The sequence below is a fragment of the Primulina eburnea genome, chromosome 10 (genome assembly GCF_022965805.1).
Source record: "Primulina eburnea isolate SZY01 chromosome 10, ASM2296580v1, whole genome shotgun sequence".
Lineage (NCBI taxonomy): Eukaryota > Viridiplantae > Streptophyta > Magnoliopsida > Lamiales > Gesneriaceae > Primulina > Primulina eburnea.
In genome coordinates this window covers 25,842,356-25,914,444 of record NC_133110.1, presented here as the reverse complement: position 1 = coordinate 25,914,444, position 72,089 = coordinate 25,842,356, and the positions used below count along the sequence as shown (strand labels likewise).

The following is a 72,089-nucleotide window of genomic DNA, read 5'->3' as shown; positions in this document are numbered from 1 at the left end:
CAATCGACGATAGCTCGATTGGTTGTTAAGATATCCATACCAACAATACAATCAAAGTCGTGCATTGGGAGGACAATCAAATTCAAGAACATCACATTATCCTCGTATATCAATACAAAATTATGCACAACATTCTCAGACAGAATAATCTTTCCTGCTGGCGTGGCTATCGATAAGGTATCATACAATGGAGTACACATAATATCATGCGATGCAACAAATGCACGAGATATGAATGAGTGAGATGCTCCTGTATCAAATAAAATACGTGCAGGATAGTCGCAAAGCATGCAGATACCGGCAATCACACCACCAGGAGCTTCTTTCGCCTGATCTTTAGTCATGGCATACACTCGAACTTGAGAAGGGCCTTGGGTAGTCTGACCACCAGGTCCTCGATATCGTGGAACGTTTGACTGCTGAAATGAAAGAATAGGAATAGCAGGTCTCATCATACTGGAGCCACCTCTAAATCCTGGCTGGGGTTGGGAAGAATTTGTACCCCTATTTGGACACACTCGAGAGAAATGGCCTTCCTGTCCACAGTGATAACAAGTGCCAAACATACCTCGACACTGCTCGATAGTATGATAGCCTACACAATGGCTACAATAAGGAGCAATCACGGGACTACCTCTCTGGGATCTACTCGAACTCGAAGAAGATGAAGAAGCAGAACCAGTCTTCTTGAACTTCTTACCCCTTGGATGCAAAGTAGGCTGCTGAGCTGACACTAGAGGTGAAGGAGCGTACTGAGGACCTCCTCGCCATAGTCCAGCTTCGACGGCCTTGGCTCTTTCGACTGTCTCTGCGTAGCTCGTAGGCAATCCTAAAATGACAAAAGTATATATAACAGGATGTAATCCATTCACAAACCTGTTATATTTCTCTTTTGGATTCGCAGCTACGTGAGGTGCATATTTCAACAAAGTAGAAAACTTCGAAGCATATTCTGCAACATTCATCGTTCCCTGTTGCAGACTATTGAATTCATTCTCTTGGGCAGTATAATACGAAGGAGGAGAATACTGCTCCAGAAATTGTGCCTTGAAGAAAACCCAAGAGACTTCAACACCGGCCTCTTTCAATCCAATCTCAGCGGCTTCCAACCAAGATTTCTCTTGGTCTTTCAATTGATACAAAGCAAGCTGCATTCTCCGAGGCTTGGATTACTCAACAATATTAAATAAGTTCTTGATATCCTTTAACCATGTCTCTGCTCTTTCTACACTCTCGGTGTCAAAGAACCTCGGTGGTTTCAAGTCCTGGAATCGAGCCATCACTAAATCCATTGACATTCCTTCGAATTGTCTAACTATCATCTCAGTACAGCTATTCGCAGTTTCATTTGTGGGATCCATCTAAATATCAAAGGATGAACATCACAAATAAATATAAGTTTCACATCATCATCATCTCAAATCAACAATCTCATCAATGACTCACTAAAACTAAATCAAGTAGGAGCAAATAATATAAGTAAATCAAACACAGAAGCACAATCCATTTGTGCCTATTACGTCTAAACAAGATTCAATCGAGCATTCCCAGCTATGCTCTGATACCATGATGGGTGTAGCCCTTAACTCATAATTGTTATTACAATGCAATCTGATTAAGGTTAATTAATTACAGTGAAAAACGAGTTAAAATTTTATTTACAATGAGCCCAAAATATCTTATTTGAATACTAAAAATAATATTTCACTTCACATCATAAAACATGCACACACCTAATACTAACCAACTACATACAAACACTCATATTCTCGGGACATGCCCCGATATATAGATACATATATATACTGGGAAAAACATAAAACCTCAGCTCAAAATGTGACTCCCTCCAGAAGCACCCTCTCCGGCCTCCTGATATCCTGGAGTACCTGTCATTGTCCACATACAAAGACAACAACAGCCCCCTCTAGGGTGAGCAAAGCTCAGTCTCAAACAACCACAATATATACCACAAGTATCTAAACAATAATATATGAAATGCAATGCATGTATATCGTGGAGGTATCAGGTCAAATGCCCATCCACTGAGCACATGTCAGAATCAAGCGAATCGCTATCAAATCATTGCTCGAGCTGGCATACCAGCCTCAATCAGGGATACTTATATGATAGCGTCGACAAAACTCCATCAAATTCCAAATCTCAATCAATCATCGGGCCCACTAATGACTATGCTTTAAGAGCCATATAATGCCAAACATAGCATCGTGTTCACAAACCCCAGAATCAAATCCAATCATAATAGGTATCCAAGAATCATAGCTCAACGTGTATGTAATCTATGCCACATCAACTCAACAAATAAGACATATAGAAATATATTCTCAATCAAATCAATCAAACATATATCATATGATACAGATACCTGTCGTGTGTTACTCGGTTGCAACATACCTCAATTCTTCGTTCCAGTTGATGTAGCTTGAATATAACAGTATATAAATCTATCTACATCAATAATATATTCATTTCAATTGATAACATCATTCAAAATCAACAATATAAGTTTCAAATATCTTTTGAAACTTTGAAAATTCATATCAAATCGAAATCATAACATAATTCGATTCCGACTTCAAAACTTAGTTTATTGTCAGTTATTCTACTACAAATGTGAATCTCAACTTCAAATATATGTTAGTCCAGCACTTTAATAATTAGAGCTGCTGAAACTAGAAAAAAACTTGCCAAAAGAAATCTCTTGACGTGAGAATGTCGAATATATGATTTGTTTCACGTTTGGATAACGTTTCGAAGTAGATTCAGACAATAGAAATCAAGTTTCTTCTTTTCTCTTCGAAGTTGTGGAAAAGGAAATGAAAGAAATGAGAAGAAAACTCATTCTTATCTCCCCACCGTTTCCACGCTCGGCCGGTAACATTTCACGCTCGAGCGCGAGACGTTCTGTCCCCCGAGTGCTGGTTGTGCCGTGCTCGAGCGCGAGCTGTTCTGCCCAACATCCTAGGGTTCAATTTAATAAAAATGTTCAACATGAAAATTGTCGTACTATGTATTAGCTTTTCAATGAAATTGGTTTCATTTCATTTGGACCAATACTCAGATAGTTATGCTGAAAATCGTAACATGTGTCACTGTTTTATTGCGGTTCAGCATATCATTCAACTACCAATCAATTTCTATTCCAATCTTTCATTATAATCGCCACATTTCTTACTTTCATTGTCAATTATATACGTCATACACATAATCACATAACAAATTCATGAATTATCGATAATCACCATATGATTTACGATAATACGATACACTTTCTTACACTCTTATTTGTTCATATCACATCATCGAGGTTCAACTTGTGCTACTCTATCAACTCTGGATGTTCAAAGCTACGTATTGAAAAGTTTGTTGCTTCTGGTGAAAAAGAGGTCCTTAGATAACCAGAGTTTGTTGTGTTGAGTTATCACTAAGAGTTTCGATTTAGGCAGTGATAAGTCTTAATAAAAGTGGGTTTGTAAAATTTTGTATCAATCAAAGTCTTTTAATGAAGAGTGTGTCTCATGTGAGACCGTCTCACGGATTATAATCTGTGAGACGGGTCAAGCCTACCCATATTTACAATAAAAAGTAATACTCTTAGCATAAAAAATAATATTTTTTTATGGATGACCCAAATAAGATATGCGTCTCACAAATACGATCCGTGAGATCGTCTCACACAAGTTTTTGCCTATACTGAATTCTTTTTTAAATGAAAAATGATTGATATATGAGTTAATTTACGTGAGACTTCTTAAATAATTATTATTTATTAAGTCAAAATTCATTTGGTTGCTTGTGAAGAAGCTCTTCATTTCATTTGACCAAGACTTCAACTTTGGCCTTTTTCGCTTTGACAAGAAACACCAAAAAAGCAGTCACAAAAATAATTTTTATCTATATCAGAAAAATAATAATAGTAATTTTTAAGAGCAGAATTAGTCAAATACGTCAAACCTATGTAATATAGTACAATATCTAGATTTTATTTTTAAAAAGAAAAAGAACATATGTAACCGAATAATTGTTTTATTTTTTAAGATAAATTGATTGAATATTTATAAATTAAATTAGAGGATAAGTAATATTCTCACGGTTAAGACACACACGCACACACAAATTTATTTATATACAGTAGAATATGTCATTTTCTTTTTCATTCAATTGATACATATATATATATATATATATATATATTGATATATATATATATAAATATAAATATATATATATCAGTAGAATATGTCATTTTCTTTTTCATTCAATTGATACATATATATATATATATATATATATATATATATAAATATAAATATATATATATATATATATTATATTGCAAATTAAATTCTCTATATTCGAATTGTCAAATTTATTTGGATATTTATATTTACTGGATATTATGATTTTATAATTAATATGACGAGCCAACTAGAATATGGTATCAGCTACAAGCCTACAAGGGATTTATTAACATGTTTTCTAACATGCATTATAACAAGGCCTCTTCGCAAAAATACTAATGGTTGAAATTGTATTAAAATATATTTTTTTTGAGAAATAAATTTGAAAAAAATAACTAAAAAGTGAAGTATAGAAATTTGAAATTTTCCAAAATAATTTCAAGTGCACTTATATATATATATATATATATATATAAATATCCAAATAAATTTGACAATTCGAATATAGAGAATTTAATTTGCAATATAATATATATATATATATATATATATAAATATAAATATATATATATATATATATATATATATATATATATATATATATATTTATATTTATATATATATATATATATATATATATATATTTATATTGCAAATTAAATTCTCTATATTCGAATTGTCAAATTTATTTGGATATTTATATTTACTGGATATTATGATTTTATAATTAATATGACGAGCCAACTAGAATATGGTATCAGCTACAAGCCTACAAGGGATTTATTAACATGTTTTCTAACATGCATTATAACAAGGCCTCTTCGCAAAAATACTAATGGTTGAAATTGTATTAAAATATATTTTTTTTGAGAAATAAATTTGAAAAAAATAACTAAAAAGTGAAGTATAGAAATTTGAAATTTTCCAAAATAATTTCAAGTGCACTTATATATATATATATATATATATATATATATATATATATATATATATATAAAAGTTATATATATATATATATATATATATATATATATATATATATATATATATATATATAAGTGCAGGGGCTCGATCAGGCATGTTTTGGGTTGTAGCGATCGGCTAGGGGCGAGGCTGGACAGGGGCTCGATCAGGCATGGTCATGACCTTGAGAGGTTGCGTCCTAGGGCTAAGAAGAGTCCTAGCATGGCTGGACTCATCGACAGCTGGAACAAGGGAGCCTCTTTAATTTTGAACAAAGATCGAGATAGATCATGATCCTGAGATTTAAACTTTATTCTTGGTTGTAGATAGATGATGAATAAAGTCTGCTTATCTTGTACATCTTTTATCTTGAAATATACATCTTGTTAAATGCCTACCAATTTCAAAATTCATGTATTCATCTAGTTGACATTTCTAATTCTTGTACACAATCCTACACAAACTTGAAAACTTATCTAGTACAATATCAAGTATTTAAAAATATGAGTATGTAAACTTGCTTGTTTTACAGAGATCTCGGTATACTGAAATTTCAGTATGGTACAAGTAACATACCCATTATACCGAATATTTGTGGTATACCAAAATGTCGGTTTGCTATCGATATTATATCGTTCATACCGGGAAAAAACATGTTTTCTTATAAAACAAATCATTGCAATATGGTTATATAAACTTTAGACTACAATTGTATTATATTTTAAAAATTAGTCACTTTGAGTCTTCGACTTTAGTTTTCTTATTTTATTTATAATTTCATTACTTAAAAGCATTATGTATTTTTTAATATATAAATATCAAAATTTCATGCCAATACCGTACCTTCAATTTCGATAATGAAATCATACCGTACCGAATTTTATGATATACCTAAAATATCTGTATTTTTTCGGCATGATAACTTCCAAGGTGATATACCGTAATTTTTTACGATTATTGTAATGCCCGAGATTTTATATCGGGTTAAATTACGATTATTGATTTTTAATCGAGACGATTATGAAAGGGCTAACCGAGACACAAAATGAGATCGCGTGTGAGAATTGATGTGCGAGGACAGTAGCATCGGCGCACATGCGCGACCGGATGCGCGCACATGCGCCAAAAAGGCAGAAGACCTCGCGCATCTGCGCGGAAGATGTCGCGCATGTGCGCGAGCCTTTGCAGTTGAGTACCAGTAGGCCTCGCGCATATGCGCCAGTAATGTCGCGCATATGCGCGAGTTGCCGAGATCGAGACCAGTAGGTCTCACGCATATGCGCCAGAAATGTCGCGCATATGCGCGAGACATGCAGAATGAAGAATTGACATTTGGCCTAATATGCAACGTTGGTATATATATATATATATATATATATATATATACAAAACGTATTCATCCTTCAGAATCAGTAAAAATCGAGAGAAACTTTTGATCTTTGAGTTTAGAATTTGATTTGTGAGAAATCCGTCCGTTAGATTTTAAATCCGACTTCGGTACCGTGCTCCTAGCAACGCAGGTTACAACTGGACGTAAGTTTTACTACGTTTTGACATGTTTGGAAATTATGATGTTGTTAGAATTGAATACACGTCATATATGTTGTTCTTGACATGTTAGACAACGTAGAATCGAAGTCAGATTGAGAAACGGATATCATATGTAATTGTTATGAATTTTAGAATGAAATTGACTTGAATTGATATCAGATTGGTACAGTGGTTGATTGTAAATTATTGGAATTGATATAGACTGATATAGTATTATCAGTATCGCAAGATTGTACTGTTGTACTATCAGAATTTGATAAAACAGAGACGTTGTGATTTGATTAGAATATTGATACAAAATATATTGATATTGTCATTGCCAGATTGAACAGTGACAGATTTTGAATCAAGACTTTGATTGTATCAGATCGACAACAAGAAAGGTATAAATAAATGTTGATTCGGGATTGCACAACTCGAGTTAGGTTTGACTTGAGTTTCCTAAATCACATACTTTATTTTATTGCATTGATATTTGTAAATTATCATATTGATATGTTACTGTAATGACTTAGAACAGAGTCAGAGTCCGAGTCTAGGGCAGACAGCCTAGCTAGGGCAGAACCGCCGAGTCTTTCTCAGAACCGATAAGACTCTAGACTTACGGTGTATCGAAGAGCCTTAGATGTAGATCGACGTCTATCTCAGACACTCGATACAGAATGCCAGAGTCTAAATTAGATTGGGATCCCTAGATTTGAGATAAGATAAGAATAGATCATGAGTCATTAATTCATGTAATCAGATTAGATACATGTGTTGATGTTTGTTTATGCTTTTATATATGTTTTATATGATTGCTTTTAATACATTGTTTATACTGGGATATTTATATCTCACCGGAGTTATCCGGCTGTTGTCTTGTTTGTATGTGTGCATGACAACAGGTGGGACAGGTACAGGGTCACAGAGATGAAGACAGACTGAGACTAGAGTGGTGATACCGGACTTGGACTAGAGCTAGGGTTTGAACACTTGATAGTAGTTGTTGAACCTGAGTATGTATGATTGTATATTTTATCAGATTTATACTTTTATACTGATATGTATAGGAGTTTGATTCCATTACCTTCCGCATTTAAAAAAAATTTAGACTCTGTTTATTATAATTGATTAATTAGTCCCAATCACGATTAAAGAAGATGATTAGCGTCCGGGTCCCCACAACAGGTGGTATCAGAGCGATAGATCCTTTAGATTGAGATAGAAGAGGCTGGTGAGCGGGGTAGATTGAGGTTTTCTTTCCTGCTTTTGAATGCTAGCATGTCTTACTGCTTTATTACATGTTACTTGTTTATCTGATTTGATATAGTAATATGTTTTATTGAGATTGAATCAGTAATGATTCTAGATCAGCAGTAAGATGATCAGAGGAGGATTGCAACAGAATTGTGGTACTTGTTACTAATCTATTTGATTATTAGATATGCCTCCGAGACGAGTACCAGAACAGGGAAGTACATCCAGTCCTCCAATAGATGTTACTCCGACTCCAATGGAAACGTTACTGAAACGATTTCAGTCATTTCATCCGCCGACCTTGAAAGGAACAGAGAACGCTGTAGAGTGTGAGAGTTGGCTCGATGATATAGAGATGTTGTTCGAATCCTTGGAGTATACAGATGAGAAGAGGGTGAAATTAATTGGACACCAGTTACATCCCGTGCCCAAGGACTGGTGGATTACGAGGAAGAGAGCCATGGAGCATAGAGGTACGAATATTACCTGGAATATATTTAGAACTGAATTTTATCAACGTTTCTTTCCAGTGTCGTACCGGAAGGATAAGGGGGCGGAGTTTGCCAATCTAAAGCAAGGACAGATGAACATAGAGGAGTACGTGTCAAAGTTCTCCTCCTTGCTGAAATTTGCTCCACATGTGGCTGACAGTGAAGAAGCTACTGCTGACCAGTTCATCAATGGCCTGAACCCCGACATTTTCACATTGGTGAACACAGGTGTTAGAGTAGGTGCCCGTCGAGCCAAGTGTTGGCCGAGTGTTCACAATGAAACTCTATGTATAAGCAATCTTTATTTTAATAATATTTGAAATTATTATTTTGACAAATCTTTATCTGTATACCCATGCTAGTTGCATAGATAAAGCCCTTGAATATACAAATAGTAGAAAGAATATGAGATGCTCATATGATGAGTATCATGAAACTCATATTTGGAATACTGTATATTTTAAACGGTTCCTAGTCGATTCAGCCGCCACTAAGAAGGATATAGGCCGCTCGAGTTAGAGACTAGTATCTGCGATGTGAGTACCATGTTTCATTGGTAGGGGACATTGTGATGTCCGAGCATGCAGATAGGTGCTCCTGGTAGAGTGCACTGAACAACCCTCCATTAAAGGACTTTCCAAGTGGTTCTCACTTATCGAGTGGAAACGTCCTAGTTTATGGTTGTACACCATTAGTCCTTATGACCCGGGACAACATTGAGACTCTATGTGCTAGAATTACACTTTGACTTGTTTACCGACTCTCATGGGGTCATCAGGTGGCAAGGTTGGGTGTTCTGTCGAAACACATAGGAGTCGATGCATTGTAGTCGGGGATTCACCGCTTACCTTCGGGTATGGATATCCTATGTGTTATCATGTGTATGTAGGTTGAAATCTCTGGCCAGAGTATGGTGGTAATTATGAAAGGGGTTTCATAGATTACACCATTGATGCAACTACGACATGACACATAGTATCGATTCATTGACAACTCTCGATAAACCAATGGTTGTCGAATCGGTCGGGATATATGAGTTGAAGGGACCGTACTGTACGCTAACCATAATTGAATGGTTTTTGCAGGCACTATCATTTGATACCTAGGGAATCATGTAAGCTATGCTGCTAGGCGTTTAACATGATTGGTTGGGTACTATCATACTTGAGTTCTGACGTTCTTGTTATCAAGGTGTTGATAAGTAAGAATGGAGCAATTGGGGTATGCTCATATAAGGACATGTTTAGTCCGAATCACATGGAGATGTGAACCCACGGCTAGTCGTATCAATGAACCATTGAGGGCCACACAAGTGCTAGCTTTCTAGATCCCGTTGAGAAGTAAAAACAGTTCAATGTGTTGAACGGCTTATAAAGGAGTTTATAAGCGTAAGGAAAATTAGAAGTATGACTTCTATAAAGGAGAAAATAGTTCAATGTGTTGAACGACTTATAAATGAGTTTATAAGTGTAAAGAAAAAATAGAAGTACGACTTCTATGAGAGAAATGTAAATTTTGATTTATGGAAGTGTTCCTAAATTAAAATTTGGCCAAGTGAATAATGTATTTGAAAATTGTGATTTTCATAGACATTATTATGCACTAAATTAAATTAATTCAAGTGTTGAATTAATTAAACACTAGTGGGCCTAGTAGAGTCCAAATAATTAAATTAATTCAAGTGTTGAATTAATTAAATAATATTGAGTCTTGTAGAGCTCAATTAAAATAATTATTTAACTAGTGGGACTTGGGTAAATTCAAGTAATGTTTAATTAGTCTCAAATATGTTTGAGATAATTAAATTTAGTCCAAAGTTTTTAATTTGATTAAAAACTATATTATATGCATGCATGGGAGGTGAAGGGTTGGAGATTACTTTTTATTAAAATAATGCAAGGCATGCACCTTTTGTTTTTTGCTTTTCTCACAACCAAGACAAGAAAATTAACTCATTCTCCTTCTCCTCCAACATGAGATGGCCGAAACTTCACTCTCATTCTCTCCTCCATTTTTTTTTTCTCTCTTTTGTTCTTCAATTGTTGGAGATCAAAAACACTTCTCTTTGAAAAATCCTCATATTTTTCTAGTGCAAAATATGAGGGGATCTACCTAGTTGGTGGTGGGCTTAATAGTTGAGCAAGGAGTGCTCATTGGAAAGCTTGAAGATAGTTTCTACCTTTCAAGAGCTTTGTTGTTTGACAACAAAGTTGGAGCCATAATCAATCTCTTGAGATTGATAGGTATATTTCTTTAAAACACCCTATGTATGACATTTTTGTGTTTTATTGTATTTGTTGCACAATTTCTTGGGGTGGCCGAAATTTCTATGTAAAAATTAAAATTTTTGACTTCCGTTGCGCTTCCGGTCACCGTAACCGATCCCCTTTCAACAGGACGACCCGATAATTTTACTGATGCCCTGAACAGAGCTAAAGGAGCAGAAGCCGGTCTGATGAGACAGAAAGGAGCTTCATTTGTGCCTTTAGCACCAAGACCACAGCAACCATCTCCCAGGTTTGAGGGTGGCAGCAGTAGTGGAGGAAAGAAAGAATTTTTGAAAGCCAGGGGAAAGCAATTCAAGAAATCTGGCAGTAGTTCTTCCAGCTCCGGTGGTACCAGACAGAGCCAGAGTTACACTGGAGTTTACTGCAAGACTTGCGGAGGAAGACATGCTACTGAGCAATGCCAGGGAGTGACTGGTAGTTGCAATTTCTGTAAAAAGCCGGGACACTTTGCTAAAGTGTGTCCACAGAAAGGTTTGCAAAGGGCTCAGGGGGCCGAGTCATCGGGATCAGCAGCACAGACTGAGAGACGATCCGCTGCTGTTCATACTTTCCAGCCAGCGCCAGCTCAGTCACAGCAGAGGCCGGGAGGAAGTCAGACAGTTGGGCAGCCTCCGAGACAGCAGGCCAGAGTCTTCGCTTTGACAGAGGAGCAGGCCCAGGAAGCACCAGATGACGTTGTGGCAGGTAACTGTTCTTTATGTGGTTATCCTGCTTACGTATTAATTGATACCGGTGCTTCACACACATTTATTTCTGAACGATTTGCATTAAATCATGCATTGCCTGTAGAGTCTTTAGCTACTGTAGTGTCTGTCTCTTCGCCTTTGGGGACATGTTTGATATCCGTGAATTCGGTTAAGCATTGTATGCTACAGTATGACGGGCATGAGATTGAGTTAGATTGCATCGTACTTGGGTTGTCTGACTTTGACTGTATTATCGGTATTGATATGCTAACCAAGTACAGAGCGACAGTTGATTGTTTCCACAAGATAGTGAGATTCAAACCAGATATGGCTGAAGAGTGGAAATTTTACGGTAAGGGTTCTAGATCGAGAATTCCTTTAGTATCCGTACTATCTATGACTCGATTGTTACAAAAAGGAGCAGAAGGATTCCTTGTATATTCAGTAGATTTACTGAATTCGAGTCCAGCATTGGCAGATCTGCCAGTGGTATGTGAGTTTGCTGACGTCTTCCCAGATGAGATTCCAGGATTACCTCCAGTTAGAAAGATAGACTTCAGCATTGAACTGATGCCAGGTACAATACCGATTTCTAGAGCTCCGTACAGAATGGCACCAGTTGAACTGAAAGAATTAAAAGACCAGCTTGAAGATTTACTGACCAAGGGGTACATCAGACCGAGTGTTTCTCCTTGGGGTGCTCCGGTATTATTTGTAAGAAAGAAAGATGGTTCGATGAGACTCTGCATCGACTACCGGCAACTGAACAAGGCAACGGTAAAGAATAAATATCCTTTGCCTCGTATAGATGATTTATTCGATCAGTTGCAGGGTTCTTCAGTATATTCCAAGATTGATTTGAGATCGGGATATCATCAGCTGAGAGTCAGAGATTCTGATATCTCAAAGACGGCATTCAGAACCAGGTATGGACACTATGAATTTATTGTCATGCCGTTTGGTCTGACGAATGCTCCAGCTGTATTCATGGGATTGATGAACCGTATCTTCCAGAAATATCTCGATGATTTTGTGATTATTTTCATCGATGATATTTTGATTTATTCAAAGAATATGAGTGAGCATGCTGAGCATCTAAGAACTGTGTTGCAAATTCTAAGGGCTGAGAAGTTATATGCTAAATTGTCGAAATGTGAGTTTTGGCTAAAACATGTAGTATTTCTGGGTCATTTTATATCAGGAGATGGTATATCAGTTGATCCCAGTAAAGTAGAAGCCGTGATTGCTTGGCCAAGACCGACGTCAGTTCCTGAAATTCGCAGTTTCATGGGTTTAGCAGGATACTACCGTCGTTTCATTAAAGATTTCTCGAGTATAGCTAAACCAATAACTCAGCTGACTCAGAGGAATGCTCCATTTGTTTGGTCTAAAGAGTGTGAGACCAGTTTTCTGGAGTTGAAGAAGAGGTTGACCAGTGCATCGGTGTTGACTATTCCATCTGGTACTGGTGATTTTGTGGTTTATTGCGACGCTTCTCACAGAGGGTTGGGATGTGTGCTGATGCAACGAGGGCATGTTATCGTTTATGCCTCAAGACAGCTTAAACCACATGAGACTCGTTATCCAATTCATGACTTAGAATTGGCAGCCATTGTCTTTGCATTAAAGATATGGCGACATTACCTATACGGTGAAAAGTTTGAGATATATTCTGATCATAAGAGTTTGAAATATCTGTTTTCACAATCTGAATTGAATATGAGACAGCGAAGATGGCTTGATTTGCTTAAAGATTTTGATTGTGAAATCAAATACTATCCAGGAAAGTCTAATGCAGCAGCAGATGCATTAAGTCGAAAGGTATGTTCTTTATCCTTATCGACGATTGGTGTTTCAAATTTGATAGAAGACTTCTGTTTGTCTGGATTAGAATTTGAAACAGATTATAGACCGTTGAGACTTTATACGGTGCAAGTAGAACCAGAGCTGATGATGAGAATTAAGGCAGCTCAGCAAAGTGATCAGAATGTACAGAAATCAGTATCGATGGTTAGAGCAGGACATCGATCAGAATATCAGGTACGTGACAACGTTTTATACGTGAATAATCGTCTAGTTGTGCCGAATATTTCAGAGTTGAGACGACAGAAAGATGTATAATGATTTGAAAAGACAGTTTTGGTGGAAACGAATGAAGAATGATATTGCAGAATTTGTTTCCAAATGTCTGAATTGCCAGCATGTGAAGGCAGAAAGAAAGAAACCAGGAGGTTTATTACAGAGCTTGTCCATTCCTGAATGGAAATGGGATCACATTTCCATGGATTTTGTGACACAGTTGCCACGTTCCTCCAAAGGTTGTGATGCGATTTGGGTCGTGATTGACAGATTGACCAAATCCGCATGTTTTTTACCGTACAAGATGACGTACAGATTTGACCAGATGGCAGAGATCTTGTATCAGATCGTGATCCTCGATTTACTTCGCACTTCTGGCAGAGTTTGCAGCAGGCTCTTGGTACAAAATTACATCTGAGTACCGCATATCATCCACAGACCGACGGACAGTCAGAGCGGACCATCCAGACATTGGAAGATATGCTGAGAGCAATAGTGCTAGATTTTAGCACTAATTGGCAAGATGCATTGCCTCTTTGTGAGTTTTCGTACAACAACAGCTATCAGACGAGTATTGAGATGGCACCATTCGAAGCGTTGTACGGAAAGAAGTGCAGATCCCCTCTCTATTGGGATGATATCTCTGAAGTGCCTGAGATTGGACCAGATATGATCAGAGATATGACAGAAAAAGTTAAGCTAATTCAAAAGAAAATGAAGGCAGCACAAGACAGATAGGCCAAATATGCCAATGTTCGACGTAGACCGTTGGTATTTGAGGCAGGAGACCGAGTTTTCTTAAAGATTTCACCTTTCAGAGGAGTTGTCAGATTTGGCAAGAAAGGGAAACTGTCTCCACGATACATTGGGCCTTATGAAATTCTCGAGGAGATAGGAGATCGTGCCTATCGACTAGCCCTACCGCCTTCATTATCTGGGATACATGATGTCTTTCATGTATCGTTATTAAGGAAGTACCTTCCTGATGCTTCACATGCTATACAAAAAGACGAGGCCGAGCTTGATGAATCTCTGAGCTATGTTGAAAAACCGATTCAGATTATTGATCGTAAAGAAAAACAGCTCAGAACAAAGACCATTCCACTTGTGAAAGTGCAATGGACTCGTCATGGTGTTGAAGAAGCAACCTGGGAAACTGAATCAGATATGAGACAAGAATTCCCAGAGTTGTTTAGATGATGTAAATTTCTTATACAGTTTTGTATATATACTCCTTATTGATACGAATAAAATGCCGGTGATTTCGAGGACGAAATCGTATCTTAGGAGGGGAGAAATGTAATGCCCGAGATTTTATATCGGGTTAAATTACGATTATTGATTTTTAATCGAGACGATTATGAAAGGGCTAACCGAGACACAAAATGAGATCGCGTGTGAGAATTGATGTGCGAGGACAGTAGCATCGGCGCACATGCGCGACCGGATGCGCGCACATGCGCCAAAAAGGCAGAAGACCTCGCGCATATGCGCGGAAGATGTCGCGCATATGCGCGAGCCTTTGCAGTTGAGTACCAGTAGGCCTCGCGCATATGCGCCAGTAATGTCGCGCATATGCGCGAGTTGCCGAGATCGAGACCAGTAGGTCTCGCGCATATGCGCCAGAAATGTCGCGCATATGCGCGAGACATGCAGAATGAAGAATTGACATTTGGCCTAATATGCAACGTTGGTATATATATATATATATATATATATATATATATATATATATATATATATATATATATATATATATATATATATATATACATATATATATATATATATATACATATATATATATATATATATACACAAAACGTATTCATCCTTCAGAATCAGTAAAAATCGAGAAAAACTTTTGATCTTTGAGTTTAGAATTTGATTTGTGAGAAACCCGTCCGTTAGATTTTAAATCCGACTTCGGTACCGTGCTCCTAGCAACGCAGGCTACAACTGGACGTAAGTTTTACTACGTTTTGACATGTTTGGAAATTATGATGTTGTTAGAATTGAATACACGTCATATATGTTGTTCTTGACATGTTAGACAACGTAGAATCGAAGCCAGATTGAGAAACGGATATCATATGGAATTGTTATGAATTTTAGAATGAAATTGACTAGAATTGATATCAGATTGGTACAGTGGTTGATTGTAAATTATTGGAATTGATATAGACTGATATAGTATTATCAGTATCGCAAGATTGTACTGTTGTACTATCAGAATTTGATAAAATAGAGACGTTGTGATTTGATTAGAATATTGATACAGAATATATTGATATTGTCATTGCCAGATTGAACAGTGACAGATTTTGAATCAAGACTTTGATTGTATCAGATCGACAGCAAGAAAGGTATAAATAAATGTTGATTCGGGATTGCACAACTCGAGTTAGGTTTGACTTGAGTTTCCCTAAATCACATACTTTATTTTATTGCATTGATATTTGTAAATTATCAGATTGATATGTTACTGTAATGACTTAGAACAGAGTCAGAGTCCGAGTCTAGGGCAGACAGCCTAGCTAGGGCAGAACCGCCGAGTCTTTCTCAGAACCGATAAGACTCTAGACTTACGGTGTATCGAAGAGCCTTAGATGTAGATCGATGTCTATCTCAGACACTCGATACAGAATGCCAGAGTCTAAATTAGATTGGGATCCCTAGATTTGAGATAAGATAAGAATAGATCATGAGTCATTAATTCATGTAATCAGATTAGATACATGTGTTGATGTTTGTTTATGCTTTTATATATGTTTTATATGATTGCATTTAATACATTGTTTATACTGGGATATTTATATCTCACCGGAGTTATCCGGCTGTTGTCTTGTTTGTATGTGTGCATGACAACAGGTGGGACAGGTACAGGGTCACAGAGATGAAGACAGACTGAGACTAGAGTGGTGATACCGGACTTGGACTAGAGCTAGGGTTTGAACACTTGATAGTAGTTGTTGAACCTGAGTATGTATGATTGTATATTTTATCAGATTTATAATTTTATACTGATATGTATAGGAGTTTGATTCCATTACCTTCCGCATTTAAAAAAAAAATTTAGACCCTGTTTATTATAATTGATTAATTAGTCCCAATCACGATTAAAGAAGATGATTAGCGTCCGGGTCCCCACAATTATAGTACATGGTTTTGGTACGGTACGGTCTCAGTATACCAAAATTTTCGGTATGTATAATTAACATATAGATTTTACCGAAATTTTAAGGTATAACAAGATTTCGGTATGATGTCGGTATTTATTGTTTTATACCGAAAGAAAACATTATATTTTTTAAATTTATTATTTTACTATTTAAAAAGATTATATATTTTTTCAGTGTTTTTGTATTTCGGTATTTAAAAAAAATTAAAATTTAATACCGTTACTGTAGTGAAAATTTCGGTATCGTTATCATATCATACCGAAAAATTCTGTAAATTCGAGATTTTTTGGTGTGCTAACCTCGATATACCGAAAATTTCAGTTTTTTCTCACCCCTAATAACTTAGTTATATAAGCTTAGATTTGTGTTATAATCAACTATTAGCTCGGGTATTTGGAATGCAGATATGATACTTTCAGTTGTTGATATGATGTTAGACATAACTGGTATATCATGTAAGTTTTAATAATTATTCATGTTAGGTAAACAATAAAAATATGATATTTGAGCAGTTGTACTGTTTAAAATATTATGGTTACATATCCATCGTCATATTAATATATTTCAGATATAACTTTTAGTAAAACGGGAAGTTGTCGGTTCTATATGGCTTGTGTTATGTTAGCATTTCTTTAAAACAAAAACATAAAAGTGGAGAAAAAACGAAAGCTTCATAAAAAGATCTAATCTTGATCACTTAGATGACCGAAAGCTAATATATTTCAACTTACTAGATCAATTATACATTTTTTTTTCATATTATAAACTTTAACTAAGTAATATATTTCTTAATAAAAATTAATGATTATTAAACTTGATTAATATGGGTAGTCAGGATGCAAAATAATTGTGGTTATCCATGATTTGACTTGAGATATGTTGAAACGTCCCATCCTTTTTAACTTTAAAATACTACTAATTTTTTTATATATAAACATTTTCCTCTAAACTTCAAACCTATTAAACAAAACAACTAATTTTCGATAATCTCATTACATAAAAATTCATAAATTGTCAACCACAAAATCTTACGTAAATTTTAAAGAAAACTCAACATTAAAACTTCAAAACCATAGCATAAAATCTTTACTAGCATAATCCTCAAAAATTTAATTTAAAACTTTAAACTTAAATCTAGGAGTGCGGAAAATAAAAGTTCATTGAGAGTATACTGACGGGCCTAATTCACTCAAGCTTCAGCGTCTCTCTCAAAATCATCCTCACCTATAAAAATTCAATTTTAGTGAATCTAATGACTCAGCACGTTCCATAATTACCAAATAATGCATATACAGGCACATGCATTTACAAATCACAATTTTATTTAAAATAAGCTGGCATAAAACTCGTAAGCGTAAATAAATCATAAATTATTAAATTATAAAACCTTTTATCATCATATATCATTTTGGGTGAAAATTGATACTTGAAAGTGATTATCCTTTATCATGTCATCAGTTGGTCGACCGATCAGTTTATATACACCAATTACCTAGGGCGGGGCGTCAGTAACTCTCATCATTGGACCATGGCTAAATATAGAAATACGATCGTTGGGCTCTCTCTGGGGACCTCTCCCGTAAACGGGCTCCCTGGCCTTTTCTCTCACGTTATTCTCATTTGTAAGTTCATTGTTTCTTCTTAAAACGGATCCCCAAATATCTTCTGTGTCACAATCAATTCATATACTTCAAAATATTTTTTCTAGTTCTTATCATGCAGTTAGTTAAAAAAAAAGAGGTTTTTGATCAAATCAATATTTTATTGCTATTGATTTGTATTGAAATTGTTATTCTTGTCTCTATTGAGATTCATATCTAAGTGCTTAAACATAAACAAACAAAAAAACATTCTTCAAAATTCTTTTTTTACGCGGTCCAAGTGAGTCAATTTGCAAGTGTTATGAAATTTGAACTTGTAAGTTTGATGCACGCAAAATACATGCAAAGCCTGGAGTGTAACCTACAAGAGAACTCTAAAATTGAGTGAAATATTTGAGTGTGAACGTTTCTTTCTTGGATTGACGTGCAAGGTATTTGTAGTAAGGACAAAAAAATAGAGTCATAGAAATAGAAGTTAGGGAGAGCATAGAAGGAGTGGTATAAAGATGAAAATGCCATCTTTCCGTGGGGGAGACGATCCAAAGGAGTATTTTGATTGAGAGAAGAGGGTGTAGTGTGTTTTTTAGAGCCGGATTATACGAAAGCTATGAAGGTAAAACGAGCTTGTAGAAAGTTTACCGACTATGCTAATACTTAGTGGGATAAAATAGTTTTGGGTAAAAGAATATGTGGACAGGACCCTATTGTCACGTGTGATGAGATGAAAATTGTGACGAGGAAGCGATTTTTTCCTAATCACTATGATATGAGAGTTGGTAGGAGAGATGAACATGGTTTGTATGAGACTTCTTCGGCATCCATCTGGCGGTCCAACATGATTGAGGAGATCATGGCTAGACCAATGATTGATTCAAGGTTGGAGGCTACCAAATATGAATATCAATGTACATCTAACAATTCAATTTCTCATACTTGTGATATTATATATTGTCGGTGTTAGAGATAGGACAAGATATTAGCTAATGTCCAAATCAGGTAGTGACGTTAATGGATTCTCAAGTGAGACTTTAATCCAAAATTGTAGAGTTTGAATTTGAAGTTGAAGTAGTTTATGATGAAATTCATCTTTTGCTTGGTGAGTCGATTGGTGTTGAACAATATACTGAGGAGAATGAATCAGTAGATGATGGAGAAGTTCCAATTATGAGGAGAGTAGACAAAGTGAGATTTTGTTGCATACATGTATGGATTTACATAATTTTTCATTTGCTCTATTGACTCCAAAAAAGTTCTTGAGGAACAACAGAACTTTGACTTGTTCAAATAAAAATTAAGGTGTGTTCAAGAATGAAATCTTATTGGAACTTATTGAATTGAGTGGGAAAAAATGTGAAATAATCGAAAGAAAGAGTAAGAAAAAGAGTGAGGTAGTCATAAAAAAAAAGATGAAAAATATTAGATAAAATAAAAAGGAAAATAGGCATAAGAAAAAGAAGAGAAAAGTAAATCGATGGCCCAAAAGTGTGAGAATGAGAGAGAATTGATTTTGTATAAAATCCTTAAAGTACCTTTAATTTGTACAAAGAGGTTTATTCACAATATGACGATATAATCGATTCAATCCCGAGCGTTTTTATTTCTACTTTGCAGTATTTTGAAGGTGTTGTGACGAGAAGACAATCAAGTTTCGTCGATAAAAGAATCCTGGGTTGAGCCGCTTGAATTCAAGGGCAATCAAGGTGATGTAAAAGTAGTTGTCAACACAATGACTATGAAGTATGACTTGGTTCCTTAATTTTATTTCTTTGATGTGTTGTTTTCCAGAATTTGGGGAAGATGTTGCAAATGTGGTAGTTAAGATGCCATATTTAAGTTTGAATATTGCCTGTAATTTTATGGATTCGAGAGTAGTAAGAGATTTCAAGTACATATTATGATTTTTGATTCTTCACAAGGTGCCAAATTGGTGGGATATGATGAATACAATGGGGTGTATGCATTATATTAAAATTCAGTGACATGTCAAAAGGATGCACTCATAGTATATATAACATGTCCTATCTGCGTGATTTATATTTGTTTTATCGATGGTTTTGAGAGGTGCATGGTAGGCTATGAGAATGTCTGTGTTCATGATGAATATCTTTTTGAAGAGAATAAATTTTCATTCTATATTTATTGTATATGTTACGTGATAGTGAGACACATTTTTGTTGGTTGATCATTGATATAATAAATGAATATATGTGTTGGTTATATATAAAGAGATATGTTAAGTGATACAGTGAATGACGCTTTGCATATGGGGAGATGACATCTAGGCTTGATTCTTATGCATTGCATGAAATAATTCTTCTTCTTAGTGAGCTGATACGAATCTGGCCGGGCATGGCGTTCAACGGATTGGGAGGATGTTCAAGGAGGCATTGCATGGATGCATGAGCGATCGAGGAGAGCTTGCAAGCAAGTTTCCAAGCCTGGAAGGAGTCGTGATGCATGGGAGTGAGCTTGGAGGCCATAAAATCATTGTGGAAGTGTTAAATGAGCATGAAGGAAGAACGCTTCGCGCCCGAGCGCCAAACCTACTGTACGAGAAGTGAACTCCAGAACCGTCCGCGCCCGAGCGGTAAAACATTACCGCCCGAGCGCGAACAGTACAGAAGACACCGCGCGCGAGCGGTAGAGTATCGGGCCCGAGCGCACCCTGCTGCGAGGAAAATATTCCTTTCCTTATTTTAGAGTCCTCATTGCTTAGGTAATTAGATTTTCATATCTTTTTTATTTGTACACAATATATGGACGAACTTTTAACATTATTCTGATTTTAATAATATTGATTGAGTTTTCTCTCAACTTTTCAAAGCTAGGCTTTGTATACACTTCGTGTGTTTCTCAAATCAAACTTATCAAAGTTTAATACTTTGTGGCGTTTGTCGATTGTTCTTCACTCGGATTGTGAAAGACGAGTTCTTTGAAGGTTCGCTTGAATTTCGATTGTTTATCTTCGTTAATATTTGTTGCTAAATTCTTCGTAATTTAGAGGTGAATATTACACACTTATTTGTTCAAAAAGATCGGGACAACACAACCGTTTCTTTGTTTCGTCGAATCGAGGGCGTGACTCCGTTTTTGAGCGCGTTTGCTTTTCGTGGTTCGAAGGATCACATCATGAGCTATGGACGTACAATTGTATGAATGTTATTTTGGTGTTATCTAGGTCTAAGAAGGATAGAAACTTAATTTTTATGATGTTCAATGATATTTTATTGATATCATTTGGTGTCATTTGTTATTAATTATGTGGTGTGATAGATGAAAATGTGGTAAAGGCAACCATGGAGTTAAGATTTCTAGGGCAGCTGGAGCGAGCAATGATAGAACCTATAAGCTAGATTTGAAGGTAATTAGGTATAGCGGTAATATAATTTTTTGGGTTACTAACTTGCTTCATCTTTTTTATAGGTATCAAAGATTCAATGACAAATATTTTTGACTAAGGGAGTATGATATGAGTATTATCGAGCATGACGTGCCCATATTTGGAGGGCATTTCAACAAGCTTAGTTGTCTCGGGTGTCAAAGCTTGATGGGGATTGAAGATGAAACATCAAGCATAGTTGAGCCATTAAAGAGTTCAATGAAGTATTTCATGGAATTGACTGGAAAGAAAGACAAGATAGAGGTTAGTCCAAAAGTAGCCTTCCCGTCTAAATATGAATCTTACTAATTCTTAGTAATATCATTAGACTTAACGATAAACTATCATCCAGACAAGAAAGACAAGATAGTTGGTGTTTTTATGTCAAAAAACATGGATAAGATGATCCTAGTTACACTCTCTCCACGACATGCCTTCGATAAATAGTTAAACAAAACCAATTTATTGGTCATGATAAGAAATTACGGTTTCTATATGAAAAAATAGAGAATTTGGGAATTAATATTCATTATCATGATAGATTAATCTTTCTATTATTATTTTTGGTTTGATAATATTGAGTTATAATTTGATTTTGGAGAGTTTATGTTATTACAAGCATCTGGATATAAAAATAATAATTGAGAACCAATATTTACATATATTGACTTGATTGAGATATAGTTTACATCGAAAGTTTTTATTAGGATCGAACTTGCACATAAATAATTATTTCTACTATTTTCTCAAGCTATGATTTGTAAGATACATAAATGTTGGGTTACGGTAAGTTGTAGATTCAATTATTTTGTTCAATAGACAATGTTATAATTTGGGTGTAACGAACATAAATGATAATAAGAAAATATGGGGTTACAAGTAAAAATTCAAAGTATTAATAACTCAACAGTTATTTATTAAGATGTATTATAATAAGAACATTGAGGTATGATTTAGGAATTTTAACATGAGTTATAACCACACCAAGCGAGAAGCTACGTGGGAATGAGAAGATGATACGCAAGCAATATACACACCTTTTCGAAGAGTAAGCCAATGCATGTTTTGAGGACAAAACTTCCAATAAGGAGGGGGATGTAAAACTCGCAAATTTTCAAACTCCATATTTTTAAATACTCAATATCGTATTGGCTAAGTTTTCAAGTTTGTAAGGAATTTTGTCAAAGAATTCGAAACTTAAAAAAAGATAAATACATAAAATTTGAATTTTTTTATGCATTTATGAAGATTTATATTTCGAGATAACAGATGTACAAGATATGCCGATTTAGTCATTTATCCACTATCAAGAATAAAATTTAAATATCTGGATCATGATCTATCTCGATCTTTTTTCAAAATTTAAAGATGGAGAAGATATATTTATCTAGATTTTAACTTCACCTATAAATACACATTTGTGTCATTCTCGAAAATTTGCACCTTTCAAGCACCTTAAATCTGAGAATAACATCCTCAAGGTTATGTAGCATTTTCGGAGATTTTTCAAGGTAAAGTTCTGCCCAAGTTTTGGGAAATTATTTCTATTGCTACAATGATCATAATCTTATCTCCACCGTTCTGAATATAAAAAATATGTTCTAAACATCATATTCAAATCCAGCCACATCCAACGGTCTGTTTTTTTGTATATAGCCTCTGCAAGAAAAGTGCTCTATGCAAGAATAGCATACATACTGCTTTTCGTCCATAAACTGGTCCCAAAGAATTCCAAACCCAATCTTCACCGTTTAATGTACTGTACAATTTAAGCTCGATTCAACAGTTTAATAAATCGCAAAAGATTATGCAAGTTCACTGATTTTCCGCAGACAATTTCTATCTTTTTTCTTCATCGTTTTTCAATCAAAATATTAAAGTAAGTGAGCTTTTGTATTATATATTTCTTTGGTAACTCGACTTATGTTTTAAATTAATTTGTATATGAATCATTTCAGTTTTCGAAAGTTTTGTTTGAGTATGATTTATTTGTTCACGACATATGTTCTTTCATGATTTGTCAAATTTTATGTTCAAGCTCTGTTAGAATTCGATTGGATATTTGAAAAGATTTCTGAACTATGGCCCCTATACGGTGGGGTTATAACCGTTGTATGGTCTACCTCCTTAGAGGATTAACATTTAGGAGACTGATTTCAGTAAACCATGTCCAGAAGATGAATTTCAGTTGCTTAGTATTATTTATGTCATGACATCAAGTGTATGAAGTATGATTATGCTTTATGATTATAATATGTTATGTCAAGATTTCAAATATATGTGTTGTTATGCCTCGAACGGTCCCTAATTACTGAGTATTTCACAAACTACTTACACTTTATTTCGCATCAGATATGGACAAAGAACAAGTTGAAGAAGAAGAAGAAGAACAATAGTATTTTTTGTGATGATGATGAATCTTTGATCGATGAAAACCAATATTTTATTTTTTTTTATTTGAATAAAGTTATAAAATGTTTCCACAGTCATTTTTGTTTTATTCACCATTATTTTGGAAATTTAAGTCGTAAAGACAATACAATTTTATGATATTTATGTAATAGATTGGTTTGGTTTATATTGTACTACGAAACTTGTTGTTTTATAATTTCTGATGTTGAACAAGGCCTCACGCTTCGGTCTCGAGATGTGACAATCACGTTATACTGATTTCTAAAAAAATGGTCCAATGTGGCATAAAGTTACTATTAGCCAATATTAAGTTGTTAGATTTTAGGGGAAATAAAAAATTGGCCATAAGCTAGTTCAACTTTATTAATTCTTATAATATAATTTGTCACATTGTTTTAATGTAATAACTTAGTTTCTTTCAAGATTTTAATTATTTTTTGTCGGAGTGCAAACTTGACACTAGATATCACTAATTTAGCATAGATCATTAATGACGTGGTGTACAAACATGTTCAATTTCATGTCAACACTTCGGACAAAAAGAAAAAATTACAAATAAATAAATAATTTATTGCATTAATATTAATATCTGACAAATTAGAGGAATAAAATCAAAACCAAGCCAATATATTGAACTAATTTTCCTATTTTCCAAAAAAAAAATTCCTTTAGATTGGGAGTTCAAATTATTCTCCAATTCATACGCAAGATTACATTTTCTGACATGTAATTTTGGTAATTTACTGATTTATCTCTGCAAGTTTTTAAGGTTGATTTTTAGTCAAGTCAATATTCTGAGAATTGATAATATGATATTGAAATTGTTGACGTGATATAAGACATTTCTAACATATATGATGCAGTGTCAACAATCTGATGAAGAAGAATTAAAAATGAAAGCAAGAAAAAATGTATACTAATGTTGATACCCGGGTGAATTGGGTGAGCAGAGTCGGGACAATCCACTAGATCTGATAAGATTTTTTGTTTAGGAAAAATGAGCAAGGGGATATATCTTGTGGAGAAGATATATCTCTCTAATATGGCTTCCACTACAACATGCAAATAAGGAAATGAACTCGTGAATGAGCGCCGGAGGGGTGTTCGTCATGGTCACTCCGATTTTAAATCAGCAGGTGAAGATGATTGATGAAGTATGTATATGTGAGGATATACGTGAGTGCCAAGAGCTTGCAAACAAGAGTATTCGAATCCTTCAAATGAAATACATACCTGCTATTTATGGGAAAGAAGGTGATGAGTACCTTGTTTTCAGTGCCTACTTGTCACTTATAATCTTAGATGTTGACTTCATGTCACGCCCTCCTACTTTTCCATCGTGTCACATCAGTTAGATTTTTTCAGCAACGATTATCGAGACAATATCTTCAAACACTCGAGTGTAATACTATTATCGAGGTAGCCCGGGTAGAAATCATTTGAGAGCTTATATGAAACCCCGAGCTACCAAGATGTACGGGGCATCCACCTGCCCGGCTTCTGAAGAATTCATCCTGCAGATTGACCATGATTTGGGTTATCCATATAATATCTCGGGTCGACCATGACCGGGCCTCTAATGGGGGTATCACCACCCATCCCTTAAATAGTCGGGCTATAGTCATACTCGTTGTCCCGATCAGTGATGCTTGGACTTCAAAAAAAGTATGATCAATTCGGGCTATAAAAGCATCGGGGGCTTCATGTTTCCCAAAGATGAGATGAGGTGCCAGGCCTCATGTCTCCCATATTTAAGATAAGTTGTCGGGGCCTCATGTCTCCCGGAGTTAAGATAAGATGTCGGAGCCTCATGTCTCCTGGACTTAAAGTAAGATGTCGAGGCCTCATGTCTCCCGGATTTAAGATAAGAAGTCTTTTAGTATTCTCGGGTAGTAGGGGTTATGTCATGATGATGTATGCCCTAGAATTTAAACGGTCGAAAACGTTTCATATTCCGAGCATGCGATTAGTCTGACACGCTTCGATTTCTGTGCACGTCTTTCCATCTACCTGCACAAATTTTGAGGTGCATCCTGACCGTCCACGCATCCTCAGATCAACGGTTGAGATCACTCCCCTACACCTATATATAGAAACATACCCCTTCCTTAAATCATTTTACAAATTCGAAATATTTCCAACTCTTGGAACCCCTCCGATGTTCGACGCTATACTCCGACTCCGACGAACTCCATGCCTTCAGATTCAAGCTTTCACCTTCGTTCTAGTAAGTTTCGTCCGTTTTTTTTTATTTGAAAATGTCAAACTCCACATCTTCTACCTCCGGAGTGAATGCGCGAGGCTCGCCGACGATTCCACAGCGATACGCTCTGATTCCCCTTATTCTCCTCCCCCAAAACGTTTTCTAACCAAATCTTCTTCAAAACCCAAAACCAAAATGTCCAAACCTTCTTCTACTGGTCCTTCCCGAGCTCTGCAGAAATGCAAGGGTAAGGGCAAAGTCAGGGCTTCTTATCCTCCTCAATATGAGGCCCCGAAGGTTCCCTGGTTCTTCTAAATGAGCAGCACACTACGCTCGGGGGCTGACGAGGAACTCCAGGCTCTCGGCTCTAATCCTTCCTCTTTCCCCATTCTGATCCCAGGCCCCTCTGACAGGGCCAATAACCCTCCTCCTGATTTCACCACTTTCTTTCGAGACCAGGTTAGGAATGGCCTTTGCTTCCCCATTCCCTCCTTTTATATTGAGGTTGCCAAGTTTTTTGGTGTCCTGGTAAATCAATTCCACCCCAACTCTTTATGGATTATGGCCTCGGCCTATATCCTTTTCCGAATGCACAACCTTCTCATCACCCCCCCTTATTCTCCATTATTTTTTTGTTTGCCGGCTAGGAGACAACGCCTTCTCTCTGTCTGCCTGGCTGAAATCTCGGTTCCTTGATGATATCCCTTCTTCCCAGAAGGGATGGTAATGACGTTAATTTTTCATTCAACTCTCGGGCCTCCGTTCTTGTTTAACCGGGTTTCTTCACTCCCTTCCTTCGCAACCCTCTCTTCCCCGATCTTACAAGTTCGAGGAGCCATATACCCTAAGACAAGAACTGGTGGAGGCTCAGAAATTCTCTTCTTCTAGCCTCATATTTGCGGAGAATTTGATAACTTACGGGTTGAGTGCCCAGGTAGAGTGCCCAATCAACCGGGTAATAGATGAAGTTGCTGGCTCGGGCGCTCAACCCGGTAACTTTCAATTCTTGAACTTCTTCTTTATTTCTCTTGTTTTATTATCTTGTAATCATATTGACCATCTCTTTCTTCCTTGTGCAAATAATACAGAGATGCAAGAGGCCTTCACGAAGAAGTGGGCGGCCGAGAAGGCGGCCAAAGAGAAGAAGCTGGTAGCTTGGTGGGCGGCTGCCTCAACATCAACGGGAGGCGACTCGGTCGAGCTCTCTAGAAGAATATGAAGATCATGTTCCTCTCATTCATAGGAAAATAAAAGCAATGACCAGCCCCAAGCTCGTCCTCCCCGGGCCTAATCAGGATGGAGAGCAGGGCACCTCCCGGTCTTCACCTTCATCTCCTCTTCTGCAGACTCAAGCGCTCCGAGAGCCTATTCAGTCCGGCCCGCCTACTAGGGAAAACATTTTCTCGGAGGGAGCTACTCCGACTGGACTCCTGCTCTTTAAACATATGTTGCTTCCAGTCGAGGAGACGCATTTGAAGAGCTCCCTCCTCACCCCCAAACTCTTCGAAGGATCCAACCGGATTCTCTCCGTAAGTCTTCCTAATAATCCTTTCTCTCGTCTTCTCTTTTTTTACTAACTTCTCCTGAAAAGGGTGTGCAAATTTTGATTTCAGCCTTTGAAGAGGTGGCAGCGGCGGACACCATCTCGAATAATCGAGCTCGAGCATCCCAAGTTCTTCATAAACTTTTGCAGGGAGAATTGTCTTGGGTCCGATCAGCCCATGATGAATAGATGGCCGGCCTCCATGTTGCTTTGGAGGAGGCCCATCAGCAACTCTCAACGGCTCAGGCAGATCTGGCGAAGTCTAGAGATGATGTCAATGATGACCTTGCCCAGGAAAAAGTTATGCAAGGGACTCTATATGTTTTGGAGTCGAGAAAAAAATTCTCTATCCGAGCAGGTAGAGTTACAACAAATCGAGGCAGAAAACGCTGAGAGTTCCTTGGCTGCGGCTTACTACAATAGATCCCAGTGGCAGGCCTCCTTTCTCCAGTCCCCGGATTTCAAGAAGGCCTATCCTCTCTTCAAGACCGACTTTGACAAATTCTATGAGCAATTTGAAGAGGCTGGGCTATAGCCAGAGGATAGGGAAGACTTTCCTGACTTCGAACGAGCCATAGCATCCCTTTCCAAAGATGCAGAAAAGGAGAAGGAAGTGTTAGAGTAGGTGCCCGTCGAGCCAAGTGTTGGCCGATTGTTCACAATGAAACTCTATGTATAAGCAGTCTTTATTTTAATAATATTTGAAAGTATTATTTTGGCAAATCTTTATCTGTATACCCATGCTAGCTGCATAGATAAAGCCCTTGAATATACAAATAGTAGAAAGAATATGAGATGCTCATATGATGAGTATCATGAAACTCATATTTGTAATACTGTATATTCTAAACGGTTCCTAGTCGATTCAGCCGCCACTAAGAAGGATATAGGCCGCTCGAGTTAGAGACTAGTATCTGCGATGTGAGTACCATGTTTCATTGGTAGGGGACATTGTGATGTCCGAACATGCAGATAGGTGTTCCTTGTAGAGTGCACTGAACAACCCTCCATAAAAGGACTTTCCAAGTGGTTCTCACTTATCGAGTGGAAAAGTCCTGGTTTATGGTTGTACAGAATTAGTCCTTATGACCCGGGACAACATTGAGACTCTATGTGCTAGAATTATACTTTGACTTGTTTACTGACTCTCATGGGGTCATCAGGTGGCAAGGTTGGGTGTTCTGTCGAAACACATAGGAGTCGATGCATTGTAGTCGGGGATTCACCGCTTACCTTCGGGTATGGATATCCTATGTGTTATCATGTGTATGTAGGTTGATATCTCTGGCCAGAGTATGGTTGTAATTATGAAAGGGGTTTCATAGATTACACCATTGATGCAACTACGACATGACACATAGTATCGATTCATTGACAACTCTCGATAAACCAATGGTTGTCGAATCGATCGGGATATATGAGTTGAAGGGACCGTACTGTACGCTAACCATAATTGAATGGTTCTTGCAGGCACTATCATGTGATACCTAGGGAATCACGTCAGCGATGCTGCTAGGCGTTTAACGTGATTCGTTGGGTACTATCAGACTTGAGTTCTGACGTTCTTACTATCAAGGAGTTGATAAGTAAGAATGGAGCAATTGGGGTATGCTCATATAAGGACATGTTTAGTCCGAATCACATGGAGATGTGAACCCACGGCTAGTTGTATCAATGAACCATTGAGGGCCACACAAGTGCTAGCTTTGTAAATCCCGATGAGAAGTAAAATAGTTCAATGTGTTGAACGGCTTATAAAGGAGTTTATAAGCGTAAAGTAAAATTAGAAGTATGACTTCTATAAAGGAGAAAATAGTTCAAAGTGTTGAACGGCTTATAAATGTGTTTATAAGTGTAAAGAAATATAGAAGTATGACTTCTATGAGAGAAATATAAATTTTAATTTATGGAAGTGTTCCTAAATTAAAATTTGGCCAAGTGGATAATGTATTTGAAAATTGTGATTTTCATAAACATTATTATGGACTAAATTAAATTAACTCAAGTGTTGAATTAATTAGACACTAGTGGACCTAGCAGAGTCCAAATAATTAAATTAATTCAAGTGTTGGATTAATTAAATATCATTGGGCCTTGTAGAGCCCAATTGGAAATAATTATTTGACTAGTGGACTTGAGTAAAATCAAGTAAACAATAAATGGGCCCAAATATGTTTGGGACATTTAAATTTAGTCCAAAGTTTTTAATTTGATTAAAAACTATATTATATGCATGCATGGGAGGTGAAGGGTTGGAGATTACTTTTTATAATGCAAGGCATGCACCTTTTTGCTTTTGCTTTTCTCACAACCAAGACAAGCAATTAACAACTCATTCACTCCATTCTAGCATGGGATATGGCCGAAACCTCTTCTCACTTTTCTCTCAAGTTTTTCTCTCCATTTTGTGTTCTTGATTTGTTTAAGAACACACACACTTCTCTTTGAAAAATCCTCTTAATTTTCTAGTGCAAATTAAGAGGGGATTTACCTAGTTGGTGGTGGGCCTTATTTTGAAGGAAAGGGAGTTGGAGGCCTGTAGATCTTCAACCTTGAAGAGCTTTGTTGTTTAAAACAAAGTTGGTGCCATACATCAACCTCAAGAGGTTGATAGGTAATGATATTTCTAACATCCTATGTATGGTTTGATTTTGTAAATATTGCACAAGAAAAACATGGTGGCCGAAATATTTGCCTCAAAATTTCGAATTTTTGCTTCCGTTGCGTTTTCCGGCCACCGTAACCGGTCCGCTTTCAGGAAGGGCCCCAAGAAGAAGAGCAGCCGAGGTCGAGCCCAATAGATATAGAGTAGGATTGTACTTTCTTTCAATTTTCTTGTAATTCTTGCCCTCGGGGTTTTATCAATGAAATTCTTTTCCTTTAACTGTCACTTTAATAAATTCTTGTCATATACCCAACCATAGAAATAACCATATTCTTTTTATTCATGAAGTACTTGTGAATGTTGAACCGCTGAATTTTTCGAAGTGTTGTAAAGTAGCCGGTATCTTCAATAAGTAGTCAGGAAGTTGAGCCCTGAGCCAGCTATAAATCCCTGTACTTAGTAAATGATCGAGGTGCAGAACCACGAAGTTAGGGTGTGGAGCCCTAAACTTGATAAATAACCAAGGTACAGAGCCCTGGGTCGGGGAGCTAATCCTGGGACTTGGGAATGGTCGAGGTGCGGAGCCACGAGCTAAGGTATGGAGCCATGAGCTTATTAAATAACCAGGGTACGGAGCCTTGGGCCGAGAAATAGTCCCGAGACTTGGGAATGGTTGAGGTGCTGAGCCTCGAGCCAGGTACGGAGCCCTGGGCCGGGGAATAGATCCCCGAGACATGGGAATGGTCGAGGTATATATCCCCGAGCCAGGGTACGAAGCCCTGGGCTTATTAAATAACAAGGGTACGGAGCCCTGGGCTAGGGAATAGATCCCGGGACATGGGAATGGTCGAGGTGCGGATCCCAGAGCCATGGTACGGAGCCCTGAGCTTATTGAATAACTAGGGTACAGAGCTTTGGGCCGGGGAATAGATCCCGGGACTTGGGAGTGGTCAAGGCTTTGTTCTTCCTGGGTTTTAGATATAATATTAATGCACTTTCTGAGAAGAAAAGAACTTCATTATATCTTCAAACAATAATTACATCTTTTAAGCATAATACTTTTTCAAATGAAATACATTCCATGGCCTTTTGCGAGAGCGTCCCTGAATATCTTTCAGATAAAAAGCTCCCGAGCTAACTCTCTTGATTATCTTAAAAAGGACCTTCCCACTAGTTTCCAATTTACCAAAATCTCCAGCTGAATTGGATTTTTTCATCACCAAATCGCCTATTTGGAAGTCTCGAATCCGGACTCGCTTGTTGTATGTTTTCATAATCCGGCGTCGGTAAGATTCCATTCAAATCATAGCCCGCTATCTCTTCTCCTCTACCAAATCCAAATCCATTGCTCGGCTTTAATCATTGTCATCCTGGTAAGATTTTACCCGGGCAGAAAATTGCCCAATCTCAACAGGAAGAACAGCTTCAGAACCATACACCAGAGTGAATGGAGTTTTTTGAGTAGGTGCTCGGGGAGTAGTACTGTATGCCTAGAGAACACTAGGTAGCTCCTCTACACAATCTTTTCATTTGCCCCATAGCCTAGTTTTCAATGCTTGCACAATAATTCTGTTTACAACCTCTGTCTGACCATTTGCTTGAGGGTAAGCAACAGAAGTGAAAGACTTAATGATATTCATTTCTTGGCACCAGGATGTGATCTATTTTCCATAAAACTGCCTTCCATTATCTGAAATTAGTCTCCTGGATACTCCAAACCGACATACAATGTTCTTCCATAGAAACTTCAAAACCTCATTCTCATTAATCCTAGCCAGGGGCTCAGCTTCTACCCACTCGAAAAAATATTCGACTGACACCAAAAGAAATTTCTTTTGAGCTCAGGCAACTGTAAAAGACCAATAATGTCCATCCATCACTGATCAAAAGGGCAAGATGCCCAGATGGGCTTTATAAGAGTATCCGAGTTGTGTTAAAAATTAGTGTGGGGACCCGGGCTCTAACTCAATTCTTTTGGGATTTAATTGGATCTTTGTTCGAAAATGTGGGTCAAAATTTTGCTTTTAACATTAATTCAAATGTATAACTAAAGCATAACAAGTCTATATATTAATTAAACGACATAAGATACATACCAGTCTGTTTAATACAACCACATACTAGTGTTTAAATATCAACTACAAACATGAGTAGTACAAGTTTCATAATAACACACTAGTTATCTGCAATGCCCGAGATCTCCACGCTATCATCCATCTCTCATCTAGCTCGAGACCCAGATCCTGCCCCACCTGTTGCCATGCACACATACAGACACGACAACAGCCGGATAACTCCGGTGAGAACATATCCCAGTATAAAACATGGATGCATGCAATGTCATAATCATGTACAAAAGCATAGCATATATCAAGTAACATGAATAAAATCTAAACATGTAGAAGAATACAAATCTGTATTCAACATTTAAATCTTGACTCGACTCATTTTTAATCTAGGGATCCCGGTGTGAATAAGACGGTCTGTCACCTACCCAACCACTCGGGGCAACGGTACGTCTTATTCCTAGACTTCGGTCAACTCTGTATCGAGGGTCTACACATATAGCAAATCTGCTCCTATGCGTCGATACACCGAAACGTCTAGTTTTGGCAAATCTGCCAATATCTCCTATCTCAGGACTCGAATATAAATCAATAAACAAAATATTACATAATCAATGCAATAACAATCTAGTATGTGATTTAGGGAAACTCGTATCAAGTCTGAATCGAGTTGTGCAATCCCGTGACCACATGAATTATACCTTTCTTGTTGCACAGTCTGTGTCGAGCCGAAATCTCGAGTACCAAGTAGCCAATACAAATCTGAAATGGCAATGTATAGACATATTCTATCAATATGCATCTCAAAGCAACTCATATCAACTCTTGTACTAATCAATAATCAGTCTCGGTACGAATTTGACGGCATAACGACATATTTCTTGGTACCGATCAACTCAATCTCAACACAACAATATCACAATCAATCATAATCAGTCATAATCTCATCCAACATAATAGCTATACTGAAATCTGCAAAATCTCTATACATTACATGCTGGAAAATCGAGACCATCACGTACAACATCCATAATTCGATCCGGTAGCGAATATACCATGCTCATAATCTCAAGAACACATATCTTCAATAAAATCATAATTTCTCCAACACATATATTTCTAAACATGCTGGAAATGCACAATACTTACATCCTTTGCTAGCTCTTGTTGCAAGGATCACAAATCCGGACTCGAAATTAAAATCGGATCTCTAAATCTTGCACAATATAATTTCTAAAGGATGAAGAACTTGAAGCTATTCCATGGAAGCTCTCGGTTCTGCTGATGAAGATTTGAAGAAGTGAAGTGTCAATTCAACATATATATATATCATGCCATGTGTCAAGTTGAGAAACAAAGGTGGCACTTCGCATGCAACACCGCGGGTGCGGTAGCTCAAGAGCGCGGGTGCGCTGTGCTTTCGGCAACATTTCATTTCCTGAAATTCCATGACCGCGGGTGCGGTCATTGCAGGACCGCGGGTGCGGTCTCACCACCGCGGGTGCGGTCTTGTTAGCACCGCGGGTGCGGTGTTGCTTCGCCCAAATCCATCACCTTTCTGTCACATACACCGCGGGTGCGGTAGTCTTAGCACCGCAGGTGCAGTGTGGCTTCGGCCATGCTTCACAATTCCCATCTAAATATCATGCATTCTCATGGCTTCAAGTCTAACATTAATAACAACCGATAATTCTCGAGCCTTACATTTCTCCCCCTCTAAGAAATGATTTCGTCCTCGAAATCGCATGCCATTCTACTAATGCAAGCATATACAGAAATATTAAAATCAAACTAGCCAAATACTTACATCAACTGAATAGCTCGGGATGTCTCTGTCTCATATCAGATTCCGTCTCCCAAGTTGCTTCCTCGATGCCATGACGACTCCATTGCACCTTCACAAGCGGAATGGTCTTGGTTCTGAGTTGTTTCTTCTTCCAATCAAGAATTTGTATCGGTCTTTCAACATAGCTCAGAGTCTGATCTAGCTCGGCTTCGTCAGGTTTAATGACATGAGAATCATCCGGCATGTATCTGCGCAACATCGATACATGAAAAACGTCATGTATACCGGACAATGAAGGAGGAAGAGCAAGTCTATAAGCTCGATCGCCAATCTTCTCAAGAATCTCATACGGACCGACGTATCTAGGAGACAACTTTCCTCGCTTGCCAAATCTGACAACGCCTCTGAAAGGTGAAATCTTCAAAAATACTTTGTCTCCCTGCTCAAATACCAACGGTCTGCGTCTGACATTGGCGTATTTCGCTTGCCTATCTTGTGCCGTCTTCATTCGTTTCTGAATGATCTTCACTTTTTTGGTCATCTCACGAATCATATCAGGCCCTAACTCTGGTACCTCAGAGATATCATCCCAGTACAACGGAGATCTGCACTTCTTTCCGTATAAAGCTTCGAACGGTGCCATCTCAATGCTAGTCTGATAGCTGTTGTTGTATGAAAACTCACACAACGGCAATGAATCTTGCCAACTAGTACCAAAGTCTAGTACTACAGCTCTCAGCATGTCCTCTAAAGTCTGGATAGTCCGCTCTGACTGTCCGTCCGTCTGAGGATGATAAGCAGTGCTCAGGTGTAAAGTCGTACCCAAAGCCTGCTGCAGGCTGTGCCAAAAGTGAGAAGTGAATCGTGGATCCCGATCTGATACGATCGACTTCGGCACACCGTGTAATCTGACGACCTCTCTGACATACAACTCTGCCATCTGATCGTGTCGATAGGTCATTCTGTACGGAATAAAGCACGCTGATTTGGTCAGTCTGTCTATCACAACCCAAATCGCGTCACAGCCCCGCGAAGATCGAGGTAACTTCGTCACGAAGTCCATGGAAATGTGGTCCCATTTCCATTCAGGAACAGACAAACTCTGAAGTAAACCTCCGGGCTTCTTTCTTTCTGCCTTCACCTGCTGGCAATTCAGGCATCTAGACACAAATTCTGCAATGTCTGTCTTCATCTGTTTCCACCAGAATCGTGTCTTCAAATCATTGTACATCTTCCTGCCTCCAGGATGAATGCTGAACCGACTACAGTGTGCCTCTGACATGATCTGTCGTCTCAAATCTGAAATCTCTGGCACTACTAAGCAGTTATTCACATACAGAACAGAATCTCTAACCTGATACTCTGATATATGACCAGCTCTGACCATATCCATCGATCTCTGAATGCTCGGATCAGTTCTCTGCGCTTCTTTGATCCTCAAAATCAAATCTGGCTCAATCTGAATCGCAGCAAGTCGCAACGGTCTACTATCTGTATCAAATGTCAATCCAGACAAGCAACAATCTTCCTCTAAATTCGATACACCTACAGTCGACAAGGAAAGAGCACATACCTTTCGACTCAAGGCGTCTGCCGCTGCATTCGACTTCCCTGGATGGTACTTGATCTCACAATCAAAATCTTTTAGCTGATCAAGCCATCGTCGCTGCCTCATATTCAACTCTGACTGAGAAAAGAGGTACTTGAGGCTCTTATGATCGGAATAGATCTCAAATTTCTCGCCATACAGATAATGACGCCAGATTTTGAGTGCAAAGACAATCGCCGCTAATTCAAGATCATGAATCGGATAAAGGGTTTCGTGAGGCTTCAGTTGTCTAGAAGCGTACGCTATCACGTGCCCTCGCTGCATAAGAGCACATCCAAGCCCTCTGTGAGATGCATCACAATATACAACGAACTCACCTGTACCTGAAGAAATCGTCAAGACAGGCGCACTAGTCAGCCTCTTCTTCAGCTCTACAAAACTGGCTTCACAATCTTCGGACCACACAAATGGCATATTCTTCTGTGTCAACTGAGTGATAGGCTTCGCTATACTGGAGAAATCTCGAATAAAACGTCGATAATACCCGGCTAGACCCATGAAACTGCGTATCTCAGGCACAGAAGTCGGTCTCGGCCAACTGATTACAGCTTCAACTTTACTCGGATCTACCGCAATACCATCTCCAGATATAATGTGACCCAAAAAGACAACCTGTTTCAGCCAGAATTCGCACTTGGACAATTTAGCATACAACTGCTCATTTCTCAACGTCTTCAATACGATTCTTAGATGATCTGCATGCTCAGTCAGACTCTTCGAATATACAAAAATATTATCAATGAACACAATCACAAAATCATCTAAATATCTCTGAAAAATACGGTTCATCAAACTCATAAACACCGCTGGTGCATTCGTCAAACCGAAAGGCATAACAATAAACTCGTAATGCCCATACCTGGTTCGGAATGCAGTCTTCGGAATATCAACGTCTCTAACTCGGAGCTGATGATACCCTGATCTCAAATCAATCTTCGAGTATACAGAAGATCCCTGTAACTGATCAAACAAATCGTCGATGCGCGGCAAAGGATACCTGTTCTTCACTGTTGCCTTGTTCAACTGCCTATAATCAATACACAGTCGCATCGAACCATCTTTCTTTCGAACGAATAGCACCGGAGCACCCCAAGGAGATACACTGGGTCTGATATATCCCTTGGACAGAAGATCTTCCAACTGTGCTTTCAACTCTTTCAGCTCTATCGGTGCCATCCTATACGGAGCTCTCGAGATAGGAACACTGCCTGGCACAAGATCAATGCTGAAATCAACCTCTCGAACTGGAGGCAACCCTGGAATCTCGTCAGGTAAAACATCTGCAAACTCGCAAACCAATGGCAAATCTGCCAATGCTGGGCTCGACTTCAGTAGATCTACTGAATATACAAGAAAGCCCTCTGCTCCTCTCTGAAGCAATCTACTCATAGTCAGAGCAGATACTAAGGGAATCCGAGATCTGGAACCCTTGCCGTAGAATTTCCACTCATCTGTCATGTCGGGTCTGAATCTGACAATCTTGTGGAAACAATCTACCGTGGCCCTGTACCTGGTTAACATGTCTATGCCAACTATACAATCAAAATCAGCTAAACCAAGTACTACGCAATCAAGATCAATCTCATGCCCTTCAAACTGAATCATACAGTGTCTAACAATAGTCACAGATATCAAGCCACATCCCAACGGAGAAGCTATAGACACTACCGTAGACATCGACTCAACAGGCAATGAATGTCTCAATGCAAAATGTTCAGATATGAATGTATGAGATGCCCCTGGGTCTATCAACACATATGCAGGATAACCGCAAAGAAAACAGTTACCTGCAATGACGTCATCTGGCGCCTCCTGCGCCTGCTCCTCTGTCAGGGCAAAGACACGTGCCTGCTGTCTGGGAGGCTGACTCACCGTCTGACTACCTCCTGGTCTCTGCTGGGTCTGTGTGGAGGGTGGCTGGAAGGAGTGTACAGAAGATGCCTGTCTCTCCATCTGTGGCGCTGGTGCTGATGATCCTGTGCTCTGGAATCGTTGTGCACCTCTTTGGGGACAAACTCTAGCGAAGTGTCCCTGTTGCCTACAGATGTTGCAGCGTCCCATAACTCCTTGACACTGCTCCGTCGCATGTCGTCCTCCACACGAGCTACAATATACGCCACTGTAATCTGAACCCTGACCTCTCTGTCGAGATCCACTCGAACTCGATGAACTACTCCCGGACTTCTTAAACTGCTTGCCCTTAGCCTTCAAAAATTCCTTCTTTCCACTACCACTAGATCCACTATCGAAACGAGGAGGAGGTGGTGGAAACTGTACGGTAATAGGCTGTGGCGGTCTCTGCCCCTGAACACCGTAGGAAGCACCTCGCTGCCTGATCAAGCCAGCCTCTGCTCCCTTCGCTCGGTTCAGTGCCTCTGAAAAAGTACTAGGCCGGCCCGTGTTCACCAAGGTAAAGACATCGGGGTTCAGCCCGTTGATGAACTGATCGGCCACTGCCTCGTCGTTCCCGGCCACATGCGGTGCAAATCGTAACAATGCAGAAAATTTAGCCACATACTCCTCGATGTTCCACTGTCCCTGCTTCAAATTCGCAAATTCAGCTCCTTTATCTTTTCGGTAGGAAACGGGGAAGAAGCGCTGATAGAACTCATCTTTGAAGACTTTCCATGTGATATCAATGCCTCGGTGCTCCAAGGCTCTCTTCGTAGTCAACCACCAGCTCTTGGCAACCTCTTGCATCTGATGCCCTATCAGTTTCACACGTCGCTCATCAGTATATGCCAAAGACTCAAACAACATCTCGATATCATCAAGCCAGCTCTCGCACTCTACTGCACTCTCTGTGCCCTTCAGGGTAGGCGGATGGAAAGACTGAAATCTCTTCAATAAGGTCTCCATCGATGTAGCGGTGACATCCATCTGTGCACCTGATGTGCTACCCTGCTCTGGCTGTGGTATACGTCTAGGCGGCATAGATCTAATTATCACACTGAATAGTACACAATCAATATCATCTGTCTCAGCCCTCCTCTGATCATAGACTCTGATCGAGAATCGGTTCTGATTCAGGCTTGAAATGCTGTAAATCAATTCAGATAATACAACACAACATATAATAAGAAAAGCAATAAATCATGCTAGCATCTCAAAAGCAAGGAAGATGACTCGATCTACCCCGCTCATTCTATTCTATCTCAGTCTACAGAACCTACGGCTCTGATACCACCTGTTGTGGGGACCCGGGCTCTAACTCAATTCTTTTGGGATTTAATTGGATCATTGTTCGAAAATGTGGGTCAAAATTTTGCTTTTAACATTAATTCAAATGTATAACTAAAGCATAACAAGTCTATATATTAATTAAACGACATAAGATACATACCAGTCTGTTTAATACAACCACATACTTGTGTTTAAATATCAACTACAAACATGAGTAGTACAAGTTTCATAATAACACACTAGTAATCTGCAATGCCCGAGATCTCCACGCTATCATCCATCTCTCATCTAGCTCGAGACCCAGATCCTGCCCCACCTATTGCCATGCACACATACAGACACGACAACAGCCGGATAACTCCGGTGAGAACATATCCCAGTATAAAACATGGATACATGCAATGTCATAATCATGTACAAAAGCATAGCATATATCAAGTAACATGAATAAAATCTAAACATGTAGAAGAATACAAATCTGTATTCAACATTTAAATCTTGACTCGACTCATTTCTAATCTAGGGATCCCGGTGTGAATAAGACGGTCTGTCACCTACCCAACCACTCGGGGCAACGGTACGTCTTATTCCTAGACTTCGGTCAACTCTGTATCGAGGGTCTACACATATAGCAAATCTGCTCCTATGCGTCGATACACCGAAACGTCTAGTTTTGGCAAATCTGCCAATATCTCCTATCTCAGGACTCGAATATAAATCAATAAACAAAATAGTACATAATCAATGCAATAACAATCTAGTATGTGATTTAGGGAAACTCGTATCAAGTCTGAATCGAGTTGTGCAATCCCGTGACCACATGAATTATACCTTTCTTGTCGCACAGTCTGTGTCGAGCCGAAATCTCGAGTACCAAGTAGCCAATACAAATCTGAAATGGCAATGTATAGACATATTCTATCTATATGCATCTCAAAGCAACTCATATCAACTCTTGTACTAATCAATAATCAGTCTCGGTACGAATTTGACGGCATAACGACATATTTCTTGGTACCGATCAACTCAATCTCAACACAACAATATCACAATCAATCATATTCAGTCATAATCTCATCCAACATAATAGCTATACTGAAATCTGCAAAATCTCTATACATTACATGCTGGAAAATCGAGACCATCACGTACAACATCCACAATTCGATCCGGTAGCGAATATACCATGCTCATAATCTCAAGAACACATATCTTCAACAAAATCATAATTTCTCCAACACATATATTTCTAAACATGCTGGAAATGCACAATACTTACATCCTTTGCTAGCTCTTGTTGCAAGGATCACAAATCCGGACTCGAAATTAAAATCGGATCTCTAAATCTTGCACAATATAATTTCTAAAGGATGAAGAACTTGAAGCTATTCCATGGAAGCTCTCGGTTCTGCTGATGAAGATTTGAAGAAGTGAAGTGTCAATTCAACATATATATATATCATGCCATGTGTCAAGTTGAGAAACAAAGGTGACACTTCGCATGCAACACCGCGGGTGCGGTAGCTCAAGAGCGCGGGTGCGCTGTGCTTTCAGCAACATTTCATTTCCTGAAATTCCATGACCGCAGGTGCGGTCATTGCAGGACCGCGGGTGCGGTCTCACCACCGCGGGTGCGGTCTTGTTAGCACCGCGGGTGCGGTGTTGCTTCGCACAAATCCATCACCTTTCTGTCACATACACCGCGGGTGCGGTAGTCTTAGCACCGCAGGTGCAGTGTGGCTTCGGCCATGCTTCACAATTCCCATCTAAATATCATGCATTCTCATGGCTTCAAGTCTAACATTAATAACAACCGATAATTCTCGAGCCTTACAATTAGAATGATGTTTATATCCGTCACACGCCCGGACCACCCGAGCAGAGTCTTGGCTTATACTCGGCCAACAAAATCCAGCAAGCATTGCCTTCCGGGCCAACGATGTTCCTCCGAGATGCTCTCCGCAACATTCTTCGTGAATTTTTCGGAGGACATAATCCACCTCTCCCATAGATAAGCACTTCAACAAAGTTCCCTGAAATGATCTTTTGTATAAGATGCTATTTAAAAGAAAAAACCTGGAAGCTTGTCTTTTGATCTTTTGAGCTTGAGTTCTATCTTCAGGTAATTCATTGTGAACATTGAACTTGATCAGAGGTGTCATCCAGGAATCTTCTGGCGCTGGCAATATCTACTCATCTGTGGAAAGAATTAGCTGGGTAACATGCAATACTTCTCGGGTATTGACTTCAGATAAGGAGGCGGCCATTTTGGCCAAAGCATCTGCTTCTCCATTCTCACCCCGGGGGATTTGCTCAATACTCCAACCCACAAAAGATTCTGCCTGGCTAATGAGCTTTAGATATTTAAACATTCTATCATCCTTAGCCTCATAAACACACTTTATCTGTTGGGTAACTAATTGTGAATCGGAATATAAAATTATTCGGGAAGCTCCAATTTCCCAGGCAGCTCGTATACCAACGAGAACATCCTCATACTATGCTTCATTATTGGTCACCCGAGAGTCAATTCAGCCAATTTAATCTTTTCTCTCGAGGAAGCTATTATTACCACTAACACTCTCCATCCAGAGAGGCTAGACGCTCATTCCACAAATACTCTCCAAACCTCATCCTCATCTGGCTGAATCATCTCAGATAAGAAATCTGAAAGGGCCTGTGCTTTGATAGATGTCCGGGGTCTATACTGAATGTCATATTCTCCCAGCTCAAGTGTCCATTTGATCATTCTTCCAGAAACTTCTGAATGAGTCATAATCCTGCCGAGAGGACTATTAGTAAGCAAAATAATCTGGTGTGACAGAAAATAAGGCCACATCTTTCGGAAGTCATTACCAAGGCTAAGGCTATTTTTTCCACTTCACTGTACTGGATTTCAGGTCCTCTGAGAGAATGGCTGCAATAATAAACATGCTTCTGATCAGACCCTTCTTCCCTTATAAGCACTGAACTAACATCATACTCAGTATTAATTAGATATACAATCAACTTTTCCCCAGGCTCTGGATTTACTAAGATATGAAGCTCAGCCAAGTGACTCTTAAGATCTTGGAAGGCCTACTCGAACTTCCCATCCCACCCGAATTGTTGTGCTTTCTGAAGGACCTGGAAGAATGGATAACTATGATGTGCCGATCGGGATATGAATTGGGAAAGTGAAGCAATTCTCTCGGTCAGTCTTTGCACTTCTCGGACAGATCAAGGGGATGAGATGTTTAGCATTGATTTGACTTTCTTAGGATTTACCTCGATCCCCCGGTCAGTAACTATAAAACTCAGAAAATTTACCACTCTTTTTCCCAAAGATGCACTTGGCTGGATTGATTTTAATATCATAACGTCTGAGAGTGGCAAATGTTTCTTCCAGATCAACAATAAAACAAGAAACCTCCCACGACTTACCAAGTATATCATCCACATAAACTTCAATGTTTCTCCCCAGCTGCTTCTCAAATACCCTGTTCATCAGACGTTGATATGTAGCCCCCCAGCATTCTTCAACCCGAAAGGCATGACAACATAGAAAAATGTGCCTCCCGAGGTAATGAAGCTGGCTTTGTCCTGATCAATCTTGGCCAAGGGAATTTGATGGTATCCCTGATAAGCATACATAAAACTGAGTAATTCATACCCAGAGGTGGAATCCATCAACTGATCAATCCGGGGCAGGGGATAATGGTCTTTTGGGCAGGATTTGTTAAGATCCCGGAAGTCCACGCACATCCTCCATTTTCCTGCAGATTTAGGAACTAATAATATATTCAAGAGCCAGGTAGGAAATTAGCCTTCAATAGCTCTCGGACTTGCATATCAATTAATTTGTTCTTTTTAGAACCAAAGTGTCTCTTCTTCTACTTTATAGGTTGATATCCCGGAAGGATGTTCAAATGATATTCAACTATCAGGGGTGAGATCCCGATCAAATCCTGCTGGAACTAGACAAAAAAATCTATATTAGTTTTCAAACAATTCAATAAATTGACCCGAGTGGTCGAATCAAGATCTCGGGCCACTCAGATCTCCTTCCCTGGCTCAATCTCTACCATCTCTTGCTCCTTCTCCACCCACAAACTGAATATCCCTTTTTTACTATCCTCTCCACCTTCTCACCACCACTTGCTATCTTCTCCTCCCTCCGGGCATTATTCTAGTCCACTCGGACCGCTTTCACATAGCATTTTCGGGAAGAAGGTTGATCTCCCCTGACTTCATCCACTCGGCTGCCCACTAGAAATTTAATCTTCTGGTGGTATGTGGAAGCTACAGACCTTAGCTCATTCATGGCCGGCCGCCTCAGAATAATATTATAAGATGATGGGGTCCACAACAGTGAAAGTGGTCATGACAGTCTTCTTCAGCTCCCTGGTGCCTAGAGTTAAGGGCACGATAATTTCTCCCTCCGGGTAGACAGCGTGACCAGCAAAACCAAAAAGTGCAGTTTCCACTGTCTCCAGCTAGTATCCCTGCAAATTCATTTGTACGAGGGCTTATTTGAAAATAACATTTACAGAGCTGCCCGAATCCAAAAAGACCCTCATGATGTCATAATTTGCTACCCGGACTTGGATTACCAGAGCATTATTATGGGGGAGATTGACGCACTTAAGATCGTCCGGGCCAAAAATGATAACCACTTCACTCCTCCTTAATCCCTCCACCTCCATACAATCTCTCATGCTCCTCAAATTACGAGCCCGATTGGAGTCACCATCGGTGGAACCTCCAGAGATCATTTTAATTACCCTCAAGACAGGGGTGAGGCTTTCTTCCTCTCCGGCTCCTGATTTCTCCTCCAACTAGGAGCACTCCTCGAGTTCTCCTAGGCACTAGGTTCTGACTGCCGATTTGACCAAGGTGGCAATCTCGGCCTCTTTCTTGGTGAATTATATCCTTGAATAGCAGGCAGAACATAATCTCTCTTCAGTGTTCGGCAGTCTTCTGTGTTATGGTAACACACTTTGTGAAGGGTACATAATCCCTTCTTCTCAGGCCTAGCAATTGTTAAGGAAGGGGCATGTCCCTGTTACACTCTTGGACATCCCGATCCCTAGCGATTTTCAGGTGCACATGATGAGAAAAATGCCCGGGGTTACCCCTTCTCTGTCCTCTCTCCTTGGATTTAGACACCAGGTCACCCCTCTCTCTCTTCAAAGCCTCCCTCTACTGCTTTTGAGCCTCCTCCATGTTAATATGTTTCTCCACCCGAGCCAAAAGATCTTCAAAATCCCTAGGCGTCTTCTAGGTAAATGATCGAAAAAAAATTTCCTCCCTTAGCCCCTGAGTGAATGCAGTAGTCTTGGTTTCGGGGGCGCAGGAGGGGATATCCAAAGCAACTCTATTGAATCTCCCGATGTAAGCCCTCAAACTCTCTTCTGGGATCTGATTTACTTCAAAAAGACTCAAAGTAGTCCTTTTGTACTTTTTGCTACTGTTGAAATGATGTAGAAATACCTTTAGAAAATCCTCAAAAGAATGGATACTCTGGGAGATAACCCTTCGAACGATCTTTGTGCCGAGTCAACCAAAGTGGTTAGAAACACTTTACACTTAATTCTATCCCCATAACAATGTAGCATGGTCATGTTCTCAAACCGGGCCAAATGCTCCTCTGTGTCAGCACTGCCATCATAATCCTTGATTTTGTCAGACTAGAAATTTCCGGGTAGAGGTTTCTGGATAATAGCCTCAACAAAGTGACTGCCTGAGCATGAAATCGACACTATATTTGTCCCTCCAGGATCTTCATCTTCTGCCTTAATTCTTCCAACTCCTCGGCCACAATAGGAGACTTAGAACCGACACTGGATTCCCTCTCCTCCATCCTCACTTCCTCCTCTCTCATCTCCTGCTCTCTCTCCTGCTCCCCTTCGGGTTGTGTAGCATGATGAGAAGGGACCCTCCTTGCTACTGCCTTTTCCATTGCTTCGGATATAATCCGAGCCAAATCCTCCAAGGATAAAGTAATAACATGTGGAGGACTTGTAGGAGGAAGACCACCTTGAGTAGAGATGAGTGGATCATCTCCAAGAACCCAGGAAGTATCTTGATGTGTCCTTCTTGTAGGATCCATATCTTCGTATTATACTCAATTTCCCGCAGATGGCGCCAATGATGATACCCGGGTGAATTGGGTGAGCAGGGTCGGGGAAATCCACCGGATCTGATAAAAATTTTTGTCTAGGGAAAATAAACAAGAAGATATATCTTGTGGAGAAGATATATCTCTCTAATATGGCTTCCACTGCAACCTGCAAACAAAGAAATGAACTTGTGAATGGGCGTTGGACGAGTGTCCGTGGTGGCCACTCTGATGTTTAAGTCAGCATATGAAGATGAAGGATGAAGTATGTATATGTGAGGATATACGTGAGTGCCAAGAGCTTGGAAACAACAGTATTCGAATCCTTCAAATGAAATACATACCTGCTATTTATAGGAAAGAAGGTGATGAGTACCTTGTTTTCAGTGCCTCCTTGCCACTTGTAATTTTAGATGGCGACTTACTGTCACGCCGTCCTAATTTTTCATCGTGTCACATCAGTAGGATTTTGTCAAGAACGATTACCGATACAATATCTTCAAACACTTGAGTGTGGTACTGTTATCGAGGTAGTCCGGGTAGAAATCATCTGACAGCTTATATAAGATCCCGGGCACTTGGTAGCCCGGAGAGAAGATGTCTCAGGCATCCACCTGCCCGGCTTCTGAAGAATTCATCCTACAGATTGACCATGATCTGGGATATCCATAGAATATCACGGTGGACCATGATCGGGGCTCTAATGGAGGTATCAACTAATATTACAACTTGAAATCTTACCAGACCAAAAAAATAAGTTTTGCCCATAATAAAATCGAATAGATGGTATCAAAATTCTCTAATATGTATTCCTCAAAAAGGGAAAAAGAATCTCTAACATGTAGAACAACATTTAGTAGTGGGGAGCGGTGATCATACTTTACGAATTATCACTTGAATGAACGGCTTAAATCTTTTATGAACAGGGATGTATAGTAATATATCAGTCGCCTGACGGGATTATATATCTTGGAGCATAATCGGCCGAGTCCTCGAATCATGTCTCGTGGCCAAAGGAGTTGTTAATAGCTGAATCGATAGTTAGCGGCACAGGACAAATTCTATGCTACACGGCGTGTATAGTAATTGGCTTTGAATTGGTGTGAGACCCACACATTTAACCGTGGATATGTATAAAAAAATCGAAGATAATGAATAATATCCCAAATGAAAGATATATATAAGGCAATTCTTGGCTGGATCCGCCTCCGGACTGATTAGCCCAAGTCACTCCTCTTCCAGTAATGGATATGTCTCAAGTCCAAGTAGCCATGCTTTCATATGGTCACGACAATTGTGAAATAATTTTTAAAAATTATTAAATCCAAAAAAATAATCGTGTATCACGCTGTGATGAAAAAGGGCTTAAAAAATTTTAAAAAAAAAATGGTGCAAGCAAATTGCTGACTTTTGCAAGAAAATGAATTTAATGCTCTTAGACTCTTTCATCATGGATGATGAGATAGCCCTTTTACCTCTTCGTCTCTTAAGTCAGCCTAAACAAACACCATATATCCTACAGACAAATCCCACCCCTTCAGTTAGACTCATGTCTCTGGATTCCTCTATATTCTGATCTCATAATTCAAGAAAAATAAATGAAAGAAACAAGCATCAGAGAATTAAGAAACCCTTCGTTTTCTTGAAAAAATCTGAGAGAGTTTTTTGTTCTGAATCCTTTATCGATCTTTGTTCATTCAAAGAGATCATACAGATTGAGTGAGAGTAGTATGGGGAGGCCACCTTGTTGTTTCAAAATTGGCGTGAAGAAAGGGCCCTGGACTCCTGAAGAAGATATCATTTTAGTTTCTTATATTCAAGAACATGGCCCTGGAAATTGGAGAGCTGTTCCCACCAATACAGGTAATAATAATGAAGAGTGTCATGTTTTTTTGGAGCAGAATTTTATGCTATTTTGATTCAATTCTCTTTTTTTTGGGTCTTAAATGAGTTTTTTCTTTTCTTGTTTTAGGTTCGGTGTAATTATTAAAGCTGTGTAATAAATATTCTGCAGCTGCATCACCTACTTCTTGAAATTTACTGACTTAAGTTTGGATATTCATCAGTTGGAAATGGTTAAGTTTGGATTTTTGTAATGAAAATACTCTTTTCTTCTTTCAGGCTTGCTCAGATGCAGCAAGAGTTGCCGTCTCAGGTGGACGAATTACCTCCGGCCGGGCATCAAACGTGGCAACTTCACCGAACATGAAGAAAAGACGATTGTTCATCTTCAAGCCCTTCTTGGCAATCGGTGAGTTCATGGATAATTTCTGCATGTTAGCTAAGTTTGGTGGAGATTCAGTAAAGATCTGCACATCTTTCTTTAGGGTTTAAGGTCTGACAAACAAAATCCTACTACCTAAAATGAAGGTTCTTGGGTTTTTTGTACTATATCTACATACCTAATATCTAGATTAGCTTTTTTTGCAATTAAAGTACTCTATTTTAATATATATATATATAGTAAGAAATTTATATTAAAGTGTGATTTTTTGTTGCAGGTGGGCTGCCATAGCTTCATACCTTCCCCTGAGAACTGACAATGACATCAAGAACTATTGGAACACTCACTTAAGGAAGAAACTAGGAAAGATTCAAGGAGAAGATGAAAATGGGGAAAGTGACAAAAATGGGAAGTCATCGAGTTCTCATTCGATCACAAAGGGCCAGTGGGAGAGGAGGCTTCAAACAGACATTCACATGGCCAAACAAGCCTTGTGTGAGGCTCTCTCACTCGATAAATCCGGCACCAATTCGTCCACTGGTTTGAATCTCTTCCCTAAGCCTCTGTCCATCGATAGATCGGATTCGAATTCATCGATTGACTCGAAGCTTTTCGAAAACTCTTCCCAAGCCTATGAACAGCCGATCCAAACATCCACATATGCATCAAGCGCCGAGAACATAGCGCGTTGGCTCAAAGATTGGATGAAGAAATCCCCGAAGTCCTCATCTGAGAGTACTTCCTTTAACAACCCCTCAGTGGGGTCTAGTTTCAGCCCGAGTGAAGCGACTTTCATCAGTTTGAACTCCGCGAATTCAGATGTTTCGCAATCGATTTCGGTGGAGGATGAAGCCAAGTTCAAGACCGCTAACTTCACTCCTGAAACTGTGGCGATCAGAGATCAGGTTAGGCCCAACTTGGAGAATCAAATGCCCTTTAGTTTACTGGAGAAATGGCTCCTAGATGATGCAGCTGCACAAGGCCAGGATGGGGACTTCATGGACATAGCGGCCTTTAGGGAAGCTGCCGATTTGTTCTGAAGATAATTCTTGTTCCTTCAGAACAATTCAGCAGTTTTTTTATGTGGGCTTTTAGGACTTTCACATGTTCTATACATACGTATATATACATACATATATATAAATGAATGACATATGTCCTAAATTCAAAGAAATACATCTGATGAAAATATGTCATTCATCTAAATATATATATATATATATATATATGTAATACAAACTGAAGCCATAGTTTTAATCTGTAGCATTTTGTGTTGGGACAGAAGAAAAGTGTAAATTTACCTGCAGTTAAGATTCTGGTCGGATCATGTGTATTGGATAGGAATAAGCTTCCCTTTCTGAGCTTCTGGGAACTAAGTGTATGTACTTTGTGCATCATCTGGTGTACATTTCTGAGAAACCTGGAATTGGGTTCGACTTCTAAGGCTTTTTTTTAAAACATACTTCTAAGGCTTTTGAAGTTACTAATATAGCATTTGCCGAAACTTGTTAGAATTATGTTAGGATTATTTTCATACTAACTTTTGAGCTCAAAATTCCATTATGTACCTAGTGACCGTAGTTTAAAATCCGAGTACGTACTTCAGTCTAACGCAAACATCACACACACGGATTAGAGTATTTAGACTTGAAACATCGGGAAAATTGCAATTTTGATTCTGTCTGTTTATTTTATTGCAATTTTTGTGTTCATATTATCATTTTCAAATGTTGTGCTGATGTGATTCCAACATGACGCTCAGGCAGGGGCGGAGCCAGGATCTTGGTTCAGCGTAGGCAACTATATATTATAATTAATAAAGCAAAAAAGAGAGCAATAATTAATCGACAGCTAAAAATAATGTGTCATAAAGTTTGAACACAAGTTACGCACAGTCAGTAGTATTGATAATTGATGGGAAAACGTCAGAAAAATGAGGAACAACGACGTGTACAAAATCCGAAATCAAAACAAAATATGATATAAAATATACGTTCGAAAAATAAGCATTAATTCATTATCGATTGGAAAAAACATAAAATTGTAAAACAATTGAATGATCGACAAACATTGAACGAAACAACGAACCTAAAATTTGGTAACATTTTGGATTTTTTTAGAGATTATGAAAGATTAAGCAGTAATTAAAATGAATTGGAATGATTGTTACTCAAAGTATATGCGTTCGTGACTCGAGAAAAGAAAACACATACAGATGGCTATATAGAGTGTATATATAGATACTAATAACAAGTAAAAAATTGAGTCTAAAATTTGAGTCTACAAATTATTAAAAGAAAATTGGATCAGTATAGACAACTAAACATGTAATAATAGCATACACAAATTAAAAATTTAGACATAAATATATATATATATATATATATATATATTTATATATATATATATATATATATATATATATATATAAATAAACATATAAAAAAAAAATTTGGCCCAGTGTAGGCAGCAGCCCACACTGGGCCTGTGCTGGCTCCGCCCATGCGCTCAGGTGTGTAGCGTCACATCAATATTCCGATACAAAAGTAATCAAAAATTGATATATATATATATAGAACTAAAATCTAATTTTGATAATATAAAAAATCAAAATTGAAAAGAAAGTAATATAAAGGACCAACTGGCAATTTTTCTTAAAACAAAAGGTCCTTGAAATTGGCTTCTAAGAGTATTGTTTCTTTAGTTGATAACATAACTTGGTTTTAGTGCAATCAATTGTTTTATTTTCACATTTAGTATGATTCTTTTCCGGAATTCTCATTTAATCTGAACATGTCAGTAATGTCTAATGTCATGCCACCATTTTATCGAAAAATTGGACAAAATGTGCACAAATGCCAATTTAATTAAATAAGTCACTTAGAGAACCAAAACTCTAGCTAGAGCTAGTGCCAATTTACCGGATGATTATTAGAATCTTCCATGGCAATAAATATATATTTTTAATCATAAGGTCGGTCAAAATTGTGGATATTGTAGTTTATTTATTTAAATTTCATTATTTCATGGTAATTTTGTGCACACTACAAATCTGCGGCTTTTTTATTCCTCTGTTTTTATTTTATTGAATCGTGCATTTTATCTATTGATTATAACTAAATATTTTCAATGCCAAGATATTTAAATTGAATGTGGGAAAAAATGAATGACAGCATACATGTAGTGTATTTGCATATAGGTATCAAATATTATTGATTGCACATTCATATTATAAATATTTAAAAATTATTACAGCATTCAAATTGTTGCAATATAAATATAATACACATGGTAGAAAATCATTTTTCTTTGATGTTCGAATTTACTTTTACATGAGATATAGGCTATAGCATGTGTTCTTAATCTTGTCCCATATCTTTAATTTGGGAAAGGATGTTCCCCAGTAGTAGCACACCTAAAAGCAAACTCAAGTGGTATCCCAACACCCGTTTTTTCCCCGAACGAAAAAATATGATATCATTATTTGTACTGCAAACAATTTGTGATTTATTATGATCACAAGAGTCAAAGTATATTTTCACACAGTCTAACTTGAACACGAGACAACATCGATGGATTGAGTTCTTTAAGGATTTTGATTGTGAGATGTAATATCCACAAGGGCGAACAAATCTATTAGTAGAAGCCCTTAGCAGGAAAGTTCAGAACGCTATGTTTACACAAGCACTTGAGAACTTCAAGATAGACTTATCGGCCTAGTGGAGACTACTTCATAGTTTCATTTATCGAAGTCGAGCCACATATTACGTCCAACATTAAAGCAACATAAATAAATTATCCTTATATTCATAATTTGAAGAAATTAGCATAGAAAACTTCGGTGTTGTCTCATATGGAAATTTGTGCTATAATGATATACTCGTGGTTCGAAACTTGATATAATTGAAAGAAGAAAATTTTAGCCGACACAGTGGTCATCCAAGAAATCAAAAGATGTGTCATGCTTTAAGAGCTCATTATGTGTGGAAAGGTATGAAAAAGGAAATTTATGAGTTTGTGGCTAGATGTTTAACATGACAACATGATAAGAATGAAAGAATGAGAACTGATGGTATGTTACAAAGTTTTAAAATGGCACACTATAATTTGGAGCACAATGCTATAGATTTCGTGACACACTTACCTCGTTATAATCGTGAATGTGATGACATTTGGGTACTTGTGAGTAGAATATTGTCTAAATCAGACATTTTATCCTTTATGATTGCACTAGTACTTATAAGAAAATTGCGAAAATGTACATTGATCATATGGTGAGATTTCATTGCTTGCGAGTAACCATAGTATCTGATTGTGATCTCATATTTGGTTCGAAGTTCTAGGGTAGTTTGCAATCAGTTTTGGCTTCATAATTGATTATTAGCACTGTTTATCATCTCCAGACAAATGATCATTAAGAAAGGACCATCCAAAAACTCGATAATATGTTATGAGCAGTTGTAATGGATTTTATTGGTGGTTGGAAAACTCATTGTCTCTGGTTGAATTCTCTTACAAAAATAGTTTTTAGGCAACGATCGTTATGACAATTTGAAACTTTGTATGACAGAAAATTCATATCTCTATTTGAAAAAGAAATGGATGATAATGTTGACTTGATCATGAAAAATATTAAAGCAGCGCAAGATCTTCAATTCAGATATGGTAACAAAAGGTATATTCTTTTAGAATTTCAGGTTGATGATCATGTACTCTTTAAAGGATCATCATTTCACAATACCATGAGATTGGGGCATAAAGGGAAGTTAGTTTAGCATTATGTTGGTCCGTACATGATAGCTGAGAGGATTGACATTTTCTTATCATTTGGACTTGTCGCAGGGTTGTTCGCAATACACGATGTGTCTCATGTAGCTATGATGCTAAAGTACGTACCAGATCCATTTCATGTGTTGAGGACCAATTATGTGGAGTTAGAATGTTCCTTTAGCTATGTTGGACATCCGATGCAGATTCTTGATTGCAAATAAAGTAAGCTTAGGAGCAAGACAATTCCATTGGTTCTGGTATAGTGGAGCAAACATCGGAAAGAAGATTTCACATGGAATTTAGAGGCAAAGATGCGTCAATAATGGTCTCACTTGTTTGACAACGTAAAAAATTATTCATTTTACTTTGATTATTTTAACCATGTTGTGTGTAAGTTTTGTCTGCACTAGATTTTGAAGATGAAATCTTTTATTATTAGGTTGTGAGAACCTGATTTTATTATCCAATATTTGGAAAATTTAGTGTAATTATTTTATTAACCTGATTTTGTTACCTGTCATTTATATTTATTGTAATTTTATTGGTTTGACGTACTGGGTTCCGACCTCTCTTTTCTTTTTTCGTTTTTATTTTTTATGTCATAGTGACGCGTCAGATAGCGGTGCCCAATAGGTTGAATTGTCTTTGAGTGTTCCTATATATATAGTTGTTTTCCAGAGAGAGGACTCGTGTATATATATGTTGCCTTTATGGGCTTTTATTTTGAGTGATCGAGCCCAGCAGGCTCTGCATTATATTGTTGTTTATCTGTTGAATTGGACTTTATTTTTTAGTATATAAATGTTATTTGTGTTTTTTTTTCCCGTATGTCATATTTATGGGAAGGTTATGTCGAAAGTTCAGTAAGTCCAAATGAAATTTTGTACTCATTTGCATTGTTTACACTAATTAATATTGATTGTTTAGTAATTATAATTTAATCAGGAACACGTGCTCTGACACCAAATTTTTATTAGTATACTCTTAAATTCAGATATGATTAATTGATAAAAATAAATAATCTAAGATAAAGAATTCCTTAAATGAAGTCGAATATTGTTGACGTAACGAGCATTACTGAAACTTCGAAATCATGACAGTATTTTGGTTAAAAATGACTGTAAGTTAAAAATAAAAATAAAAAACCAATTTACATGAATAAATTCGAATTTTGACAATTCATAAATAGAAACCAAAATATGTCAACTTACGCTATAAAATTCGATTTCTTTCCTTCATTGGAGGGTATTTTGATCAAGACATATCAAAATCACCATGTAAAAGGTATATTTTCACTTGTTCTCTTAAACATGTGGTATACAAAGTGATTGAATTTAACTAAATCAGTCTCCAATTATTTTTTAAAACATAAAAATCATTCCGAAAAAGACCAAAATTTTCTCAAAAATCCAAACTCAACACGAGGACAGTAGATCCTAGGAATGATATTGGGTTGGGTCTAAATCTGGCTCCGTATTAAACCCCGCCCTATAACAGACCTAGCAGGTCTACAACTGAGTCTGGGCGAGTCCCGGGTTTTGTCACACTCGCCCCGGACTCGTCCAGCCAAAATATGCATATATAGTTAAAATATAATATATATATATATATAAATTTAATTGTTAGAGTAGGTGTCCGTCGAGCCAAGTGTTGGCCGAGGGTTCATGTTTAAACTCTATGTATGAACAGTGTTTATTTTAATACTATTTGGATTTATTATTTTGGCAATTCTTTTTTGTATACCCATGCTAGTTGCATAGATAAAGTCCTTGAATATACAAATAGTAGAAATAATATGAGATACTCATATGATGAGTATCATGAAACTCATATTTGGAATACTGTCTATTCTAAACAGTTCCTAGTCGATTCAACCGCCGCTAAGAAGGATATAGGCCGCTCGAGTTCGAGACTAGTATCTGCGATGTGAGTACCATGTTTCATTGGTAGGGGACATTGTGATGTCCGAGCATGCAGATAGGTGCTCCTGGTAGAGTGCATTGAACAACCCTCCATAAAGGACTTTCCAAGTGATTCTCACTTATCGAGTGCAAACGTCCTAGTTTATGGTTGTACACCATTAGTCCTTATGATCCGAGACAACATTGAGACTCTATGTGTTAGAATTACACTTTGACTTGTTTACCGACTCTCATGGGGTCATCAGGTGGCAAGGTTGGGTGTTCTGTCGAAACATATAGGAGACGATGCATTGTAGTCGGGGATTCACCGCTTACCTTCGGGTATGGATATCCTATGTGTTCTCATGTATGTGTAGTATGAAATCTCTGATCAGAGTATGGTGGTAATTATGAAAGGGGTTTCATAGATTACACCATCGATGCAACTACGACATGACACATAGTATGTATTCATTGACAACTCTCGATATACCAATGGTTGTCGTATCGGTCGGGATATATGAGTTGAAGGGACCGTACTGTACGCTAACCATAATTGAATGGTTCTTGCAGGTACTATCATTTGATACCTAGGGAATCATGTAAGCGATGCTGCTAGGCGTTTAACATGATTGGTTGGGTACTATCAGACTTGAGTTCTGACGTTCTTATTAGCAAGGAGTTGATAATTAAGAATGGAGCAATTGGGGTATGCTCGTATAAGGACATGTTTAGTCCGAATCACATGGAGATGTGAACCCACGGCTAGTTGTATCAATGAACCATTGAGGGCCACACAAGTACTAGCTTTCTAGATCCCGTTGAGAAGTAAAATAGTTCAATGTGTTGAACGTCTTATAAAGGAGTTTATAAGAGTAAGAAAAAATAGAAGTATGACTTCTATGAGAGAAATGTAACTTTTAATTTATGAATGTGTTCCTAAATTAAAAGTTGACCAAGTGAATAACGTATTTGAAAGTTGTGATTTTCATAAACATTATTATGGACTAAATTAAATTAATTCAAGTGTTGAATAAATTTAACACTAGTGGTCCTAGTAGAGTCTAAATAATTAAATTAATTCAAGTGGTGAATTAATTAAATAACATTGGGCCTTGTAGAGCCCAATTGGAAATAATTATTTAACTAGTGGGCTTGAGGAAAATCAAGCATTGTTTAATTGGGCTGAAATATGTTTGAGAAAATTTAAATTAAAAGTCCATGGGCCCTTTGTAAATGTTACAACCCACTTGATATGCATGATTGAGAGGTGAAGGGTTGTGGATTACTTTTGATTAAAATATTGGCATGGCATGCACATGCTTCTTTTAGCTTTTCCCACAACCAAGACAAGTCATTCACTTTCCCACTCTCCCTCACTTTGGCCAAAATTTGCATCTCATTTTTCTCCCAATTTTGTTCTTCAATTGTTGAGAAATTCTTGCACTTCTCAAAGAAAAATCTTCTTATTTTTCTAGTGCAAAGTAAGAAGGGTTCTAGTTAGCAAGTGGTGGGCTTGATTTTGAAGGAAGGACTCAAGGACAAGGAGAGCTTGTAGATTTGTCTTGCCTTTGAAGAACCAAGTTGTTTACAACTTGGTTGGAGCTATTACATCAATCTTTGAGATTGATAGGCATCATTTTTAAACACCCTATGAATGTCATAGTTGTATTTTTGTATATGTTACATGCTAGTACATGAGGAGTTCAAGAAATTTTTCCTTTAAAATTTCGGTTTTCATGCCCTTAAAACAATTTTGAACTTCCGTTGCGCATTTGAACACCCTAAAATTGATCTCCTTCAAGTGGTATCAGAGCTAAGGGTACTAGTTTTTGTAGCATATACATGATATTATATTGAGTTCGATTTCTAACCGCACGAGATGTAATTTTGCAACAAAATCAAGGCCAACACATAGGGCATTTTCGGGCAGCATGTTTCTGCCCATTTCGGGCAGCCCGGCTGCCCATTTCGGGCAGCAAGGGCAGCCAGAGGTGCTGCCCGAAGCCCTCTATTTAAAATTAAAAAAAAATTTGCATGTTGGCCGGAATCCGACGACGGCGATAACGGCTAGGGTTTTCAAAAGGTGTTTTGAAATATCAAAGTGTCATGGGCCTTGAGTTGTTGGGCCATTGGATGGCTAACATATTTGTAAAATTTAAATGGGCCAAAATGTTTTTGGTGAAAAATGATTTTTTTGGTCCTTAAGTTTAAATTTACAAAAGTTGCAAATATTTTCTCATGAAATAAATAATTGAAGTTGGATTTTAATTATTTATAGTAAATTGTGATTTGCAAGAAATTCGGTTATACATAAATTAATTAGAAAGTAGACAAAGGTGTTTGTATACTTTGTTAATTTAGTTTATAATCGTGACAGTTAGTGATTGGATCAAGATATATAATATTGGATCAATTAATTATGGTGATAATTAATTGATGGTGTATGATATGTGATATTATGCATGAAGGATGATCAAAAGCTCAAGCCCAATTTGCTAGGTGTATGCTAGGATATTTTGTGTTGAATGATTGTAATAATTATCAATTTATAAAGTAGGCTTGGTTTATGGCCCGTTCCCACCCCCATGAGATGTATCTCTATTTGCCATGGATATTTATTTGTAAATATTAGTATAGTGGATGATCAAGATTGGAAGATGGTGGCCATGATGATTATGAAGATCGAAGACATGTAAATATTGGAAGCTAATGTAATAGTTGCATTTGCATCCCATTCATTTCCCTAGGATTGGACCTAGGCTCGTGTTTAGCTCACACGGGCCATTAGTATTGGGGCGATTGATCATCCTTGTTTTGTTTACTGTTTATAATATATGCATGATATATTATAAATAATGAGTATGTGCGTTATTATTATTATGATAATAACAAAGTTGCATGAATCCGGCAAACATACGATCAGACATGGCGAGCTTTAAAAAAAAATTAATGATGAGACCTTTCAAAACTAAAAACCCTCATTTTGAATAAGATTCAAAATTAATATCAAGCCCGAAAAGGGGAATTATAAATTTTTTTATAATTTCCATGTCTTCCACGGACAATGGGTGCATGATGAACGCTACCCGTGCTCGGGGCTCGGCTCATATTATTGGGGGAGTCCAGGGTGCCGGAAAGCTGTGACATCCATTGACATGGTGTTGAGAACTACGTGGAACTCCCATGATTTCAGCTCCTATTATTGAGGGAACTCATGGCGACCGTCCATTAAGGTTCAACATCGATGGTAAGGCTTGACACGTAAAGATGAACGACGTCAAATTATTGGGTCCTAATCAAACGTAAGACAAAATTTTACGTAGAGGGTTGCATTGAGATGCAATTGGAAACTACCTTTTAGGAATTGTGATTGGCCGATATTATTCGGGATCACAATTCGCTAATTGGACCTTGCGTATCTACTGAGGAAAGGAGTTTCCCGTTTTTACTAGAGGGTAGTGAAAGATGTCAAAACAGCGGGAGTAAAAATTTATGAAGTAAAAGTCCATACTTCATATCTTACTAAATATTTTAAAATAGTCATTAACATTTATCTATTTTACTTTTCAATACTTTTTGACAATGTCTTCGATTCGCAATTCGTTGTATGTAATACTCAAAAAACACGTATTAACCAGACCTAATTACCTCAATTGGCTAAGAAATCTGAAAATTGTCTTGAATTCGGAAAGGATAGCGTATACACTTACTAAGTTATCCCCTGTTGAGGCTCTGGCTGACTGCACTTCTGAGGAATTGCAGACTTACAAGGAATGGTGTGACCATGACTTGAAAGTCAAGTGTTATGTGCAAGCTTCTATAAATGATGAGAAGTCGGTTCTTTATGTGGATACTTCATCTGGTACGAGGATTGGTCCACATGTGAAGGGAAAGAAACGTTCTTTCCAACGTCCCAAGAAGAACGTGCCCTTGAAGAGGCAATCTCTGAGTCCCTCTGTGGCAGCCATACCAGTAACGGCTGACAAGACTGTTGACATATGTGGGGCCCTTAGCTCCTAATCGTTATTATAATGCAATCTGATTAGGGTTAAGTAATCACAGCGGAAAACGGGTTTAAAATTTCTTTACGACGAGCCCAAAATATATCTTCTGATATTTAAATACTAAAAATAATATCTAAATTCAAATCATAACCACGCCCACACGTAATCAATCACATACAAACATCTCATATCCTCGGGACATGCCCCGGTATATAGATACATATATACATATACTGGGAACAAGACATAAACATAAACCTCAGCCCAAGCTGTGGCTCCCACCAGAAGTACCCTCTCCGGTCTCCTGATATCCTGGAGTACCTGCCATTGTCCACACACATAGACAACAACAGCCCCCCTTGGGGGTGAGCAAAGCTCCGTATGGAACAACCAATCATATATACCACAGATATCTAAACAATGATATATGGTATGCAATGCATGTATGTCGTGGAGGTATCAGGTCAAATGCCCATCCACTGAGCACATGTCAGAATCAATCGAATCGCTATCAAATCAAATCAATGCTCGAGCTGGCACACCGGCCGATATGGGAATACACATATGATAGCGTCGACGAAGCGCCATCAATCCCACATCTCATATGCAATCATATGGGGCCACAATTGTCTATGCTTTACGGGTCATATAACACCGGCATAGCGATTGTGTTCACAAACCCCGGAATCCAATCAAATCATATCAGGGTATCCAAGGATCATAGCTCAACGTGCATGTCATGTATCGATGTATGCATAAAATGATGTGTGTTAACAAAACATTTATTTTGTACATCGATACTCAAATCTCAATGTCATGTATGCCACATCAAATCAACAAATAGGCATATAGACACGTATTCCAATCAAATCAATCCCACATATATCATATAATACAGATACCTGTCGTATGTTACCCGGTCGCAACATACCTCAATTCTTCGTTTCCAGTCCACTGTAGCTTTAGATTTCAGTATAAAAATCTATCTACATCAATAATACATTCATTTCAATCAATAACATCATTCAATATCAACAATATAAGTTTCAAATATCTTTTGAAACTTATAAAATTCATATCAAATTCAAATCATAACATAATTCAATTCCGACTTCGAATACGAGTTTCTTGTCGGTTATTCTACCGCATATATTTATCAGAATTAATAATAACTGACAAATAATTCTTCAATCTCAATCCAACGATTTAAAATTCCCTAATTATAATAAATCAGGAATAATTCAAAATAACATCACTATAATCATCTCTTCTTCGTTAAAATCATACATTATTCAACAATCTCAATTCCAGTATGATTTAAAAATTTATCGGATTTATTCCAAAAATCGACGAATTTCAAACATCATCAAAAATATAAAATTTATACCTCAAATCGAAGGCCTCGTGTCAACGATCCCAAAACTGAAGTCGGTTAGTCGATTGGATAAACCGATAAATCGCACGATCGAAAAGAAAACCGAAAACCTGTTTCTCTTTTCTCGGACTCTCGTCTGCTACGTAAATTGAGTAGGTGGAATTCAAATGAATTCCACCGACTCAAGTTAAATTTTTATATTTTTTTTATTTTTTTTAATATTATATTATATTATATTATTATATTATATTAATAATAATATAATATAATATAATATAATATATACTATTTAACATTTTAACTTCGGTATATCTCTTCAGATCAGTCAAACAATCAAATTTTCCAAAACTCAAAACATGAAACTTCTCCATCTTTGAGTTTTCTACAACATATCCAAATCTCAAATCATTTGGGTTAATATTCGGACAATTATGTTAAAATACAAACATAATTATCATTTTGCCCTTAAAATGAATTCATTATTTTTCAAATTATTTACCAAAATGCCATCAAATCTATTTTAGTCTCGAGGTCTCACATTTCTCCCCCTCTTAAAAGATTTCGTCCTCGAAATCTCAAACATCTCTATATACATAACATTGGCAAACATACATATGCCACAAGTTATAGTACATATCGAAATTAAAATCAGTAAAAAGATCATAATACATCGAATACAATGGAATAGATGTCGTAGAATCAAACAAATGCGGATACGAATCTCGCATCTTGCTCTCCAATTCCCACGTTGATTCTTTCACACCATGTCGTGTCCATTGCACTCGTACCAGAGGAATCGATTTATTTCTCAATATCTTCTCTTTTCGATCCATAATGCGAACAAGTTGTTCAACATAGGAAAGAGAAGGATCCAGTTCAACCTCATCAGGTGCAAGCACATGTGATGGATTTGGTTCATATTTCCTCAACATAGAAACATGAAACACATCGTGAATGGCAGATAGAGCTGGTGGCAACGCCAATCGATACGCAAGATCACCAACTCGATCAAGAATCTCGTATGGACCAACATAACGAGGAGATAACTTCCCTCGCATGCCGAATCGAACAGTGCCTCTAAAGGGAGATATTTTCAAAAACACTCTGTCACCATTCTGGAATTCCAAGGGTCGTCTTCGTTTGTTCGCATAACTCGTTTGACGATCCTGAGCAGCTTTCATCCGCTGCCGAATCAACTGAACCTTATCGTTCATTTCCTGTATCATTTCAGGTCCAGTAAATTGTCTCTCACCAATTTCATCCCAGAATAACGGTGATCTACATCGTCTCCCATATAGAGCTTCAAACGGTGCCATACCGATACTCGTCTGAAAGCTATTATTATAAGAGAATTCAACCAATCGTAAGGCATCTTGCCATCCCATTCTGAAGTCCATCACAATAGCACGCAACATATCCTCTAATGTTTGAATCGTACGCTCGGTCTGGCCATCAGTTTGAGGGTGATAAGCAGTACTCATAGCCAACCGCGTACCCATCGCTTCCTGAAAACTACCCTAGAATTTAGAAGCAAACCTGGGATCACGATCTGATACAATCGAGACTGGAACACCGTGCAGTCTCACAATATTTTCAATGTATAAACGGGCCATTCTCTTATAAGGATAAGTCCGCTCATACGGAATGAAATGCGCAGATTTCGAAAGCCGATCAATAATGACCCAAATAGCATCACAGTCCTTGGGCGAACGAGGTAAATGAGTCACGAAATCCATAGCAATATGTTCCCAATTCCATTTCGGGATTTCGAGACTATGGAGCAATCCTCCAGGTTTCATTCTCTCGGCTTTCACTTGCTGGCAGACAAGACATTTCGAAATAAACTCAGCAATGTCCTTCTTCATACGTCTCCACCAGAATTGAGGTCTCAATGTCAAATACATCTTTCGACCTCCAGGGTGAATACTGTATTTGCTAGAATGTGCTTCTCGAAGAAGGGCAGATCTCAAATCAGAGTCGTCAGGAACTATGAGCCGACCATTAAGTCGTAAAGAACCATCAGAAGAAATCTGAAATCCAGACTGATGTCTTGCAGATACACGTTCTTTCGACTTTTGGATCTGAGCATCGCTTCGTTGGACCTTTCGTATTTTCGATATCAAATTTGGCTCAATTTGCAATGCTGAGACAGTGACAGAATTCCAATTCGAGTGAAAAGTCCAACCAGAAGTACAAATATCCTCGTGTACTTTGGCGACATTGACAGAAGCTAAAACAGGATCATAAACTTTCCGGCTCAGGGAATCCGCAATAACATTCACCGATCCGGGGTGATATTGAATCTCACAATCAAAATCCTTCAAGAGATCCATCCACCTGCATTGCCTCATATTCAAATCAGATTGAGAAAAGAGATATTTCAGACTCTTATGGTCTGAATAAATAACAAATTTTTCTCCGTACAAGTAATGGCGCCAAATCTTCAGAGCAAATACAATGGCGGCCAATTCGAGATTATGAACAGGATAACGTGTTTCATGAGATTTCAATTGACGAGACGCATAAGCAACCACTTTGCCATGTTGCATCAGAACACAGCCCAAACCTTTACCAGACGCATCTGTACACACCACAAATCCTTCGGTACCTGAAGGGATAGTAAGCACAGGTGCTGTGGTTAATCTCGTCTTCAATTCAAGAAAACTAGCTTCACATTCCTCTGACCAAATGAATCGCTGATTCTTCTGTGTCAGTTGAGTGATAGGTTTATCTATCTTCGAAAATCCTTCAATAAAACGACGATAATATCCAGCTAAACCCATGAAGCTATGGATCTCAGGAACATTCGTAGGTCTCGGCCAATTCAATACAGCTTCGACCTTCGAAGGATCAACAGATATGCCATGTCTCGAAATGACGTGGCCCAGAAATACCACTTTGTCCATCCAGAATTCACATTTGGACAATTTGGCATACAAATGACTAGTACGAAGAGTCTGAAGTACCAGTCTCAGATGTTCAGCATGCTCCTTTTTCGATTTCGAATAGACAAGAATATCATCAATGAACACAATAACGAATCGGTCCAGATAATCTCGGAAGACATGATTCATTAAATCCATAAAGATAGCAGGAGCATTCGTAAGACCAAAAGGCATAACCAGGAATTCATAATGGCCATACCTCGTACGGAAAGCAGTTTTGGGCACATCTTCGTCTCGAACTCGTACTTGATGATACCCAAAACGAAGATCAATCTTCGAGTATACAGAAGTACCCTGAAGCTGATCAAACAAATCATCAATACGCGGAAGTGGGTACTTGTTTTTCACAGTAGCCCGATTCAGCTGCCTATAATCGATACACATTCGCATCGTACCATCTTTCTTTCGAACAAATAATACTGGAGCTCCCCAAGGTGATACACTCGGTCGAATATATCCCTTATCGAGAAGATCCTGTAATTGTTCTTTTAATTCTTTCAATTCCAGGGGTGCCATGCGATAAGGAGCTTTAGAAATAGGCGCAGTCCCCGGCACAAGATCAATACTAAACTCAACTTCTCGATGAGGAGGAAAATCAGGAATCCCATCGGGAAATACATCCGGAAACTCTTTCGCAACAGGAATCTCAGATAAAGAAGACTCCTTCTTCGAAATATCAATAGCGTAGATAAGATAACCCTCATCTCCGCCAATCAACAATCGAGACATTTCCAAGGAAGATACCAATGGAATTTTGGCTTGAGAACCCTTGCCATAAAAATTCCACTTGGGTCCATCAATCGGTCGAAATCAAACCACTCCGTGACAACAATCAACGGTAGCTCTATTTGTCATCAAGATATACATGCCAACAATACAATCAAAGTCGTGCATTGGGAGGACAATCAAATTCAGAAATACCACATTATCCTCATATATCAATACACAATTATGCACAACTTTCTCAGACAATATAATCTTCCCTGTTGGCGTGGCTATCGACAAAGTATCATACAACGGAGTACACTCGATATCGTGAGATGCAACAAATGCATGAGATATGAATGAATGAGATGCTCCTGTATCAAATAAAACACGTGCAGGATAATCGCAAAGCGTGCAAATACCTGCAATCACACCTCCAGGAGCTTCTCTCGCCTGATCCTCAGTCATGGCATACACTCTAACTTGAGGAGGAACTTGGGCACTCTGACCACCCGGTCCTCGATATCGTGGGACACTCGACTGCTGAAAATATGGAACAGGAACAGCAGGTCTCATCATACTAGGGCCACCTCTAAATCCTGGCTGGGGTTGAGCAGAAGTGGTACCCCTGTTCGGACATACTCGAGAGAAATGGCCTTCCTGCCCACATTGATAACAAGTACCAGACATACCTCGACACTGCTCGATAGTATGTTTACCCCCACAATGACTACAGTAGGAAGCAATCACAGGACTCCCTCGCTGTGATCCACTCGAACTCGAAGAAGACGAAGAAACAGAGCCAGTCTTCTTGAATTTCTTACCCCTCGGTCGCAAAGTAGGCTGCTGAGCTGACACCGGTGGTGGAGGAGTATACTGTGGACCTCCCCGCCTAAGTCCAGCCTCGGCTGCCTTAGCTCGTTCCACTGCCTCTGCGTAGCTGGTAGGCAATCCAGAAACAACATATGTATATAAAACAGGATGTAAACCATTTACAAACCTGTTATATTTTGCCCTCGCATTTCCAGCTACGTGAGGTGCATACTTCAGTAACATAGAAAATTTCGAAGCATACTCTGCAACAGTCATCGTTCCCTGCTGCAGATTATTGAATTCATCCTCCTGAGCAGTATAATAAGAAGGAGGGGAATACTGCTCCAAAAACTGGGCCTTGAAGACATCCCATGTGACTTCAGTCCCGGCCTCTTTCAATCCAATCTCAACGGCTTCCCGCCAAGATTTAGCTCGGTCTTTCAACTGATAGAGAGCAAGTTTCAGTCTCCGAGCCTTGAATACTCAACAATATTAAACAAGTGCTCGATATCCTTCAGCCAGGCCTCAGCTCTTTCAGCACTCTCAGTGCCAAAGAACCTCGGTGGTTTCAGATCCTAGAATCGAGCCATCACAACATCCATGGACAACCCTTCAAATTGCCCAACAATCCTCTCAGTACTGCTACTCGCAGTTTCATTTATGTGATCCATCTACAAATCAATGATGAATATCACAAATCAATATCAATTTCATAACATCATCATCTCATATCATCAATCTCATCAGATACTTACTCGAATCAAATCACATAAGAGCAAGTAATACAAATAAGTCAAACACATACGCACAATTCAATTGTGCCTATTCAAGTGTACACAAGACTCAATAGAGCATTCCCAGCTATGCTCTGATACCACTCTGTGTGGGGCCCTTAGCTCCTAATCGTTATTATAATGCAATCTGATTAGGGTTAAGTAATCACAGCGGAAAACGGGTTTAAAATTTCTTTACGACGAGCCCAAAATATCTCTTCTGATATTTAAATACTAAAAATAGTATCTAAATTCAAATCATAACCACGCCCACACGTAATCAATCACATACAAACATCTCATATCCTCGGGACATGCCCCGGTATATAGATACATATATACATATACTGGGAACAAGACATAAACATAAACCTCAGCCCAAGCTATGGCTCCCACCAGAAGTACCCTCTCTGGTCTCCTGTTATCCTGGAGTACCTGCCATTGTCCATGTAATGCCCGGAAAATTAATCCCAGTAATCGGTAATTATTGAATTATAATTTGATATGATTATGAAGGATTAATCGGGACATGAAATACACATAAGTGTGAAAGTGTGTGTATTGGTGCAAAGGACTCACGCACATGCGCGAGCTAATGCGCGCACATGCGCGCATTAAACAGAAGGGTTCGCGCATATGCGCGAGTGATTGCGCGCATATGCGCGAAGGGGACAGTAGCCCCCCTAAATTTCGATTGGACCTCGCGCATATGCGCCGATAGCGTGCGCGCATATGCGCGAGGCGAGGTGCCAGTCACGCGCCGAGACAGAATGTCTCGCGCATATGCGCCGAGGAAGTCGCGCATATGCGCGAGACGTGTTTGGCTGAGAGTTCGCCATTTGCCCTTGTGCATGCGGGAGTTGTATATATATATATATATAAACATGCAAACATTTCTTCAGAAACAGAAAAGGGAAATTGAGAGGAAAGTTTGGAATTCGATTTCAAGTTCAATCGTGTGATCAATCCGTCCGTCCGAATTGTAATCCGACTTCGGTAGTGAGTTCCTATCGACGTAGGCTACACTTTGACGTAAGTTTTGCTACGTTTTGACATGCTTTGAATTTATGCTATTGTCAGAATTGAATAGGATTCAGATATGATGTTCTTGATAGGTTAGACATCATAGAATCGAAGTCAGATTAAGACATAGACTGATTATGGACTTGTTATGATTTTCTGATTATAATCAGTTAATACCGGACAGATTTGGATTATGGATTGATTATAGAATGTATTGGATATGGGTTATAGATTGTAACTATTATCTGGTAAATTGGTATGGACGGGGATATTGGAAGTATACCGTTATACCGTTGATTTTGAATTAATTCCAGACTGATCAGATTGTTATGGAGTTGACTAGTATATTGATATGAGATTATTGATATTGTCAGTACCAGACAGGCTTTGAATTCAGGACTTCGACTGAGCCAGAAACCGACGAAAGAAAGGTATAAGTCAATGTGGTATTGGGAGATGGACTTGAGTCGGTTTAGACTTGGGTTTCCCTAAATCACATACTTTATTTTATTGCATGGATATTTGCATTACATTGATTAATGTACTTGTTCTCTTGTATTTAGATGACAGGTATTAGACAAGTTATCTTGTGACAGAAGTGCCGGATAGTGGTGGTATCGCCACGGCACATTGCACTATGTCTCAAGATAGGATACTAGTGATAGAGCTACAGTCCTTGACGGTTAGGTCAGGACACTGGATGTTTGGTTATATCGAGTAATGGAATCTATTACGGAATTCGATATAGGAACACCATATTTGGTTATATCGAGTAAAGGGTATTGGAATTCTTCTATTACGGAATTCGATATAGGAATACCAGGGCACTGGTTATATCGAGTAATAGATATTATGGTTCCATCCTTTACGGAATTCGATATAGGAATACCACATCTGGAAACCGGGATCCCTAGACTAGGATTGAGTCTAGTCTGAATTATGATTGATGTCGACAGTTTGATTTGAGATTGTTTATGTTTCAGATTTTGATACATATTCATGTTACCTGATTACATGCTTTATATTGTTTATATGATTGCATGTTTCATTGATTTATACTGGGAATTATATTCTCACCGGTATATCCGGCTGTTGTCTTGTCTGTATGTGTACTTGACAACAGGTGGGACAGGTCCAGGGTCGAGGAGATGAAGAGCTAGATCGTGATTAGAGTGGTGGCACCGGACTTGGACTAGATGTAGGGTTAAACACTTGACTTTAGTTTAAACCCTAGTTGGAATAAATGTTGAAATACAGGATTTGTATTTTATATACTGATATGTATATATGTTTTAATTTCACTACATTCCGCACTTTAAAAAGAAAAAAAAAATTAGACCCTGTTTTATAATTGATTAATTAGTCCCAAAGATGATTTAGAACTGGATTAGCGTCCGGGTCCCCACAACAGGTGGTATCAGAGCGATAGATCCTTGAGATTGAGATAGGAGATAGTGAGCGGGGTAGAATGTGTTTTCTTTCCTGCTTTTGATTGCTAGCATGATTCCTGTTTTAATACATGTTACCTGACTTATCTGCTATTGATATGGTATGGTGTATTATTCGGGATGGATCAGCTGTAACATGATCCGAGGAGGATTGAAACTGGTAAGTGGTATTTGGAATTACTAACCTCTTCGATTATCAGATATGCCTCCGAGGAGAATGCCAGAACAGGGGAGTACCTCGAATCCTCCCATGGATGTGACACCTACAGCAATGGAGAAATTGCTGAAACGGTTTCAGTCATTTCATCCACCGACTTTGAAAGGTACGGAGAACTCCGTGGAATGTGAGAGTTGGTTGGACGACATTGAATCACTGTTTGACTCGTTGGAGTATACGGAGGAAAAGAGGGCAAAACTGATAATACACCAATTGCATGACGTTGCTAAACATTGGTGGATCACGACGAAACGGGCATTGGAACAACGAGGTATGGCCATTACCTGGAATGTGTTCAAATCTGAATTTTCTCTACGGTTCTTCCCAGTATCGTATAGGAAGGACAAGGGAGCCGAATTTGCAAACTTGAAACAGGGCCAATTAAACATTGAGGACTACGTGGCTAAGTTCTCTACACTACTTCGATTCGCTCCCCATGTCGCTGAGCATGATGAGGCCGTAGCAGACCAGTTCATAAATGGCCTAAATCCTGAGATTTTTACGCTGGTAAATACTGGGAGGCCCAACAACTTCACCGATGCCCTAAACAGAGCCAAGGGAGCCGAAGCAGGACTGATGAGACAGAGAGAGGCTTCTTTTGTGCTTCCAGGACAGGGACAGCAACAACCAGCTCCTCGATTTAAAAGCAGCAGCGGTACCGGGAAGAAGGATTTCTTGAAGGCTAGAGGAAAGCAATTCAAGAAATCAGGGACTACCTCGTCCAGTTCGAGTGGCTCGAGACAGATCGGTCAGAGCCAAAGTTATACTGGACCATACTGTGGTACTTGTGGAGGGAGACATTCCACAGATCAGTGCCGAGGAGTAGTTGGCAGCTGTCGTATCTGTAAACAGCAGGGACACTTTGCCCGAGTGTGTCCCCAGAGGAGTGCCCAGGGATCACAGGCTGCTGAGTCGTCTGGATCAGCGGCTCAGACAGGGAGACGATCTTCTGCCGTTCATTCCTTTCAGCCAGCACCGTCTACTCTGTCACAGCAGAGGCCAGGAGGGGGCCAGATCGCGAGCCAGCCTCCTAGACAACAGGCCCGATTGTTTGCTTTGACTGAGGAGCAGGCACAGGATGCACCTGAGGATGTCGTGGCAGGTAACTGTTTTATTTCTGGTTATCCTGCTTATGTATTGATTGATACTGGTGCATCACATACTTTTATGTCTGAGCGATTTGCTTTAATGCATTCATTGCCTGTTGAGTCCTTAGCTACTGTAGTATCTGTCACGTCTCCGTTAGGAACAGGTTTGATATCGGTGAAATTTGTGAAATCGTGTATACTGCAGTACGATGGGCATACGATTGAGTTAGACTGTATTGTGCTTGGTTTATCTGATTTTGATTGTATTGTCGGTATCGACATGTTGACCAAGTACCGAGCTACAGTCGATTGTTTCCACAAGATAGTTCGATTCAGACCTGAGATGGCTAAGGAGTGGAAATTTTATGGTAAGGGTTCTAGGGCTAGAATTCCTTTGATATCTGCAATAAATATGACTCGATTATTGCAGAAAGGAGCGGATGGATTCCTGGTATATTCAGTTGACTTACTGAAAACGAGCCCAACATTGGCGGATTTGCCAGTGGTGTGCGAGTTTACTGATGTCTTTCCAGACGAGATTCCTGGATTACCTCCGATTCGAGAAATAGACTTCAGCATTGAATTGATGCCAGGAACAGTTCCGATTTCGAGGGCTCCTTACCGGATGGCACCAATCGAATTGAAGGAGTTGAAAGAACAGTTGGAGGATTTACTGGCCAAGGGATATATCAGACCGAGTGTATCTCCTTGGGGTGCTCCAGTACTGTTCGTGAGAAAGAAAGACGGGTCGATGAGACTTTGTATCGACTACCGGCAGCTGAACAAAGCAACGGTAAAGAATAAATACCCATTGCCTCGTATTGATGATTTATTTGATCAGCTGCAGGGTTCATCTGTATATTCCAAGATCGATCTGAGATCGGGATACCATCAACTGAGAGTCAGGGACTCTGATATCTCAAAGACTGCATTTAGAACCAGGTATGGACACTATGAATTTATTGTCATGCCATTTGGATTGACGAATGCACCAGCGGTATTTATGGGATTGATGAACCGCGTCTTTCAGAAATATTTGGATGATTTTGTTATCATATTCATTGATGATATATTGATTTATTCGAAGAATATGATTGAACATGCTAATCATCTGTGGACTGTGTTGAGAATTTTGAGGGCAGAGAAATTGTATGCTAAATTGTCGAAATGCGAGTTCTGGTTGAAACAGGTGATATTTTTGGGACATATTATATCCGGAGATGGTATATCAGTTGATCCCAGTAAGGTTGAGGCAGTGATTTCTTGGCCGAGACCTACATCTGTGCCGGAAATTCGCAGTTTTATGGGTTTGGCAGGATATTATCGCCGATTCATTAAAGATTTTTCGAGTATTGCTAAACCAATTACTCAGCTAACTCAGAAAAATGCTCCATATGTCTGGTCTGAGGAATGTGAGACCAGTTTTCTTGAGCTAAAGAAGAGATTGACCAGTGCTCCTGTGTTGACGATTCCTTCAAGCACTGGTGGATTTGTTGTTTACTGCGATGCATCTCACCGAGGATTGGGTTGTGTATTGATGCAACGGGGGCATGTGATTGCTTATGCCTCGAGACAGCTGAAACCCCATGAAACTCGATATCCAATTCATGATCTTGAATTGGCAGCTATAGTCTTTGCATTAAAGATATGGCGACATTATCTGTACGGTGAGAAATTCGAAATTTATTCTGATCATAAAAGCTTGAAATATCTGTTTTCCCAATCAGAGTTGAATATGAGACAGCGAAGATGGCTGGATTTATTGAAAGACTTTGATTGTGAGATTAAATACTATCCAGGGAAATCCAACGCAGCAGCTGATGCGCTGAGTCGAAAGGTATGTGCACTATCCTTATCGACGATAGGTGTTTCGAATTTGATTGAAAACTGTTGTTTGTCTGGATTAGTATTTGAGACAGATCAGAGACCAATGAGATTATATACTATTCAAGCGGAACCAGAGCTGATTTTGAAAATTAAAGCGGCTCAAAGAGTTGATCAGAATGTGCAGATGTCGATTGCTTTGGTCAAAGCTGGACATCGGTCAGAATATCAGGTCCAAAATGGTACTTTGTATGTGAATAATCGTCTTGTTGTACCGAATGTTTCGGAGTTGAGACAGCGGATACTGACAGAAGCGCACAACAGTCGTTTTAGCATTCATCCTGGTGGTAGGAAAATGTATAATGATTTAAAGACACAGTATTGGTGGAAACAAATGAAATCTGATGTGACTAAATTTGTAGCCAAGTGTCTGAATTGCCAACAGGTGAAGGCTGAACGAAAGAAACCAGGAGGATTGTTACAGAGTTTGTCTATTCCTGAATGGAAATGGGATCATATTTCCATGGATTTTGTGACACAATTACCGAGATCCTCCCGAGGTTGTGATGCGATTTGGGTCGTGATTGATCGATTGACCAAATCTGCATGTTTTATTCCATACAAGATGACGTACCGATATGATCAGATGGCGGAGATTTATGTCAAGGAAGTGGTAAGATTGCACGGAGTGCCGAAGTCGATTGTTTCAGACCGTGACCCTCGGTTTACTTCGCACTTCTGGCAGAGTTTGCAGCAAGCTCTCGGTACGAAGTTGCATTTGAGTACCGCATATCATCCACAAACTGACGGACAGTCAGAACGTACGATCCAGACATTAGAAGATATGCTGAGAGTGCTGGATTTTAGCACTAATTGGCAAGATGCATTGCCTCTTTGCGAGTTTTCGTACAACAACAACTATCAAACAAGTATTGAGATGGCTCCATTCGAAGCGTTGTACGGAAAGAAATGTCGATCGCCTCTTTACTGGGATGATATCTCTGAAGTTCCTGAGACTGGACCGGATATGATCAGAGATATGACTGAGAAAGTAAAGCTGATTCAGAAGAAAATGAAGGCAGCTCAGGACAGACAAGCCAAATATGCCAACCTCAGACGACGACAGTTGGTATTTGAGGCTGGAGACCAAGTATTCCTGAAAATTTCACCTTTCAGAGGAGTTGTCAGATTTGGCAAGAAAGGGAAGTTGTCTCCACGATACGTCGGTCCATATGAAATTCTAGAAAAGATAGGAGATCGTGCCTATCGACTAGCATTGCCGCCTTCATTATCTGGAATACATGATGTTTTTCATGTATCGATGCTGCGGAAATATCTCCCTGATGATTCACACGTGATTCAACCAGACGAGGCAGAACTTGATGAAAATCTGAGTTATATTGAAAAGCCGATCCGGATTATCGATCGTAAAGAAAAACAGCTCAGAACGAAAATGATTCCCCTGGTAAAAGTTCAATGGACTCGTCATGGCATTGAAGAAGCCACTTGGGATACGGAATCTGACATGAGACAGGAATTCCCAGCATTGTTTCACTGATGTAAATACGTACTCGATTGTAATTACATTTCTTCTTAATGATATGATTTGATTGCCTGTGATTTCGAGGACGAAATCGTATCTTAGAGGGGGAGAAATGTAATGCCCGGAAAATTAATCCCAGTAATCGGTAATTATTGAATTATAATTTGATATGATTATGAAGGATTAATCGGGACATGAAATACACATAAGTGTGAAAGTGTGTGTATTGGTGCAAAGGACTCACGCACATGCGCGAGCTAATGCGCGC

At 38.5% G+C, this 72,089-nt stretch overlaps 2 protein-coding genes across 2 annotated transcripts; one reads left to right on the top strand and one right to left on the bottom strand.

The window, feature by feature from the left end:
* Nucleotides 1–41,254: 41,254 nt before the first annotated feature.
* Nucleotides 41,255–42,552, bottom strand: LOC140802814 (uncharacterized). Its single transcript, XM_073158438.1, has 4 exons — nt 42,375–42,552; nt 41,922–42,031; nt 41,695–41,877; nt 41,255–41,563 (listed from the first exon to the last, which is right to left on the bottom strand). Exons 1-4 carry the CDS (start codon nt 42,550–42,552, stop codon nt 41,255–41,257), a joined length of 780 nt encoding a protein of 259 aa, XP_073014539.1.
* Nucleotides 42,553–46,603: 4,051 nt separating this feature from the next.
* LOC140803232 (myb-related protein 306-like) lies at nt 46,604–48,868 on the top strand. The gene is made up of 3 exons (XM_073158979.1): nt 46,604–47,028; nt 47,287–47,416; nt 47,667–48,868. Exons 1-3 carry the CDS (start codon nt 46,896–46,898, stop codon nt 48,427–48,429), a joined length of 1,026 nt encoding a protein of 341 aa, XP_073015080.1. The 5' UTR covers nt 46,604–46,895; the 3' UTR covers nt 48,430–48,868.
* The last annotated feature ends 23,221 nt before the right edge of the window (nt 48,869–72,089 follow it).

What these genes read in the sequence shown, in the direction of transcription:
- LOC140802814 (XM_073158438.1), bottom strand. Translation starts at nt 42,552, where the DNA reads ATGAACAGGGTATTTGAGAAGCAGCTGGGGAGAAACATTGAAGTTTAT. An exon ending in CATCTTTGGGAAAAAGAGTG is followed by an intron (nt 42,032 to 42,374) that starts GTAAATTTTCTG and finishes ATGTTAGTTCAG; the next exon opens with TGCTTATAAGGGAAGAAGGG. An exon ending in TTCAGCCAGATGAGGATGAG is followed by an intron (nt 41,564 to 41,694) that starts GTTTGGAGAGTA and finishes AATGAAGCATAG; the next exon opens with TATGAGGATGTTCTCGTTGG.
- LOC140803232 (XM_073158979.1), top strand. Translation starts at nt 46,896, where the DNA reads ATGGGGAGGCCACCTTGTTGTTTCAAAATTGGCGTGAAGAAAGGGCCC. An exon ending in AGCTGTTCCCACCAATACAG is followed by an intron (nt 47,029 to 47,286) that starts GTAATAATAATG and finishes TTCTTCTTTCAG; the next exon opens with GCTTGCTCAGATGCAGCAAG. An exon ending in CAAGCCCTTCTTGGCAATCG is followed by an intron (nt 47,417 to 47,666) that starts GTGAGTTCATGG and finishes TTTTTGTTGCAG; the next exon opens with GTGGGCTGCCATAGCTTCAT.